The sequence below is a fragment of the Anabrus simplex genome, chromosome X (assembly GCF_040414725.1).
Source record: "Anabrus simplex isolate iqAnaSimp1 chromosome X, ASM4041472v1, whole genome shotgun sequence".
In the NCBI taxonomy this organism is placed as follows: Eukaryota; Metazoa; Arthropoda; class Insecta; order Orthoptera; family Tettigoniidae; genus Anabrus; species Anabrus simplex.
This window is the reverse complement of record NC_090279.1, coordinates 33,402,665-33,474,753: the sequence shown is the minus strand read 5'-3', so window position 1 is coordinate 33,474,753 and position 72,089 is coordinate 33,402,665. Positions and strand designations below refer to the sequence as shown.

Below are 72,089 nucleotides of genomic sequence, written 5' to 3'. Positions count from 1 at the left end.
TTTAAGCCTGCTGAGGACGGACATAGCTATGCACGCACCTCGCGTGAGGATTAAAGAGAACAACTATTTATCAATAGACTAAAGTTACGATGTTTTAGAAGAAACCAAGTTTCAACGAATAGAGGTCAGACATACCTTAAAATCTTCGCGCTGCAAACTGTTACTCTGATGTATAAAATGCGTGCGTTCAAGCCTGAAACTCGAATGATAATATTCTAGCCGTACCTAAAAGAAAAAGAAGAAACATATATGAATGTAGTGTAGGGTGCATCATCTAACCTAGTTATCTTTACAACTCAAAGTTCGAAAACATACCTTTTTAAAAAATGCACGTGCTGCAGACTGTTACTCGGATGAATAAAATTGTTGCGTACTTTCGAACGGTACCTAAAAAAAGAACAAACATATATGAATGTAGATGTCTAGCGTAGAAGTTGCTTTGCAAATAAAAAAAGGTAATTAACAGTTCTACCTTACCTTAAGATAAAGGCTGAAGAATAATATTCACTGCAGACGGGAGATGTGTGTGTGTACGTAATAAACGCATACAGAGAACTGTGAGCACTTCGCGCAGACTGCAGCGGCTAAATATTCTGCTTGTTACCAAGCGGATATGATAATCGCTGAGCTGACAACTGCGGTACAGTCGGAACGAATGCAAACAAGAGCTCCTACCTGCAGGCTGACGTATTCAAACCTCCTGTTGATACCGAGGTGTCAGAATTTAAGAGTTCGATCCTTGGAAAGTTAGCGTGTGATCCTCGACTTCTCGAGGGTACATACGCGGTATTCCTTACCTGTAGGTATTGAGCTAAAGCTAGATCATGTAATGACGATCGCGCAGGCCCCTCGCCTAGCATTTACGGCTTCCAGTTCGAACCCGCTATCTTCCGAAGTAGCGAGAATGATTGAAGAGTGTTTGAGTGTGATTCATTTGTTGGATGGAGGCGTTAAGCTGCCTTCTTCGGTAGGAGTAGGCTATGTCGGGATATCGATTTAAAATCCTAGTCGGGAAGGGCAGCCGGTCGTATAAAACTATGGTGTGAGGCGGGGTGTGCAAAAAAAAAGCTAGCAATAAGTAAGGGCTGTTGATGGGGACGTTAAACCTTGTGCAGACTCCTTCGAAAATTATTTTTTTGAGTACAAGAGTGTTGATGCTGATTCATTTGTCGGATGGAGGCAATAAGCCTTGTGCAGGCTTCTTCAGTCGAGTAGGCTATGTATCGGTACCGGGATATCTAGTTATAAAACCCGCTACAACAAATTTATCACGTATACTGCGATTTAAAATCCTAGTCAGGAAGGGCAGCCGGTCGTATAAAACTATGGTGTGAGGCGGGGTGTGCAAAAAAGCTAGCAATAAGTAAGGGCTGTTGATGGGGACGTTAAACCTTGTGCAGACTCCTTCGAAAATGATTTTTTGAGTACAAGAGTGTTGATGCTGATTCATTTGTCGGATGGAGGCAATAAGCCTTGTGCAGGCTTCTTCAGTGGAGTAGGCTATGTATCGGTACCGGGATATCTAGTTATAAAACCCGCTACAACAAATTTATCACGTATACTGCGATTTAAAATCCTAGTCAGGAAGGGCAGCCGGTCGTATAAAACTATGGTGTGAGGCGGGGTGTGCAAAAAAGCCAGCATTAAGTAAGGGCTGTTGATAGGAGGCGTTAAACCATGTGCAAGCTCCTTCACCAGGAGAAGCCTACATGCCGGTACCGTGCAGGTTCTTTCGATAGGAGTAGGCACTGTGTGTGTTTTAACCTCTCCGTACAATCATGATAGTTTACGTTAGGAACTTACATAGGCTAAATGCTACACATTCCGTGGCAGAGCCAGGAATCGAACTCGGACCTCCGAGGGTAGCAGCTAACTACTGCACTACAGAGGAGGACTATTTCAGAATATTTTACAACCTTAATTAGTACTGTGTTTTAAGAGCTTGAATGGTACTCAGCTAAGAAGACGTTCGCGAGTTACAAGCCGCTTATCAGTGTCCTCGCTCAAGGTCGAGCCGGAAGATACGTGTACAATTTCAGCTAACACGCGCATTCCACACAACTCGCTCAGAATGACTGTGCCGATACTTCGAGGACTGTAGAACAAATCTATAGCCTACAGTATGCATGCCTCTCAACCGGTAGTCTCGGGTTCGATTCTCTTGGGGATAAAAATGTGTTAAAATCACATGAATGTGTTGAGTTGTCCTTCCTGATGCAAAACTAGAAGTATCTAACCTCATACACCATAGTTTTACGACCGGTTGCCCTTCCTGACAACTCGGATTAAGAATCTGTTTTACAACGTCTAACACGGGGTATCGGGGATTTACAGCTAGATGCACTTCTTAGATTTTAAATCACGAACTATTGTTTTACGGCCGGATGTCCTTCCTGACGCAAAACTAAGATTTTAAATCGCAAGAATTTGTTTTAAGACTAGTCGTCCTCCCTGATGCAAAACTAGTAGTATCTAAGCTCTTGGTTGCCCTTCCTGACAACTCGGATTAAGAATCTGTCGAGAATCGGGGATTTACAGCTAGCTTAGATTTTAAATCACGAACTAACAAGAGCACGTCGAATTTACCGCCACCAGGGTAGCACTGTTCTCTCTGGATTAAAAGCTTTGTTTCCAAACAAGAGCACGTGGAATTTGCCGCCACCAGGGCAGCACTGTTCTCTCGGGATTAAAAGCTTTGTTTCTAAACAAGAGCACGTAGAATTTGCCGTCACCGGGGCAGCACGGTGATTAAAGATGGTGGATGACAGCTCTGTCAGAAAAGCACATGGGTTTGTAAAGCATTTAGAATTTGTCGCCACCACATAGAGTGTAGCACGGTGATTAAAGATGGCGGATGACAGCTGTCAAAAAAGCACATGGCTTTGTTTCCAAATAAGAGCACGTGGAATTTGCCGTCACCGGGCAGCACGGTGATTAAAGATGGCGGATGACAGCTGTCAAAAAAGCACATGGCTTTGTTTCCACGTGGAATTTGCCGTCACAGGACAGCACGGTGATTAAAGATGGCGGATGACAGCTGACAAAAAAAGCACATGGCTTTGTTTCTACGTGGAATTTGCCGTCACCACATAGAGGGCAGCACTGTTCTCTCTGGATTAAAGATGGCGGATGACAGCTGTCAAAAAAGCACGTGAGTATGTTTTCAAACAAGAGCACGTGGAATTTTTCAATTTGCCGCCACCACATAGAGGGCAGCACTGTTCTCTCTGGATTAAAGATGGCGGATGACAGCTGTCAAAAAAGCACGTGAGTATGTTTTCAAACAAGAGCACGTGGAATTTTTCAATTTGCCGCCACCACATAGAGGGCAGCACTGTTCTCTCTGGATTAAAGATGGCGGATGACAGCTGTCAAAAAAGCACGTGAGTATGTTTTCAAACAAGAGCACGTGGAATTTTTCAATTTGCCGCCACCACATAGAGGGCAGCACTGTTCTCTCTGGATTAAAGATGGCGGATGACAGCTGTCAAAAAAGCACGTGAGTATGTTTTCAAACAAGAGCACGTGGAATTTTTCAATTTGCCGCCACCACATTGAGGGCAGCACTGTTCTCTCTGAATTAAAGATGGCGGATGACAGCTGTCAAAAAAGCACGTGAGTATGTTTTCAAACAAGAGCACGTGGAATTTTTCAATTTGCCGCCACCACATAGAGGGCAGCACTGTTCTCTCTGGATTAAAGATGGTGGATGACAGCTGTCAAAAAAGCACGTGAGTATGTTTTCAAACAAGAGCACGTGGAATTTTTCAATTTGCCGCCACCACATAGAGGGCAGCACTGTTCTCTCTGGATTAAAGATGGCGGATGACAGCTAACGAATTTGCCCGCATGATAGCAGCACAGTGCTCTATTGATTAAAGATGGCGGATGACAGCTGTCAAAAAAAGCACGTAGCTTTGTTTCCCAACAAGAGCACATAGAATTTTTCAAATTGCCGCCACCACATTTCAAAGGTATCTAGCTAAAGAGTACAGCACTGTGCTCTGTTGATTAAAGATGGTGGATGGTAGCTGTCAAAAAAGCACGTGAGTTTGTTTCCAAACAAGAGCACGTGGAATTTTTCAATTTGCCGCCACCACATAGAGGGCAGCACGGTGCTCTCTTGATTAAAGATGGCTGCTGTCACGTGGAATTGTCTGCTACCACAGGTATCTAGCTAAAGAGGGCAGCACTGAGGTTTGCGATGCAATATGGCTGCTGTCAAAAAGCATTTTTCAAATTATCCGCCACCACATTTCAAAGGTAAGTAGCTAAAGAGGGCAGCACTGTGCTCTATGGATTAAAGATGGCGGATGACGGCTGTCAAAAAACACGTGGCTTTGTTTACCTCGCGCTAGTTAGGTTAAGTTGGTAGCACTAAGGTTTAGACCCGTCAAGATGGCAGCACTGCCGATGACAGGTGACGAAAGTGGGCAGCACGGTGCTCAAAGATGGCGGATGGTAGCTGTCAAAAAGCACGTGGCTTTGTTTACCTCTCGCTAGTTAGGTTAAGTTGGTACCACCGAGGTTTATTCCCGTCAAGATGGCAGTACTGAGGTTAGCGATGCGTTGTTGTCTGTCAAAAAGCACGTGGCTTTGTTTACAAATCTGTCAAAAAGCACGTGGCTGTCAAAAAACACGTGGCTTTGTTTACCTCATGCTAGTTAGGTTAAGTTGGCACTACTGAGGTTTAGGCCCGTCATGATGGCAGTACTGAGGTTTGCGATGCGTTGTTGTCTGTCAAAAAGCACGTGGCTTTGTTTACAAATCTGTCAAAAAGCACGTGGTTGTCAAAAAGCACGTGGCTTTGTTTATCTCGAGCTAGTTAGGTTAAGTTGGCACTACTGAGGTTTAGGCCCGTCAAGATGGCAGTACTGAGGTTAGCGATGCGTTGTTGTCGATGACAGCTGTCAAAAAGCACGTGGCTTTGTTTACAAATTCAAATTTCGCGCTAGTTAGGTTAAGTTGGCAGTACTGTCGCGCTAGTTAGGTTAAGTTGGCAGTACTGGAAGAGGCCACTGGCTGAGGTGGAGGTGGCCACTGGGAGCCGGAGGTGGCGGTGGCGGCCGAATCCCTGTATTATACTACTTATTTTATGTTGTATAATTTTACGCTACTATTCACTGGCACTTGAAGTCCACTTGTTTTGGAGGGTCACTGTGGTCAACACGCACATTCCATTAAGTTCAACGATAGGTCACTTTGGTCCTCAACCTTAAATATTAATATAGTGGGTGACCATGATAGCTCAGTGATGTACATTTCGACGTTTCTCAGATTCCATTGAGGGTCCAGGTGTCTCGTCCTATGCTGATGGACAGTCAGTGGATGGCCTAAATTAAAAAGATATCGAAAACACTTCCTCATATTTAGACGATCGAGAAATCGGATGCATAACGCACAGTTGTTTATGGAGCTGAGCAGATTGAATGTCATGTTGTTTTCTAGTTAACCATAAACTGGTTTTCTGTGAATAGCCCTTCAGACTTTTTTGTGGTGGATATTAATTTCAACTCGAAATCGTCCAGCCGCAGCGTTATATTAATATAACTGACCGCAGAACACTGTTTATGGCCATATTTGTTAACAAACCCGCCATCATTTTTCATTGTATTTTATTGAATAAAATAGTTAGATTATGTAGGCTTTTAATTTATGTAGGCCTTCCTTGATACCCCAATAGTCATGTCTGGAAGTGACGAAGAGCCATTAACACCCCCTGAGATACAAGAGTTAACAATTCATGCTGAAGACCTGGAACAGGCAAACACCAGTTTGACATGACGAAAAGGGTTCATTACTCACTACGTCTCTTCAACACTTGCAACGTTGAGATATAAGAGATATTTAGTAACTTCCTTGTGGCCCCGTTAGAGAAAAGAGAGAGGCCAATTAACTGCCCCCAGGTAAACTAAAATGGAGAAAAGTATACTGCAGCTGTCAACATACGAGTCCCTACTTAAAGACGCCCCACGAGAATTACGTGACATTCATGAATAGCTATGGGCACTGAAGTAGAACTTTCAATTTGCATTCAGAACCGGCTAACAGACACAATATTGTCGTACAAGTGACGAGGGAGCATGTACAGTTTTGAGCTACTGGTCTACTCATAATTAAAAGAAAACACGACATGTAGGAAACGGGAGCACAGATATGCTCAGGTTTCAGCAACAATTTCTTAAACTGCGTCGTATTATGACTTGATTCGGCACTTGCTAATTCCCTTGAATTGTTTATCCATAAGTCTGAATACTTCTTTCATGCGCATCTAGTCTTTTACCAGTTTTCTTTGTCAAAGGATCCTTCCGTGTTCATCCGAATTAATTCCAGGACGGCTCCCAAACGATTGTTGATGAGCACACTTCTACTTTGGTCCGAAAACATAAAAAGGGTCGTCCATGTTTGAGAACAAGCGGTTGTATATATCTGTGGTTGATGAGGAGATAATTCATTAAATGACCTTTGCTCTTTTCGTACACGGACCTAGCATTATGTTACTTGAAAATTTTCTCTCAGAGAAAATAGTACAAAAGGATGGACCGCTCCCCGATATATGTTATGAGGTCGCAGAAAATGTGCTGTTCTAGCTGAAGAGCTTACTACTTCTCTGCTGTGTGCGATCGCATGCGCCTTGCTACATCTCCGGATTTGGAGGTCTTGTGGAACTCCGGACACTTGTGTAGTAGTTAGTGGGACGTTAAGCAAAATAACATTGTTATTAAATCACGTGCGGCTTAATCACGACGTGACGTGACGCTCGTGCGCCGTATCGCCCGTGTGAACCGACCGCGTGGTGCTGCGTGCGAACGATTTGCCAAGAAACACGGTGGAGTGCGGCATCTCACCAGTGTGGTTTACATGTGCGTGGTTAACTTAAATGATTCTCTTAACATTTTATCGCAAAACAGAGCACTCGTGTGTGTTCTGATCTGAAATGTTAATGGGACCTTCTTGGCTGTATATTTGTCACAGACATAACACCAGTATAGCTTCTGGCCTGTGTGAATCCGCATGTGAACTGGTAGGTCGGTTTTCTGGATGAGGGATTTGCAACAGATATTGCGGCAGTGCGCCTTACACCCGTGTGAGTCCGCATACGACGTGCTAGGTGGGATCTCCTGCTGAATACCCTGATTCAAACATTGCATGAGATTGGCTTCTTGCCTGTGCCAGTCAGCATATCAACTACTAGGCTGACTTTGATGCTGAAGAATATGCCACAGATATTGCAGCAATATGGCTTCTCGCCTAAGTGTGTCCGAATGTGATCTAACTCGCGTTTCTGGATGAATGATTTGCCGAACACATTGCAGCAGTGTGGTATATCGCCTGTGAGGGTACGCATGTGACCTGCATAGATGGATTTTCTGGCTGAAGAAATTCCCACAGACGTTGCAGGAGTATGGCCTCTCAACTGTGTGTGTCCGTCTGTGACTTGCTTGGACGGATTAACTGCTGAATTACTTGCCACAGACATTGCAGCATTATTACTTCTCATCTATGTGTGTCCGCACGTGAATAGCATGGACGGATTTACTGCCGAATAACTTGCCACAGACATTGCAGGAGTAAAGCTTTTCGTCCGTGTGAGAACGCATGTGAATAGCATGGTTGTCTTCCCTGCTAAAGGATTCGCCACAGAAAGTCTCGTCTGTATGGGTCCACATATGATGAGAAAGAGTGTCTTTCCGGCTGAATGATTTGCCACAGACTTTGCACAGTATGACTTCCTTTCTGTGTGTGTCCGCATATGAATAGTGAGTGTGCTGTTCAGGATGAATGATTTGCTACAAACATTGCAACTGTTTGGCTTCACGACTGTATGGGTCCGCACTTGATCGGTCAGACTGCCTTTCATTTTGTATGATTAGCCACAGATATTGCAGCTCTAAGGCTTTTCGCCTGTATGGTCCGCATATGATCGGTTAGTTTGCTTCTCATTATGAACGATTTGGCACAGACATTGCAACTGTTTGGCTTCTCGCCTGTATGGTTCCGAATATGATCTGTTAGTATGCTTCTCATTATGAATGATTTGGCACAGACATTGCAGCTGTTTGGCTTCCCGCCTGTATGGGTCCACATTTGACCGATTATAATGCCTTTCTACAGACATTGCAGCTGTAGGCTTCTCGCCTGTATGGGTCCGCATATGATCGGTTAGACTGCCTTTCTGTCTGAATGATTTGCCACAGACATTGCATCTGATTGGCTTCTCGCCTGTATGGGTCCGTATATGACACGTTAGAATACCTTTTAGTATGAATGATTTGCTACAGACATTGCATCAGTATGGCTTCTCGCCTGTACGTGTCCGCATATGATCGGTAAGTTTGCCTCTCTTTATGAATGATTTGCCACAAACATTGCACCTGTGTGGCTTCTCGCCTGTATGGGTCCGCATATGACCGGTTACAATGCCTTTCGTTGCGAATGATTTGCCACAGACACCGCACCTGTATGGCCTCTCACCTGTATGGTTCCGCATATGTTCGGTTAGATTGCCTCTCTGTATGAATGATTTGCCACAGATATTGCAACTGTATGGCTTCTCGCCTGTATGGGTCCGCATATGACCGGTTGGATTGCCTTTCGTTGCAAATGATTTGCCACAGACATTGCAGCTGTAAGGCTTCTCGCCCGTATGGGTACGCACATTTTCGGTTAGATTGCCTTTCTGTATGAATGTTTTGCTACAGACATTGCAGCGGTATGGCATCTCGCCTTTGTGAGACCGCATATCGTCCGGCCTTTTCTTGAAATTTTTATGAGATACTGAGCATTCGTTTATAATCGCACCTGTATGCAATCGCGTGTCCTCTGTCAGCATTTTCCTCTTCGTAAAGCATTTATCAGAAAATACGCACACTTGGAGCGGGTGGATCCTGAGGTGTTCCGACAAGCTGCTTCGGCTACATAACACCTTTCCGCAGTGATCGCACTTGAAGGGTCGATCTTCCTTGTGTCTCTTCAGATGTCGCAAGAGGTCCAACTTCCCAGCGAGGATGTCACTGCACACACTACACCTAAAACTAGCTGATCCGCCTTCCGGAGGTTGATGATCTCTATAGCTCACCTCGGGTCTCGATCTACAGTGACAAATTAAAACCATGTGACCAATAGTTCAACAGCCAACTCCACTACAACTCTCACACAGGGGATTTGCTACTGGACATTCCAATCACTGATATCCAGTGCAGAGAGCTCGTTACTGATAAACATTACATTCCTGTGAGTAACCATTATCTGAGGTTAAAATTCAAAACCTCTCACTTGTAGCAAGAATGTGTTGCGTCTTTTCTTAATCACGATATCACGCGCAAGAAACTTGTCACGGTTTAGAAATGTACGAGTTAATAGACCTCATTTGAAGAAAGCATGAGAAGTGGTCCAGCCTAAAAGTGTAAATACTCATACAAGCTCTTTAATCCAGCACATATTATTCTATCGAAATCCGTAGTCTGTTCTCCTACATAAAGAACGGCATATGCTTTGGAGTTTTGATCTTGTTGAACCACTCTGCGCTTTGTCGCAGGCAAGTAATAATTTTTGTAAAGGACCTTGTTCTTGAGGTTGTTTGAGAGAATGTCTGTGTTGTAGATATTAATAAAGTTGAGAACGTTTGCCGACATTCAGCAAGATCTGTTGAAACATGGCTAATCTTTTATGAATGTTATTTTGTCACACAAATATACATATTGTATTTGTACATTGTTATCATATCACTATAGCATTTTATTATGTCACTGTGTCGCTTTTCCGAAATATGTATCTCTGATGTGCAATCAAACATAGCCAACCTATATATAGGACGGTAGATTTATACAAGGACGTTCATAATTACTACCATGTACTACATCACTCTACGTCTTAATTGCTGTATTTAACACGGAAACCACTAATACTGATGAAATCCTGGAAAAGCTGAAATATAACAAGTATACGACGGCTCTCTCCCTAGCACTGATACTGTCGTTTCTCCTCAAGACACTGCTGTTATAGACATTATGAAGGCAACACAGAATATGGCTTTGGTGGTAGCGTTTTATTACAATGTTCTAATATCCTGATTTTGAATCCAAACGCATCCTATCATGCCCTTGAATATTCTTACAAGTATTACTTTAAAAATACGGATAGAAGGAGCATGAAAATCAAGGCTTGAGCCAAAATTCGAGATGACAAGACGTTGAATTGCACTGTAGTGGATATTGCTGCTATGTAAGGGAAGGAATGTTATTCTATTTATTTCAAAAGATCACGGGCAACGTGATTATTTTTAGTGGATTCATAACATAGTTGGATAGCATCCAATTCTGAGCCTGTCTCCCCACCACAGAGTAGTTCTACATATTCTACGGAAGAACGGTCATAGGTGAGATCCGCTTACAACTGCCACATGGGAAAATCGATCACGCAGGCTAAAATATATCGGAACATGAATAGGTACTTTCCAATTCATGCTGTATGAAATGAATTCACATGGCCCAGTCGAATGCATGACTGGCTCACAAGCAAAGTAATGGGAGGCTCGACCATGTATTGTTAATGCACTCTTTGGAGAAAATAAGCGGACAAATAAAAGGGGGACATTGATTCCAGATATGACAGACTAAACCTCTTGATCATCAAACAAGATATTGATGTTGACACCACTAGACAACAGGGGGCAGAAAATATGACACTGGATTGTATGTCATGCGTTCTGTGGCATATCACGCCAAGCAAAGGTGTAAACGTCTTTAACCCTTCTTCTTTACGTGAATACGTGATTCTTGTGACAAGTAATTTATCAGGTTCACAATTAGTTTTCAGTAAAAGAATGTTTCATTTTGCATTGATAAATATTCTATACGAACCAGCTATATTGCTGTAACTCGTGGCACGTCCCAGGTGCCGGATACGGGTTCCCCGCTGGCCTGCCGATGAACTTGAGCAAAATATAAAAGCTCTCGCGTACCAAACATATACAAAGTCTTTAATGGCAACTTTGGCGGAGATGGAGACGTTCAGTAGGGACCAGGTGGCGGAAGAGGTACACTAAATTTCTGGAAGTTAATGCAGAAAAGAGGGTAGCGTTTCTTCTCTAGAGGAGTGGCTGCAAAAGGCATCTGTTCTCCATGTCCGGAGCTGCGTTACTCCCTTCTGTCATGAGCTCTAAAATGCTCAAGACAAGCCGGCCGTAAAATAATACCGTTATATCATTACAGAAATATTTCTCATGGTATCGGAGCCAAGGTTAGTGCAGCCCCTGGATGGGACGCGCATTGGCAGGGCCCAGTCAGCATGAAAAGTATGCTAGGGTTACCGTCGCACGGGCTGTGACGGCTAACCATGCTAGTACCCCCATTTTGTATCCCATCATTGAATTATGCCTGGATGAAGTAGCGAATAAGCCTCTGCACTTGAGAGAAGGCTTGTAGGCATCTGAGAGGTGCGGAAAAAAAGATGGAATGGAGAAAAGTCATCGGAAAAGAGGTGTGGTTACTAACTGGTGTACAACAGAAACCGAAGAACAGCTCATGGTGTTGACATTGTCATATCAGCTAAATCTGACGGTTCAGTCTCCGGTCTCGGAGGTGCAATAGTTTGACAATCGCTTGATGTAACTCGTCCGCACTGGGGAAAGAAGGAAATTCCAAACTTTCACAGCAACGCTCCACAAACTGACGTGCTCATGGAAACCAAACATGCGTTCCGGGCACTGCCTGCCAAGAAGACCGCTGACTATCTTATCGCTGCCGATGATCTGAATGGACGTGTCGGACCGAGGAAAGAAGAACAAACAGTCCATGCCGTTCATGGACTAGCGAAAAGAACGAAGATGCCCAACAAATTCGCGATTATGCAGAAACTGATCATCGCAAACACACGGTTCAAAAAGAGTGATATTCATCTACTCAGTACTACAGCGGCTCCCATCCAATTCGCATTGACTACATCCTTGTGAGAGAGTGAAATCTCGAAGTTGTTCTAGAGATAACAGTTGTCCCTTATTAAATCCTCGCGATGCAACAAAGACCAGTCATCTAAGCTGCGGATAAAGTCACCAAGAGCCCAATACTTCTCAGGAAATAGACAAATTGGGATCAAATGGTTGCCCCTGAAAAAGGAGACTAACGTCGTTGCAGAAGTTACAGAGTCACAAATCACCATAGTTGAAGTGAGCCGGACGTAAATGAAAGACGCCTTTCGCTCTATTCCTGGAATAATTAAGTCAGGGCGACGACACCGAAGGATTAAACATGACATGTGGCTAAGGAATGAAGATGTTAAATATGCAGTACGGTTGAAGAAGCAGCTGTACCACAAGTTTCTTGCTCGTTGGAATGCCTACGAGGCTGCCACTCGTAAAATGAAGGAGGTATTTGCCGTAACATAATCAAACCGGTTAGCAGGACTATATGTTAAACATGACATGCGCGAATTCGAGCGGAATTTTAACGGCTAGTCCAATCGAGCCAACGCAAAACGTCAGAAGTCCAACGTTTTTACGGCATCAATGAGGAAAAAGACGATTTGCTACTGGACAGGCGGGAAGCGCGAGTACACTGGTGGAACTATTTTGACAACATCTCAATCATGGAATTTCCGTATCTACCAATCCTAATCACCTCCGCTGGGAAGGTCCAACGTAGGAAAATGACGTCACTAAAGTCCAGACTATGCTGAAGGAAATGATATCAGGGAAAGCCATCTGCCCCGATTATCTTCCAGCAGTGTTATTTCTCTCAATGGGGGGATGCAGCAGTGTGGCTAAAGCAAGCTTTTCAGCCATATCATCAAATAAGGTCATAAACAAACAGACTGGCGACGGAGTATCAATTCAGAAATAAGGGAATCCCTGGCGATTTTTCTAATCACGGCCCGAACATACTTCTGAGCCTCGCAACGAGAGACTTAGAACAAATCTTCGACAAAAGGATTAGCGATTTAGCCAAACATACAACAAGCCAAGCTGGATTTGTGTAAAATTGTGGCGCAATAGGAGAAACCCATGTTGCCGGACTATTACTTGAGAAACACTGTGAAAAAAGTAAGAGGCTTCATGACAAATTTCTGGACCCTTAGAAGCCCTTCCATCGGGTACTTCATGACCTAATCAGTCAGCCCTACAAGTACATGGCATTCCAGAGCACCTTGCTGAGAGGGTATAATTGCTCTACAAAGAACAAATGAGTTGTGTTCAAGCTGCCGCAGGAGCGTCTGATGACTTCCGCATAACTGTAGGAGTCCATCAAGGCCCCGGCTTATCACCAGTGCAGCTTATTCTTGTGATGGACATAATTACCACAAACCTGCGCAGTCCAATACCATGGACACTTCTCTAAGCAAATGATATCATTTGGCTGAAGAGAATAAGCTAGACCTGCAGCGACAAACAGAAGACTGGAACAATCGAGTAGCGCAATAAGCCCCGCGCCTCAACAAGAACAAGACAGAATACATTGCATTAAATCGTCGAGAAGTTGGAACCATGCATGTTGACGTTGAAGATATAGCACGAGTAGAGATATTTAAGTATATTGGCTCCACAATCTATGATTATGGCCAACTTACTGATGAAGTCAACTTAAGGATATACAAAGCCTGACTGAAGTGGAGAATGACAACAGGCGCCCTTCCGAACTTTCGACAAAGGGCCATCTCTAAACTAAGTTCTACCGAACTGATATCTGCCCTATCGATATCCATCCTGTCGTTTTCTACGGCAACGAATGCTGCCCAGCTCTAGAGGTAGAACGCCAAATAAGCATCATGGATACGAAGTTGCTTAGGTGGAAGGCTGGCATAACTAGACTAGATCACATTTCAAATGATGTTATTAGAAAACGTTTTGGCATTGCAGCGATCCAGAAGAAAATTGGGGAAAGGCGTGTGCGCTGGTTTGGTCATGTGTTGCGTGTAGAGGACGATACATTGGGAAAGTCAGAGTATTACACAGAAAGTCGGTGAAAAGAGGCGCTAGGGACGAACCAGACAGCATAGACTGATAAAGTGCACAACGGCCTGAAAGATGGAAGACTACATGCAGACATGGCCCGAGACCGAACTAACTGGAGTCAATGAACCACAACACCGGACCCTGCCACCAGATGCAGACTGATGAATATTCTGTTACAAAAATGGAATGCAAAGGACAGTTTACACATCCTAACATTCAAATTAGTTTATTGTATGTTCAAATTTTCTCCCCTAAAGCCTATGTCCGATATCTATAAAAACTTATTTTCACAAAATAGTGTTTGAAAGGCTGAAAGCTTCTCAATTTCGTGTTTAAGTGACTCCTATAAATGCATTGTGAAGAAAAATTTATAACTCAACAAAATAAAAAATGGATATATCTGTGTTAAATGGGAAGGACAGTTTGAATATCCGGTGAAATTCTATGAGTACTGTGCCGTTACATTGCCAAACACCACAACAACAACCATAACGGCCAGCCCAAGGTATGAACTAGCAGTTACACAACTGCACCATTTCGTAAGAAATAAGTGGAAGCTTAATCAGACACTATACACTCCTTCCAACAACAAGAGAACAAGAAAAACTTACCTTAACAAGTGGAGAAGTGTCACAACAAACCGTGGATAATTTAAATTAACCCCTGTACTGGACATCACAACACCAAAAAGTGAAAGAAAGAACCACAACATACCTTTAGGAAGATAAAATAATTTAATCTTGATACCCAAAGTAGAACAACCTTTTTTTTATATAACAATAAAATTAAATAAAACCGTCCATAGCAGAGAAAAACAAACAATAATATAAGGTAATTAACAACTGAGGAAAACTCCTGAAAATCTGAGGTCGGCCAACCAGAAATAAGTGTAAAAGGTACATGACTACATGATAATTACTTTAAGTGAGTAGTGCCTTTGGGGTGCTTTACAAAGGGTGACCTTCAAAGTACAAGTTTTCTCTTCATTTACTCTTACTTTCATTTAACTTATTAGATTCGTCCGGATAGTGTGATCATGGAGCTTTCGCAAGGGGATCAGGGTAATTACGTCTCGAGTGACATAAACACAAGTAGAATAAACAGACGTTAAGACAGCCGAACAAACACAAACCGGGAAAATATCGAGCCAAGAAAGTTTGGATAAAGTGTTAAAGTCACACAGACACCAAAATAAAATATTTACAAAAGAGACAGAATCCCAAAAACAACCACTACCATCACTACAGAGTAGCTATAGTAACCAACATTCGCCATCAAGAGTTGGCAATGACCAATCACAAAGCATAACATAACATTGGTCGAAACATAAGGAACCCGGAAATTCCTAAACTCTTTCATTTACATTTTACAAGAAAAAATAAAAGGAAAAGCAGGAATAAAATTAAAAGAGACCCAAACTAAATTTCTGATACCCTGGAGAAAACTCACATGGTCCTAAAACCTTTCCAAGAGGTAGAGTTCCTTTGAAGTACATATAGAGGAGATACACCTCATCTCCCAAAACTCCACATTAATAATAATCATAATTTTTCATAATTTCCCAAACTAGATGAAACGTAATACACCTTCATACCACACATATCCAGATCATTAGGATATGTATACTACATATAATTTTTTACAGAGGAAACCCGAAAAACTTGAACAGTTACTGCCTTTTAAATTTTTGAACCAACAACTAGCATTATGGCTTCTTCAAAGGTCTTAAACACACGAAAGTTCTAGAAGAGGGCATGTTTTCCAAAACATCATTCCGGTCTCCGGCGACTAAGTACAATTTAAATGAAGAAGAAACTTACAGTTGCAGAATCAGGCTTGTAGTAACATCAAAGCGTCAGTTGCTCCATACTCACGTAATGATATCACAAAATATTGCATTTACTGCAGAAAGGAGGACGGCCTTCAAAATTTAAAAATTAAACCTTTAGAATGGCTGAAAGCCATCGCACTAATATATTATGTCGGATCCATAATGTGCGCTAAGGCCAAAAGCCGGAGCGAGTGAGTAGCATGTCCTTCCTCCATCATGGTCAAGCTTCTTCTCATTTCATAATGGCCCATTACTCCCTCTGGAAGAGAGCAGTTCAACAAGATGGCGAGGAGCTCCCTGATTGGTTGGAGGCGAGGTCACGTTTCAACCACACCATAACAGATGGCAGCACACAGCAGAATGAGAGTTAAGTATCGAGAGCAAGTCCCAGAGAATAAATTAATTACTTAAGAAATATGATGGTTTACAAGTAGGAGAAATCCAAGTTGAGAATATAAACGTGACACTGTTTTCTACGGCTAATTGGCCAAATCAAAACCGTTCCTTGGGAAAGCAGTTTTAAATCCGTAATAATGCCTCAGTACCTACAACAGGGGAGTCCGTCAGTGTATTCTAGCCTGAATAGAATTTTGCAATTCATATTTCTGCTTACATACGTCATAGACAGCAGACGATCATATTAATCAGTTTGTTATTTTCACTCCGATCACGCCTATAAATATGAAGACCATGGAGGTGTGGCACAAAGTGGTCAGCTCAGGGCCATGTGACACTCAACGCTCTAAAGCTGGAAGGAAGCCACACAACTAAGTGGTTCGTTCAGGACCATGTGTCTCTACACAAACGGAAGTAAGCCTCATCACTATTTAGCTCAGGACGATGTGTCTCTCCACAAATGGAAGGTAATCTCAACACTAATTGGTAACCTCAGAAATACGTGTATTTCCACAAGTAAGCAATTAGGAAATTTTATGAATCTTAAAATCTTTTCTTATGTAATTCAATACCCAACTGGCATGACAAATACTATAGACATTTTAAAGGAAGTCATTTAAGTTGCGGCATGATATTTGTAGACTGCTGAAATGAGAGTGAGGAAACAATAGCGCCTGAGGTGAGATATAAAACAAAGTGGGAAGTAGCAGATAAGATCCGGTCGACTGAATCCTTCAGAAGCATCTAAAATCTATGATGTAAAATGGACTAAGCTACGTAGACAATGGACTGTCCTCTGACATATATGCCAAGGAAAAAGAAGACACATAAAACGCATGTCGCTTTGCTGGTCTCTGCACAAAATACGTTTATAAAGTAGAAAGCTAATTTAGACTCCATCAAAAATAGAAATATGATTTTGTGTGTGAAAAGGATTCATAAGCAACATTTTTACTGGTGGTCATAATACAAGATTGTTCTCTAACGTTGCCTATTGTGTCCTGTTACATATGAATTACAAAGAAACAGAGAGTGTGAGCTGGTACTGGGTAGTTCTGAGGACCGACATGAATATTTCTTGCCATTAGTTGTGAAAGTACAGTAGGAACAAGTCAGTGCATCACATAAGAGCCGAGAAGACCCTAACCACTCACAAAATCAAATAAACCATACAGAATTCGTAGTTTCCATCACAAATCTTGTTTGAAGTCAAACCTTAGGCCACGACTAACCATCGCATGACCTGCTGATACAAAGGCATGGTTAAGAGCACCAAACCGAGACTATAGAATCATTTCCTACGGATTATCAAAGATCATTTCACACAGTAACCAACAAAGGTGTGACAGCAAAAAATTAATTAGCAATGTCACAACTACAGTTCAAAAACACTACTGCATTAAATGTTTTAAAACAGGACATACACTTGTGGTACTTTGTAAGGTCAGTGACAATAATTACAATTTTGAAAGAATATTATATCACTACGTTATTTACCTATTATTATTATTATTATTATTATTATTATTAGCATAGGGCAAAAAGTTAGATACTTATATACAAATATATAGTATTTACAAATATACACAGACAAGAAACATGTTGAGCAGAATGTCCAGTTGAGTGATCCACTGTATGGCTTCCTCTGTTGGTTCCAAAAAGTCACTCGGGCTACCTGTGTAGGAACGTCGTGTACATTCACTTACAATATGGGGATCATCTGCCGAGATGCACCAAAGTCGCACTCTGGTGATGAGATATATTTCCACTTATAAAGGGCATCCCTGCATCGTCCATGATTTGTTCTCACCCGATTCAGAGTGGTCCAAATCATACGCGGTAGATGATGTTCACCAGAAAAGATGTTGTGTAAGGAACTGTCTGTGGCAACTTTCCAGCGACTTCTCCATTCTTCTAAAGGGTGAAAATTCCCATCAGCCAATGCGACAGCATGATGCAAAGATGGATGTCGTGACTCCAACCTCGTTACCTTGAGAACAGGAATATCATCCAAAACAGGCAGTTGAGGGTTCATTTCTATCTTCTTGAACTCTCGGATGGTAGCATTTCATTTTTTTTAAACAGGTGGCATTTTACCTGACAGAATTGGGAGCCAATAAAGGGATGTGGACTGGATAGTACCAGATATTAACCGCAAGCTAGCATTCAGTTGAGTATCAATTAGTCTTGTATGTGGGCTATCCAGCCAAACTGGTGCACAGTACTCAGCACACGAGAAAACCAGTCCCAAAGCAGAAGATCAGGAAGTCTTTGCTGATGAACCCCACCTTGAGCCATACAATTCCTGAAGGATAATATTACGTGTTTTGAGCTTTCTGGACAGATTCATAAGATGTTGTTTGTAAGATAGTGTGCGATCAAGTGTAATCCCCAAATATATGGGATAGCTGCTATGCCGAAGTTCTTGGTGACAAAAACGTATGTGAAGTTTAATGCCAGCTTGGCGATTATTCAGGTGAAAACATGACACTTCTGTTTTCTTAGAGTTAGGACACAGTTGCCATTTCTTGAAGTGAAATCAGGTCTCTTTGTAGCACTTCATCTGTCACACTAAGGTCTCGAATTTGAGTAGCTAGTGTTATGATATCAGCATAACAAAATGTTTGCGATGATATTTCTGGGAGATCAGAGATATACAAATTGAACAGTAGGGGAGACAGTACCGATCCTTCAGGTAATCCATTTTTGGGCTTCCTTTCTCTACTCATACTATTTCCCATACACACTCGAAATCGTCTGTCATCGAGCATATTGCTTATAACCTGCACGATGGTCCTACAGGGTACAATTCTGAGAAGCTTGTAAATTAATCCTTCCCTCCAGACTGCGTCAAATGCTGCTGTAAGATCAATGAATACAGCTGAGGTCTTGAGTTGTTTCTGGAAACCTGCTTCCATGTGGAATGTCAGTGAAAGCACTTGATCGCAGCAGCTGCGATTTGGCCTGAATCAGGCTTGATCAACTGTAATACGCTGAAAAATAGTTGCGCTGATTCTGTTGTGGAATAGCCTCTCAAAAAGAAGGGCAACTGGTCTATAACTGCTTGGGTCATTGGCAGGCTTACCTGGTTTCAAGATGGAAATCACTTTCGTTCGTTTGAATTCTGCCGGGAGTTGTCTGTTCTGTAGAAGGTCGGTAAAAAAACCTTAACAGCCAACTTCTTGCATTCTTCCCTAAATGAATGCGAAATTCTGGATGAATGTCGTCAAAATCTGGAGCTGTACTTGGTTTAACGTCATTGAGAGCAGCATTGATATCTTGCACCGTAAGCGGTTGTGAATACCTTGATGTGCGTGATGTTCTTGATTCCAGAGTTTGGAGCTGGCACCGTATGTATTTGGTATGTTTCTTATCTGATGGAGTTTGGGAAGTTAATAATAATGTTATTTGCTTTACGTCCCACTAACTACTGTTTTACGGTTTTCGGAGACGGCGAGGTGCCGGAACTTTGTCCCGCGGGGGTTCATTTACGTGCCAGTAAATCTACCGACACGAGGCTGACGTATTTGAGCACCTTCAAATACCACCGGACTGAGCCAGGATCGAACATGCCAAGTGGGGGACAGACGGCCAGCGCCTCAACCGTCTGAGCCACTCACCCCGGCGGAGTTTGGGAAGTTGTGACGACGTGAGATGCTACTTCATCCGGAGTAACTCCAGGCTGTTCCTTAACCAAATGTGTCCTTCCTCCAAGTTTTCTGCGGTGCCCCCAAGATCTTCTACTGGAATTAGTTAGGTCGATATTCTCCACTGTTTCAATCCACCGTTCTCTCCGGGTAGTATCCATGCTGGAAAGAAGTTCATCAGCTATGTCTTCATCACCAGTATGCAGATATTCGTTATAGAGTGCATCAGTCTCTGCATTCCAACCAGGGGTGTATTCTTTTCTATGGCATACTCTTCTTCTTAGCCTCCATCAAACGCTTGTAATTGTGCTTGGGAGCAAACCACCAAACACATTTATCCAGTTCAGTGGTGAGTGTTGACCAATTTGCTTTTCTGAAGTTCCTCCGAGCATGTGGTATTGACCGTACAACAGGAATTTTGATGCCAATGTCCACTACAATGGGGCCATGTAGACTGTGGGGAAAATGTCTTAACACTTTACGACTGGTATGTAAGGGCTGTCCTGCCTCCTATCAGCTAACAAATCACAAGTCAGGATTGAACTCCCTATTGCATGCAGCTGACTGGAAAGTACCAAGATCTTTTGGGTAAAAAATCAGATGGAGATTATTCATTTCTGTCCATTCTACGAGTTTCTTTCCACATTCATTGTTATTCGAGTACTTCCATAGTTCGTGATGGCTGTTGAAGTCGCCTATATAAACTGCAGGGTGTTGAGCAGTCAGGAGTACGGTACCTGACCACTGTGCGTTTGGGGGTTTATAAATGTTAAAAATAGTAACATGTGCCACTCTCACAGCAACACAATGGATGTCTTCGTCTTCGTTTTGAAAGAGCAGTGAGGCATCTTGGATATTATTACGAACATAAGTAGCTATACCATGTGCACTGTGATATGTTGCACCAAGAGCTGTGAAACCATTAATGAGGCCCCTTTTCGGAAACTCTTCTTTATCGGCTGTATGGATTTCCTGTATACCCACACATCTATATTATTATTCAGGATAACTTTGGATAGGTAGTCACATTTTGCTCTGCTGATGCTATCTACGTTAAGCTCAAAAACATGGATGAAAGGTACGATGTTTCTTGTCTGGTAGCTCTGAGGAGAGCCATTTCCATGAAATACTTCTGCCATTGCTGGAGGATCTTTAAAAAGATAGGTCCAGCAGCCACAGTTATTGCGTTCTTAGCACCACCCGGCGGTCACGTGTAGGGCACTTTGAGGGTAAACCTACGGACGTGAAGCAATAATATACCGCCTATTTATCTACTTTTATGAGATAATAAATTCACTTACTTGAAGAATTCTGAATTTTTTAGGCAACCTGAACAAATTTTAAATTCCACTTGTACCTGTCCATTTTATTAGTTAATACTAATTGTGTAAGTATGTTTGCAATCATAACACTAGAAGCACCTGACTGACAATGAACACTAAAATGAATCAGAAAGTGTGACCACATCACTGGAATGAACATAAATCAATAGCACAATTTTTTATGCTTACAACAATGCACAAGTTTTATTTGAAAACTATGATACCGAAGATGTAGCATAACTGACCTCAAAGTTTCATTTCTACAACACATTATCTGCTTTGGCGTCCACAAATGGAGGAATCTGACTTAACACACAAGAGAACAGAAATGATCAGAAAAAAGGAATCTAACCAAATAATTTCAAAATGACATACTTCGAGTTATCACATTATTGAACTGAGAAATCATTATATTGATTAATGAAACTGATTATGTTAGTTTGAAATATTTATTGTTTACAATGTACATAAAACATAACAATTTCGAATTAGAAGATTTAATTTCTAATCTACAAGTATAGCTTTTTCTGTGTGTCACTGTTGGCATGAACATATAAAAATATTACTCAGAATATCTGGAAGCAATAGTTTCAGATAGCATTTCAGATGATAAGAATGTGATGAACAAATGATGCAGAGAAAGTGAAAGAAAGAACACGTTTTCATGGTTGCTTAAAGGTATTGTAAACAAATACACTTCAAAAATATCAAGCTTTACCAGAGATTCTTTTTGTAGATATATATTGAATAAAACTACGAGTACATGATGTAACATTAAATATGACCTTAAAGTTCCTGAATATTTTTGATAATTTTAACCAATAGGATTTTTAGATATTAGTGTTTAAATGTAACCTTGTAAAGACAGGATTGAACTGATGAACATTGCCACTTTTGGAGATAAACCAACCACTACTGAACACAACTGTGAATAGGTACAACATATTCCATATTGTATAAAACTTGTACTGTACGTACTTTGTTTCTTCTTTGAGGTATGGCAACAGCTTTTCGTCAACTTGTTCGTCTATGAATATTTCCTCCTTAGTATCTTCGGAAGGCTGTCAGTAAGAAATAAGACAAGTAGAATAAAGAAGTAAGGAATAAAAATATATAGGCCTAAAATAGAAACAGCTGAGAAAATAAATTTCATAGTGGCACAAGAAGAGTATAATTAACTTATCCCCCATTTAAAAAATATATAATGGAAAGGAACAATCAAATGAAAATCCCATTAAATGCAAGAGAGGTGTCTACCTTGGTGGTAAATGGTACACAAAAATACATTATTAAGCACTAAATTTTAAAAGGACAGAGAAGAAGACAATTTCCTAAAAACAGTATTCTACAATTTTTGCTATTTTTTTCTATTAAGCACACAGCTCATCCTTAATAAATGTATAGAATTTACAAACTCTTACTCATAATGTTTTCTGTTTTACAAACATAATCAACACACATACCACTTGTACAACTACTTCAAATAATACTATACAAATTCTATTAGGTTAAAATTTACATTGCATTTACTTATTTAATTTTTTGCCCTTTTTGGAACCTAACTTGCACAATGACCTGCTGTGTTTTAACCTGAGTCCTTTCGGCACTGCTTTTTCAAACAATTGATGAGATATAAGAACATGAAAAGGAACACACTGTTGGACAGCAGTAAACACAGTAGCATAGAAAGGGAGGAACATTGCAAATTTGTAAATTTAAAATCACCTACATATTTGTGAATATTCAGCAGAGTATATGTACACATACATGTATGGGTGGAGGTACTTCCATGTATGTGAACATGTACAATTTTAGGAAAATAAATAATAGTAAGCATTATCTCCAAATCATTACCCAATACCATTTCTTGCTTCTGTTTCTCTTTCTGTTGATCCCTAATTCCACAATGACTAGCCATTTTCTTCATCCTCTTATATTCATACTGCCCTGTTCCGATCTTCCTACATATGAGTTGACTTGTCACCTCTTTGTTCATTTCCATGTTCCTATATACTTTCTTTCCAAAAACACTTCACTGTAATATCAAATAATCCCACAGTACTCCTACCACTTTCCCAACAAGTGGACAATGCTTAAATGATAAGCATAGAAATATCCATCATCCCCCATCTGTACATCACATTAAGACCAAAAGCATAAATCAGTTAATGTCCCAATCAATGAATGAATCAATCAATGAATCAATCAAACAACAGCAATTAGGGCTGTTGGTTGTTTATATAGAAAAACATTGTGGAAATATATGAAACACATTATTACAATCACTAAATCATTTTACTATAAGTGAACATTTGCCAAAATTTGTCCCCTTGAATTCAAATTTATCTTCATGTTGTGACCTTTCCTACAGTTAAAGAACATGACTTAAATGTATTCATCAACTAATGTCATTCCAAGCCATCTCTCCAGTGACATCTCAGAATATACTGCTTAATCAAACAACATGTCTCCTTTCTCCAATTCTCCCCAGCTGAAACTTTGCAACATCTCTGTAACACAACTCTTTTTTTAGAAATCAACTGCAAGAAATGGAGATATTTCTGTGGATCATTTCCTGTTCTCTACTCAAGTAATACTGGTGATGGTCTCACACTCTCATTGTGGCTTTGCTGGAGATTTATATGCCCTCTCCTTTACAACTTCTAAATAACCTCATAATCATATTAAGAGATCTGTAAATTTTATTTTCAATATGTTTAAATGATTACCATAATGAAGCTATATCCTTATTATGAATAGCTAGGTACTTACAGAGATCCCCATGAAGAAATTTCACCCATCAATACAATAATAAAACCGGAGAGAACTCTTTCTATATGTGAAACAAAGAAACTGACTTTTCACCATGTTTACAAATATAGCATTGCCCGATGTCCATCTTACAATATTGTCAAGGTCTTCTTCAATTACTCATAATCCTGAAACTTATTTATTACAAAGAGCCTCATCACTTATTTCAGTTCATTATTCATATTGTTTATATATATCAGAGAATAAAGGTCTCATAATAATGCCCTGTGGGACCCAAACCCATAATTGTTACAGGATCAAATAAAGCTTCACCTACTCTAATGCTCTGAGTCCTATTTTGTAGAAATACACCAGACGTGGCCAAATTTTAATGGTGAAAGTTATATTTCTACCTTTATGTAAACTATCGACCTTTATAGCCTAATCCTTGAACTTGTTTGGAGGCAAAGTTTCCACTTGGGATATCCTGGTCCACACTATTGTATGTTTTTCACACAATGGCTACAGTGAGAACCACAATGCAATTTCATTATTCACATAGTTTTGTGTCATTTTTGTTAGTGAGCATGTTCTGTTGTTTATCTTTATTACCTGCATATTGTTGCTGTTTGGAAGTAAATAATGTGACCTATTATTAAGACTGTGCATTCTGTAAATTACATGTATTATTGATACTATTCAGGAGTTCAGTTGATATTTCTTAAGAGTGGTTCTAGAGAACAGTCAAATTTTGAGGTTATGGGGAGACGAAGAGACCTTTCGCCAAGAAAGGCATTGTCAGAGAGCTACTTCTTGAGAAACGTCAATCACAACAAGAAATAGATTCTAGATTGCAAATACCACAGCAATCTGTAAGTAGAATTTTAAAATGTGAAGATAACGGGAAGACAAAATGTGATGATGATATGCTTGTTGTTTAAAGGGGCCTAACATCGAAGGTCATTGGCCCAAGACAAAATGTCAACAACGTGTTGGAAACTGTGTGCAGAAGAAGAAACCAACCCCAAGGAGGAAGCAAAACTGATTAATTTGTCAGTAAACAACCGCAAGGTTACTAGTTTGGATTTACGTAAGAAATTAGAAGAGTATGGGTCATTTGTATTAGCCAGGACTCTGAGGCGAGAGCTGTTTAATGCTGGAATGAAAGCAAGATGACCTCAAGGCAAAGCGAAGTTTACTCCTGCTATGGCTGTAAAGAGGTTCCAGTGTGCCACGACTCTCCAGAATTGGTCATCTGGTGAATGGAAACAGGCAAGTCCATGACAATTACTGTAATTCCTAAATTACCATTCATTATTCCATTATAACCCAATCTAAGTGATGTAACCGTACAGCACAGTAAATGTATGAAATTCTTCTTTTAAACCATACAGCTTATTGCATTTAATGCTAGGCTTATTTGTTTTATTTATTTCAGGTTTGCTTTAGTGACGAATCGGTATTTCCTGTCATAGAAGAGACAAGTCAATATGTCAGAAGATAAGGAGAAGCATTCCATCCACATTGAGTGAAGCATCCAACTTTAGTGATGGTCTGCAGTGTGTTTTGTTGCTATGGCTGTGGACGATTATATATTGTAGAAGGAACTATGAGACGTGAACAGTATAGTATTAAGAACCCGTTTGGTAGCTCAGGTGCAAGAGTAATTCGGCCAAAGTGAATATATTTTTATGCAAGATAAGATTTTTATGCAAGAACAAAGCCTAGAAACAGTCCAGACATGAAACCCATAGAATATCCTTAGAAAATAGCAAAGAAAAGTCCAAAAAAGTATAACGACAGAAATTGGCTTGATTGAGAAGCTCGGTCAGATCTGGTGTCATGATGACGATTTAAAGAGTCAGTGTAAAATACTGTTTGAGGGTATGCCCAGTCTAATCAAGTCGCTCATGAAAGCTAAGGGGGTGCATAAAAAGTACTAATGTCATCAACTTTAAAACTGGTAACATCTTATCTGTTCAATTCTCGAAATTTTAATGTTTAATAATTTGGCCATATCTTTATCTATCCCGAACGCACTAATTTTTTGTCAGTAGTTTCCCGAGATCTACCCTAAGAAAATCCTTGGATATGTCAATCGTGATACATTTGACTTCCTGAATCTAATATATCTGCTATATCATGCTGGAATTCACAAGATGAGCTTCAGTGGAATAATGTTTCCTAAACCTGAACTACCTTCTATCGAGCCAGTTGGTAATTTCTTAAATGTGTATAACATAATCAGAAAGAATGCATTCCAAGAGCTTGCATGCAACACAAGTCAAGACGACTATTGTGTAATTACTAGCCCTAAGTTAGCACATTTTCTCTATATACAGAGTACTAATGTACTAAGCATTCATTCATCTGGTATAGCTGTTTCATACATACTCTAATCAATATCTCAAAGAACTGACTTTCGTATATGCCCAGAAATTTTACCCATCCCAGCAGCATTTCTAGTTTTTAATTTTTGTGTATTACATTCAATGTTCAGTATAGTGGATATTGTAAAGTAATTTCAAAGGATTAGGTGAAATTGTCAACTGCGTCAGGTACTGCAAAAGGACACGATCATACCATTGGTGACATATCCTATGCGTCACGAGTGACGGCTGCGATGCCCACCAACTAATGAAGTATACACATTCTCATGCTGTGTAATTGCTACTTCATACCTTTCTAAATCTGTCAACATTCAACACCGTGCACAGCAACAAGCCGTAGTAACACGGCTGAAAGTAATTCCAGTATCAAGGAAGACAATGTACACTGCCGGCTGGTACTCTCAGTGCTTTTCAATTAGCATTTTGGCAGTGAAAATTGCATGAGTTGTTCCAACAGCCTTAATGAAGATGCATTGTATAGCAATAATGCCGGCGATTTCACCCAGTCAATAATGAAGGCTACTCTAAAAGATCTTCTCATGTACAATTGGGTGCAATTTGGATGGTAATTTGCACATTCTGCTGAATCGTCATTTTGCTCAAAAATAGGCACAAGGATGTTTACAGCCCAATGACTGGGAACAGAGCCAGAGTCAACTCTGGCAGTGAATAAGCTTGTCAGCCAGTTGATAATGAGTTCTTTAAACTGCCTCATCTTCCAACGATACAACAAGCAAAGTCTCTCACTGAGGGACAAAGGAAAAGAGACAACAATCAAGAAAAAGGTTTATCACAATAGTTCTATGAACTTTGACTGTCCTACATCAACACAGATCTATCCGTATTAAGAAACAAAGTACAAATTTATGTGAAGATAAACCGACGTCCAGAATTATCGCATGGAATATTTGGAAGCTAATACTCAGAGAAGTGTACGAAAATACTAGTAAATTGCAGGGTATATGCTGTAAACGGGAATCATGCATCAAAGGTATCTGGGCATAGAGAAATACTCACGGGTCAATTTATCTCCAAAATGAGGAGACTGGGTTGGATCAAACACATTTCAATGACACATGGGTGAAATATCAATTAAGAAATAGTAAATGTAATGATTATCATTATTTTACTGTAAAACCAATTATAGTATTAACATTAACAGCTAAACGATAGCTGGGCATCTCTGAGAAGTTAACTGTTAATAATGTAGAATGACACTGCGTAAGCACTGTACAAGTCTACAGATAATTTCACCTTAAAGTTCTACACAACAATCTATACTGAAAATGCGATTTTCACACCACACACAGGATTTCTGCAAACCAATTTTACTAATTCAACAAGGCATCAATATATCAAAATAATGCACTTTTAATACTTCTGTATAATTAATACAGCAGTATATACTGTGGAAATAAATCTTTCATCTACAACACACTGCACCCGAAAATGGCATAATTGGAGTTAAAATAGAGATTGCCGCAAAAGCTTAATTTAATTCGGTCAATGGGTCATTTATAACAGCTCTGGTGAAGGCCAAGATCTGATAACCTTGGAGAAATTCGCCTTTAAGCTCATAGCTGCATGGTCGTGTGGCGACCCGTCCCTATTTTCTTATTGGTCAGGAGGTTAACATGCGACAGATATGAACAGTTAAAATTTTCAAGCCTAACACCGCCCGGCAAGTTTTCAGAATTCTTCACAAGACCAGTTTTGAACCATGATACTATAAGAAGACGTGAAGAAATGTATGATTGGTTTCCTACTAATCAAACCTTCTAGACTGAGGACTGATAAAATCAGTGTGAAACCGACGCTCAACTTACTCAGATTTTACTCTACTGTTTTCATACTGCTCTACTTTAAAGCACAACTTCACTTCGCTTTCCCACTATAATTCGACAAGATATTCAATGCCAAACGTCGTTTATTAGCCGCAATGTCTTACAAAGGGAACACATTATTTCGTCTTCTGCGCGACATAACCACTACAATATTAATTCCAGAACACGTGTGGTGTGCAAATTATCTGAACCCGCAAGTTACCTGTCGACTGACATTTAAATAGGCATGGTTGGAACACATATTAATGTGCCATTTTAGTTTCAGTATGTGTCAGTATGTGTATATGTGTGTGAGTGGAAGCCTACTGTTACAAGAAGCCTGCAAGACAATGAACAAGGGGAATCATCATGCTGCTTGCAAGAGGAATCTCTACTTTCATCATGGTGCACCTTGCAAGGGATATTACTTCCGGAATGTGCCACTAAAAGGGGAGATCCCACGACACCCTAAAGGGTGCTAAAGGGACCAATCGTGAGACGTTGCCAGCCACGACTTAATCAACTTCCATCATAAAAGGTAGAGAACCTTTTTAATATTAATTTCCTTTTCAGAAAGACTTCATTCTTGAAATAATATCTTCTATTATTTTGTGTTGTTACAGATTCTTACCGCTTCTCATCTGCTTATTGGTGTTGGTAAATTTTGTGAATGATTGAAATACACTCATGTCCATAAAATCCAGAGCACCTTGAAAGACTAGGAATAGGAAGTTCATATTCACAGGACATATGCATTAGTATGTTCTGAAGAAACGATTAGCATTTGAAACATGCCGATCCTCAGGTTCAAGGTCCACATCGATATCCCTGCGCACAACCACGGACTCGTAAATTGTGCCTGCGGCTCTCGTTGTCACTATAAACCAAAGGTAATGGATCAGCGTGACTTGAGCAGACGTGCCTGATGCCTCGCAGACGTATGCAAGAAAAGTATTGTCAAGTTAGTGAGTTTGAAAGAAGGCGAATTATTGGCATGAGAGAACGTGATACATCTATCTGGTAAACTGCAGCTTGTGTGCGAAGTGTGTCGGCAGTGCAGCGGTTGTGTACAGAACGTTCATAGAAGGCCGTAGATCACAACGAGATGGGTCCGGTCACACCAACCAGAGAAGATCGACACCTCATCCGGATGGCATTGCAGCACAGATTTGCGTCTTCCTCGGCTCTGGCGCAACAGTGGAATAGTGGAACACATCGTTCACTACCAGGAGTGACAATCCGTCCCCGTTGATTACGATATGGGTTACCAGCGCGTCTTCCACTTCTCCGCCTAACTTTGACCAATGTGCATAAACATGCTAGACTGCAATGATGTATGAAACGACGTCACTGGGGACAGGAATGGCAGCAGATAGTGTTTTCGGACGAATCCAGGTCCTTTCTGTTTGAAAATGATGGCCGCATTTTGGGTCGCCGCAGACAGGGGGAGAGGCATCACACTGACTGCTTTCACACAAGACATACAGCGCCAACTAAAGGCGTTATGGTGTGGGGTGCTATTGGGTACAACCACAAATCAGAGTTGGTGTGTGTCCAGGTCAATGTTACCAGTTTGACCTACGTGAATGACATCCTGCGAATTTAGCCACACCCTTTCTGCACAACACCCGAGACGCCTTATTTCAGCAGGTCAATGCGCGACCACATGTCGCTGCATGAACACGTGCTTTCTTGTTGTCACAGAATGTCAGACGGTTGCCCTGGCCCACCTGATCATCGGACTTGGCGCTAATTGAAAATGTGTGAGATATGGTGAAAGGACGGGTGTGGAGCTCTGACCCAATGCCAACCAACAAAGATGAACTGTGGAGCCAGGTGAATGCAGCATGGATGACTATAATCCAGGACCCCATCTGTGCCTTATACGTGTTGATGCCATCACACATGGAATAAGTTATCAGCGCCCCTGGAGGACTCAGCGCCTACTAGGCAACGGGGCACATGCCGAATCTGGGGTACTGAAATGCTAATCGTTTCTGCAGAAAATACTAATGAACATGTCCTGTGAATATGAACTTCCTACCTCCAGTCTTTCAAGGTATTCTGTTGTTTATGAAGATGAGTGTACTTCTAAGAGTTGAAATGTGTTGATATTGTAATAGTTCTATTATTTGAATTTCATTAACAACGTAGTGCACTAACAATTAAGTGTTAAAAATCACAGATCAATTTGTTTAACTTAGAACCTAAAACACTAACAGGGATGGATACGGTGCATTCCTTTGTGAATTTTTTACATAATATTACACCTCATCTTGCATAATTTCATCAATGAAGTATAAATTGTCACCCAAATGTTACTTATGTACATTAGGAACTAAACTTATGATATAAAGGTAAGTTATGTTAAAAGTATTGAACGTGGATGTAAATGAATGAGTGTTAATAATAGGCTTTAATAACATACGATGCTCTATTTAAGAAGGCGGTTAGTGCTCAATTGAAATAGCCTAGCCTTCTTAAGTGACAGAAAGGAATGATAGCTCATATTTATGAACTGTGAGGAAGTAGCAACCAATATTGCATTATGGAGAGTATATTATTGAGCATATGAAGCGAAGAGCACAGTTCAAGGTAATAAATCACTCTCTGTGCTCACTCAACAACACCAAGCTTGTCTAATTAAGGAAACGTATCTAATTAATGCAAATATTAAACCATTATTAGGCTATCTTCTATAATGTGGGAAGATAGATTGATAAATCATCTTAATGTGCTAAAGTGATCATTCTTCTAGTTATTCGATCATGATTCTTATAGCGAGAGAGACGTAAGTTCTCGAATGTTCAATAAATGATGAAGAACACACGTAATGTAATAATCATGCCTAACTAAAATGATTAACTTCGCATGACCTAACTTTTGGAGGGTGGGTGTATTTGAAAAGTAGAGCTTAGCCAAGAATGCAAACTTAACCTAACATGCATGCATTCGACTCGAGGCCTAACATCACAGGCCATGGACTCAACCCTAGGCTTAACCTTACAAGGTCATTAGCTTTACAGACTCAAGTTTGATGTCCAAGAGTGCTGGCTTAAGCTATCAAGCACGGATTTGCTGCCCGGCTTAACCTTACAAGGGCGTTACAGACTCGAGTTTGACATTCAACCCCAGGCTTAACGTAACTAGACAAGATGAGATATGGTGCATGGGCTTTAGGAGCTGAGCTTCGTAGTGCATGGCGGCCATTCACATTATTTTAATAAGACAAGACAGATGGTGTAAAGCTTAATACATGTGCTTTATTCATGGGGGCATAACGCGGAAAGGTGACATCAGGTCATGGAGCTGAGTGACTGCAAAAGGCCAAAAGGGCAACAAACTAAAGGGCAAAAGGGAATGAGGTATGGATTAGGGCTCAGATATGAATGTGGAACAAGATGATGGTATGGGACTGTGGAGATGGTGAAAGGTTTAACACATGTGCACTATTCATAGGGACATACCTCTATAAAGCTATTTCAAGGTCCTCAAGCTGAGCGGCTGCAGAGTCACAGATGTTGTTGCGTAATGTACTGCTGGTTTTTAGTGTTTGGAACTCTAAAAGTTTATTGTAACAATTCGAGCTCAGAAATTTGAATTTTAGAATTATTCTAGAATTCTTTTTTTTTTGCTAGTTGTTTTACGTCGCACCGACACAGATAGGTCTTATGGCGACGATGGGACAGGAAAGAGCTAGGAGTGGGAAGGAAGTGGCCGTGGCCTTTATTAAGGTACAGCCCCAGCATTTGCCTGGTGTGAAAATGGGAAACCACGGAAAACCATTTTCTAGAATTCTAGAAATATAATACTGTTGATATCACTTAAGAGATTAAAACTTAAGCGTTCAGAACATCAAAAAAATGTTCACTACATGTGACTGGGACTGCTGAGTATCATGCTAAGTAAATGACTGCACGCTGAAAGTTTCTATTTAATTCTAAACACCTAACATTTGAGCTGCGTGAAATTAAAAAATTCCCCACACCGACTGGAAATCTAACTCAGCAATCTTTCCGTTGGACTGCTGTCTACCATAGTAACTAAATTATTGTGTGTCAAGTTCTGAAACACCCAACTTTTGAGCTACAAGAAATGAAAATTTCACCGACCCGACTAGGATTTGAACCCGGGACTCATTTACTTGGGAAACAAACAACCATGCTAACGAAATGACTGTACATTAACAGCTTATGTGTTTCACTGAAGCACCTAGTTTAGCGTTACAAGATTCAAAGGAAAAATCACTAGCAATACTAGGATTTGAACATGGAGCATGCTTTGACCCAAAGCTGAAGTGCTATTCAAATATCTAACTCCAAAAATTCAAACTTCTAATTCTGAGCAAAGAAAACAATCGCTGATTTGGGTTCTCAAACCTGGAGCTAACTTCGATTCAGAACTGAAGGTCTTAAGTTCATAAGAAGAAAAAATGTTGAAAGACCTCAACCTGACCCGGAGTCGATGACAAGCTTTTCTTTCACTGAAGATTAAGTGTGAACGATTCGCACAAACTATGTTAACTGAATGTGGAAAGAGAATGCAACAAATTTTGTATTAAGTAAGGTCGTGACACATGTGCGTCTCAGCAAAAATGAAATTGATTGTAGGAATATTCTGATCAGACTTGGAAATATTTGCTGTGACATGAAATACAAAGTTCATTGTTTTTGCAATTAGCCTAGCATGCACATCTTAGAAAAAGAACATTGGCGGTACGAGCAAGTTGACCAGACTTGGAAGTAACTTAATTGCTAAGATAGGGAATACAAAGTTTATTGTTCGCGCATCGAACTGTGGGCTGCAGATTTGAAACCTGGAGATGTGTAATTTCCTGCTGAAATGTTTACATCACATGGTACCTAACATTAGAGCAGGGTGCAATTAAAAAATCCCCAGGCCACCTGGTAATCAAATTCAGCAAACTTTCCCTTGGACTGTTGACTATCATAATAGCTAAAGGATTCAATACACACAACCATCGAGCTAAACTAAATTAAAAATCACCGACCAGACTACGAATCGAACCAGTGGCTTCTTTACATTGGCAAGAAACAAGAATGCTAACTAAAGGACTGTACATTAAAAGCTTGTTTGTTTAATTGAAACACATCAAATTCGAGTTCCTTTCACGGGGGTGGGGGGCGCAATAATAATATTATCTTTACGTCTTACTAACTACACTCGAAAGTTTGAAAAGTTTGCAATAATAATTTTGAAGAACAAAACTGCTTTCATGCTGAATAGTCAACGTTCACGCACAATAAGAAACATAAGCCCAGCACTTTAACCTCTTCAGCTACTCAGCTCCGCAATGAATTTCCTAAGTGCAGAAATTTCAACCCCCGCTTTGAACAATTTTTCAAGATGCCAATGTGCCAAAATTTAGTCCTGCAAGCTTTCCTTCATGTGCCAGTAAATCTAACGAAACAAGGCAGACGTATTTGAACACTTTCAAATACCATTGGGCTATGCTGGAATAAAACCTGCCAAGTTGGGGTTAGAAGGCTAGCACCTTAACAGTTTGAGCTACTCAGCTCTGCTATTCAATTATTAAGTACCATAAAAAACACACAATAATAATGATGATGATAATAATAATAATAATAATTTGGAGAATCCAACCCACAAAGAAATGTTACAGTTTTCGTGTTTTTATTGTTGGCGAAAAATATTACAAAATGAGGATCGGGATAAGGTTAACTATGTAGGGAACCACAGCTGAGTACTCTCTAACACTATTGATGAATGATATAAGGAGAAGAAGAAGAAGAGGAGGAGGAAAGGCCAGGATGAGGTGAAGAAGGTGAATAAGAAGAAATCTGTCGTTCTACAAGCTCGTTTCATAGAGATATTTTTAGCACATACTTTTAAATCTTCCTCGGTTTGATATCCCTCTGACCTCCTGCAGAAGGAATTTCCATTCACGGCTGGCCACAACAGTGAAGGAATTATTGTAGGTAAATGATTTTTGCTTAGGAATAGCGAGCAATGTCGAGCTCAGCGCTCTGGTGTCTTTATCATGGTGTTCAGAAAGGCTATGAAATTGTTCATACAAGTAAGATGGGGATTGTAAGGTTAGGATTTGATGCAATGAAGTTAGGGTATGCAGCTTGCGTATGTCTTCAAGGCGTAGCCATCCGAGGTCGACATAAGACTGGGTAAAATGATCTGAAAATTTCAGATTAAATATAAATCTTACACAGGCATTCTGTGCACATCGTAGTTTATCCCGAAGCTCGGTTTTCATGCCTTTGTAAACTACGTCACAATAATCGAATATTGGAAGAACGAGGGTTTCAACTAGTTTCTTCCTTAAACTGAATGGGGAAAGTAAATTTGAAATTGTTCAATAGGTGCAGCATCGCGAAAAATCGTCTACTCACAGATATTGTCTGGTCCGTCCACGAGAAGTGCTGTTCAATGACCATTCCGAGACTTTTTAGAGTAAAGCTTGCTTTTGAAGTCATACCTGAGGAGTGGACATGCAGTAATTAGTGGAAATAAGTCTTGAGTGGGCAATTGCTATGGTTTGGGATGTTTTGAGTTTAAAATAAGTCCATGCTGGGAAGATCATTAGCTTATGGCTTCTAGTGTGCCGTATTCATGTGTGACATATGCTACAGCGCAAACAAAACCAACTAGCACGAGGTCCGGAAACATGGCGCCGGAGCAGTTTAGACGAGGACTGGTTTATAAATGTCGAATACGCAATGAAGTGATTGTGAAGAAAGGACTTTACTTTCATCTCTAAGCGGAGAAAACGTGCATATATGTGTAAATATTGTGAGAATTAAATCAAATGTAAAATGTATAATGTATGAAAACAAGACGAAACCAAAGATTGAACACATAGGGTAATGTTACGGAGTATAAAATATCGATATTTATTAATAAGAACGGTAGCGACATCTAGGTGTCAGTTGATGTAAGTAAACACCTAAGATAGAGTTCCATATCTAGTATCTAATTTTGTTATTCTATGACTTGTGTAAAACGTTAAAAGTATTCTTGTTCATTGTTAATGTCCATGTGATGGTAGTATGGAAATTATACGTAAAAATTAGAAATTGTATGCAAAAGGAAGTTATTAGGGGATATGTATATGCAGTTAAGCGAATGCACCTGGCCTAAAATAACGGTGATATGCTTATGATTGTATAAAGGCCAAACCATTACAGAAGAAGCAATACGATATATAATACAGATTGTCCGTATCGTAAATAACTTCATATAATCAGAAGTGTATGCGTAATTGATTTACTAGTGGCTCTGTGTGTTGTCAAAGAACTAATATTAACCTTTTTCAGGTGTAATCTGCATGAGTCTAGAATGATGTTGTCAGAAATGTATTCAAGAAGTACCAATTCACAAGAGAATATGGAGTGCTAAATCATGTACGAGTAGGTCCAGCTGAGATGATGGAGTGGTTACCGGGATGGATAACGTAAGCCAGTGATTCATATTACCCTGGCCATTCAAGTCAGTAACTGCTTTCCATTATAATGATGTCTTTTTACTGTGTGCAATTTATTTGATGCAACATGCATCTGTATTTTATTTTAGTTACTAGTTTCTTTAATGTAGGTAGTAATATATATGTAGTACATGTTCTGAAGTAGTTCGCCAAAGCGTAATAGTAATTACACCTCGAGCGGCGTGATATTATGTTATTTGGTATATAGGAATTCTCATATGCGTTTGGCGACTCGGCATTCGAAATGATACGATACCATGCGAGTGAATGAATGGTTATGTTAGTGGATGACTTCGACATCGCTTATATTATGTTGTAGTGCCGTGATTACTGGAAGACACGAGCCTATGTATACATATGTAACAACATTAACATAGAATCAGCATATTTATCGCGAAGCTAACCTTGGTAATGCAGGTAAGTGACACAAATGTAGTAATGTTGTGAGTAATGACACTAGTGTGAATCAACGTGAGATAATAATAATGACAATGATGATGGTGTGAGTGTCAAATATATTAAGTACCTGCGATGATGGTGGTCATTGTGTTGATGAATAATTCAAGTGTATTAAGTGCTTGTGGTGGTAATAGTTATTATGATGATGAATAATAAAACATGGGGATGATATCGTGATATACCACTGATGTGTGGGTTAGCTTACATAAAATTTAGTGGTTGAAATAATGAAAAGTGCTGTGCTGTGTGGATTATTTAATAAGATGGAAGGTGACAATGAAGATTTATCTTGATGTCGCTACATAGAACGTATTATTTAATTGCGTTATGCCAGTGTGAAGTTAGATAAAGCAAAAGGAGGTGTAACACTCGTATATAAGCTAATGCTAAAATTGTAATGCCCTGGTATAAGATGTTGTTAAGGTTATAATACTCTTACATGATTGAATGCTGGGATCGTAATGTTGATATGTAAGTGTAGGCTAAGATGGTAAGGCAGATAATTATTAATTGCGATGAGATGTCGGTCACAATTGTCCTATCGATTATCGTTACGTTTCGGATGTCATATTCAAAATTTATGTCAATCATTAGGGTTTTTAGTCAGTATGACGGCGACGTGTTTGAGGCGTGCATAAGGCTTACCACGCGTACGGCTTCGAGGATATATGACTTGATATTAATAAGTTAGATGTTTACTTCATGGACATGGTAGTTTAGTAGATGTAGTAGAGATGTCGTATGTGGTTTTATTAACATTTGAGTGTATATATTCTTGTCCTTATGTATATTATCTTTGATTATTTATTTTATGCATTAGCATTAGGGTAACATGATCCTCGAAGGTATGCGCGAGGATGGACGTGTAATTATTGTCGCGTTGAGGTGAACCTCATCAGGACGTACGAGTTAGTTAAGGTGGTGATGATTATTTATTTTAATTAGGTTAGGCATCACATATAAAAAGACATTATTATCAGCTGAATTTGATATGAACGAGATTCTCCTATTGAAAATCAGACATCAAATCAAAACTGAAGGAATAAGAATACCTAGAACTTGTGGAGTAAAAGAAAGAACACGGTCATAATGGTAATTTTCCAGGTTTAGGCATGTTATTGAATAAATACAAATTTAGGTTTGGAATTTCAAATAGCTATTATAAAATGAGGAATGATCAATTTGAAATCACTGCATTATGTTGAATCGGGTATAAATTAATTAAATTACGACAGCCGTTTTATGTCATTACCAATTTGTTTTTCGGTAATATTTGAAATCTGGGTTATACTTTGGTTTCGTCTTAACTAGTAGGATCATTTATATTAATAAATATAATTCGATCCAGAATATCTCCATCTTTTCATTATAAAATAGATATACATGGCCTTACTTATGAAATTCATTCAAATTCCAAGATCATATTTGGTATAATCAATTTTAATTCAAGACAAGGTCTCGATTGTTACAAGCATGTCATAAATTATGAAAACAGGTGATGCAAACATAACGGCGATTGCCTTAGAAACTTTAATATAGAAATTTGATAATAAGCCGCCCGATAGGATTCCGAATCCAATTTTCCACCGTTGACGCGATTTCTATTCACCGGAACATATTAGCTAGCTGAGGCACATACAAAGTCCTGTGATCCTATGAAACAGCCCCACAACAATAAAAGAACCCGTCAAGACCCTGGGTGTAGAGTGCTCCCAATGCTAACCTATGGGGCAATGCCACGAGGAAGGCGTACTAGATCATGCTCATTTCCTTGATTGCTTCCGAAACGTCTGTCGGTTTTGCATGGATATACAATTGTACGTTGCCAGCAAAAATGTGACATTTACAATGAGTCAGCTGTTTAGCTAAGTCATTGATATAGACAGAAAGTGGCAAGGGAGCTAGGGTTGACCCTTGTGTTACACCTGTTTTTACATATTGTCACGAAGAAAAGGTACCCTGATTGACGACACTTTGGTGACGTTCGCGTAAATAGGCTCCCATCCATTTCAGAGTACTGTAGGAGAACCCTAGGCGATAAAGTTTGGATAGGAGCAACTCATGGTCTACAGAGTCAAATGCTTTGCTGAAGTGCAACAATACTAGAATTGTCAGCTTTTGCTCATCAGTAGCCTCATCACTCACGCTTAGTAAGGTAGTACATGTACTGTGATTTCGTCGGAAAGCTGACTAGTGTGGGTCTAGTATGTCGTGGTCGTTGAGATAGTTCGTGATTTGATTATGCACAATGTGTTCGAGTCCTTTGGCTGTTATAGACAGTATATTAATAGGTCTGTAGTCACTGTTTAGTCTAGGAGATTTTGTTTTTTGTAAAGGATGTACCAGGGTCATTTTACAGACAGTTGGAAATACACAGTTTTGAAGGAAGAAGTTGTATATGAATGTCAATACTGGAATAATGGTGTCGATAATTTTCTTTATCATTATAATGCATATGTTGTCCACCCCTGTGGATTTAGTTTTAATTTGCACGAAAAGCGCTTTCACTTGCAGAGGTGAGACATAACTACAATAAAATTTGTCTCTGCCTATGCGTAGTGGGCTGTAATTTGCACTCAAAAGATTTTCTTTTGCTTCTTCGTTTAACTGAACATGGGAAGACATTAAGTGATTATTGAATTCATCAACAGAAAACTCCAAATCGTCTACCTTGTTCGGTTTATTTAGTCCGAATTGTCGGATTAACTTCCATAAGGTACCGGGTCTTACGCGAGGTTTTATAAGGTCATGGGCGTACGATAGTCGAGCGTTTCTTACTGTATCAGCCGTTTTAATACATAGTCATTTGTAATAAAGTTTTCCTCTGTCGGGTAATGTTTATATTTCCTATGAGCTGCATTCCGCTTGGCCATCATTACTTCTAATATATTTTATCCACGGAGGAGTCTTTTAAAGATGCGTGCTGTTCATAGAGGGGCGTGTTTGTCAAAAATGTGAAATATCATGTTATTGAAAGGGTTGACCATGTTGTCAATGTTAGTTGTATGAGTTATCTCCTGCCACAGCATCGAAATAGCGTCTTTCAATAATTTTTCGATGTCAATATGGCTATAGTCTCTGTACGTCACATATTTAGGTTTATGTTTGGGGTATTGCAGTGCGTAAGACATAAAGATAATGTCATGGGCTGACAGTCCGGGAGGAGATAACTGGCCATGATGTAATACTCTGTCAGGGTTGTTCGTTACTATTACGTTCAGTAGTGTGTGAAGTTTTAGTGTGGTGAGTGGGAGAAAGTAGGAGCATCGCCATACTGCATGCCAGAAACATGTTCAATAGATGGGTGGTTTTGGAAGGATCTGAATCTAGAAGGTTTGCATTGAAGTCTCCCGTCATTATAACATGTTTGTACATAGGTTCTGTTAAGATCTGTCTCTAAGTCATTCAAACGGTGAGCTTTAGGTGGCTTGTATACAGCACCTACTAAGCATTTCACAGTAGAGACCTGTATCTCTATGAACATGTACTCAGGTTTTCGCTCATACGGTTGAGGAGACTGACAGATAATTTGAGGTATCAAGCACGAAAAGACAAAGCACAGACCCCACCTCTCCCTTTGCCAAGTCTCTCATTCCTCAGAAGGCAGTAGCCAGGTAATTCCAGATTCTTAGCCTGCTGTTTGACTTTGAACCAACTTTCACTGCATAAGATTATATCAAAGGACAGTAGTATGAAAATCGCTTTTAGTTCATGTATACGAGCTTGAGAAACTAAACTCTTTGCATTAAGGTGACATGTGAAGTGCGCTTTTATGTCTATTTAGGGCTGACTGGAGAATGTGTGTTGCAGCTTCAAGGAGTGGGGATTGGGTCAATGGACTAGCAGGTAGACAGGTTGAAGGGATGGATTGGGAAGGGGAAGTGTGACAAGGGAAAGTATTGCTATGGTCATAGGAAATACGGCTGTGGTATGCATTGCCAATTAGTAAAATAAAATTAACTAGAACACAGCATGCGACTATATCCTATGAATGGTCAGCAATTAACATATTTTACATAGTGAAATTGTCCGTAGTAGCAATAATATTAATAATAATAATAATAATAATAATAATAATAATAATAATGTGCAACAGCAGATTAGGCATACAGAATACACAAGTAGGAGCTTATTGTACGTTGTGTTGGTGTGAGATCTATGTGGACGTAATATGGTGGCCTACCTTAAGTTAGAACCAGTTAGGAAAATTAATAAAAAGGGTAAGTAGATGGACAGGTGGTAGGATCAGAAGGGAGATAAGCAAATAGATATTTAGATAAATAGATAAATAAATACAGTAAATGGACAGATAAGTAGAGAGCTAGATACTGCCCCCTTCATGCCGGGCTCAGCTCGCCGGAGAGCGAGGGTCTCAGTCGTGGACCGTTCGCTATCGGCTGCGCAGAAAATTTTAAAGGCAGGGATAGATAAAGGACTAGCGACAAATGTAAGGAGACTAAATTAGGTTTTCACATTTATTAAACTAACACTCTTTTAAAGAAAACAAGTAAATTAACAAAATCTGGGTTGAATTCTTGAATAACATCTTCTCCTCGTGCTTTCATTCGTGAGGGATCTCGCTCAAATAAATTTTCAATGATTGTTCTTTTCTGCAATAATAAATATAAAAATCATTAACTTACTGAAAAATTGACTGAAAACAAAATAATATCTGATATCCTTCTCCTATGATAATTAAAATTAAAATCTTCCCTCTGGGTTTTAATTATTTTCCAAGAAAATGATTATTTTCTTCTCCTTATTTAAATTATTAAAAATTATTTAATTCATTCATTTATGATTAGCAAGTCTTCCCTAGACTTTCCTTTCCACAATTATATCATTTATATAATTATTGACTGAATAAAATTCTTTTAATAAATTTTACTTGAACATCTATCATTCTAACTTTGGCTCAATTTTATGCAGAAAGTGACTGTACAATATCTAACAATTAAATCTCGTGACATCAGTCCACGGACGTTGCCTTCTCTTATCCACTTTGAGTTAGTAAATTAGGCCCTAATCTATCTTAAATTACGATAAAATCTTCTAAAGATTCAAAATTGATCCAATTACGGACACGCGAAATAATACAAGTCGGTCAAAACTTTGACGCACATAATGAAAATTACCTTCACAAAATCGTACATGAAATATTAAAAAAAAACACAGATTAGGATCAAATCTCACATCACACATTCACACAGGGTTACACGGCATTATTATAACATTATTTACACGAACACTAACCCATTATTATTAATTTTAGGATTTTACTGTGAATTAGGGAAATCATTCTCTAGATGACACTATCACACACATCCCAGGTATCAATTCAGAATGTGATAGAATTAAGGTTATCACTTATACAAAGAAATTAACTATACAACGATGTTCAAGGAGTATTTTAAACAGAAATCATCCTAATTTAGCGAGTAGAATAATATAACACAGGTCAAAATAATAGGATACGCGCTTACGGTACATGAGTTGCGGCATTTATATTTATTCATCATAATGTCGTGGCTCTCAATTATTCTGCACTGAAGCTCGAAGAAATCATGTCCAGTGACACATCTCTTCCCAAAATTGACTCTAATGGGTGCATAAATTATTACTCAAAATATAATGCCCATCTGCAAGTCATATTCAAATTCATAGCGCAGAAATATACCTATAACTCGTCGATACTCCGTCAGGAGAATTTGCCATGTCCCAGGCTTACTTTACATAAAGTGAGCACACGATAATACTCTCCAAAAATAACTAGCATTAAACTCATGACCTTATTAAATCATTTTAGCCCGTAATTAGCTTTAATTATTTTTACTCATTATTATTATTATTATTATTATCCCTGACCGTGCGTAATCTCATTCGTAAAGTTGTCGTGTGAAGTTATTCGGATGACTCTAAATAAATTCGAACCCATAAACATGTTGTACTATCGTAGAATGAAATTCTACACGAAGAAAAAACACTAGAACACTGTCCTAATTTGTTTCAAATAATTTTCAAATTATTTCAAAACTAATCAAAATTAACGCGGGCTTCATTTAATTTTTATCTCTCCTGTCTTCTAAATTCTTAGGACAGTTAAGGTCTCTCTCGATGATTCACACACATTTCTAACTAATAGAGCAAACACACACTCATTCCAAGGTTCTAACTACCTCTCACCAATGAAAGAAGAATGAAAAATCAAACTACTGCAAAACTAATAGAAATCCAAAGGAATAAGTAAGGCTGCGTTTACAATTATTTACAAAGATAGAAAGCAATTGAATTCTTAAAGAATACTCATGTGACTGGTGTGAACTGGATTGTGGCTGATGACCTAGCACGTGGTCACATCACCTTCCGTCGAACGAAGTTTCGCCCATGTCCGATGCCTTACATGTTTAGTGACTCATGGAGGCGTTGACGATGTACAGGAACTTGCAGTATTCTTCGTAGAACTGGATATCCATCTTGCAGTAAACTCGAACTCAGGACCTTTCTTCTTTCAAGTTCTTGTAGAAAGCTGAAACTAACAAAAAGTCTTAGAAATAGCCCAGGACTCACTCTCGATGCTTTATAGTTTGGCTGAAGACACTTATCTTAGAATAACCCTAAATTAATCGTAGTGAATTTGTCGAGTGTCTGAATTGCTGTTTATACAGTCCTCGATGCCTTCTCCAATGTAAAGTCTTCCGATGAAGCAAACGACGTCCAATCTCTTCGGTTGCCGCAGTCAGAGTAATGCTAAAATTTAGCGTTCAGAAGTATAAAACCCTCTACCAAATTTTCCTCTGGAATTACCACTAATTTCCTGTCGTAAGACATAGGTGTGTCTCTTAATTACTTCTAATTGGTGGATTTGTTGAATTGCAGTGAAGGTTGAAGGTTGTCACTTTTATTGGCTGCTCCAGTTTTACGTCACTTGACTTTCCATTTATTGATCGATTGAGATCTGCTTGCTCGCCGGGTCACGTGGTACGCACACATGTGTCTGAAGGCCACATAACAGGAATTCCAGGCTGCTCCCTCGTGTTCTCTGTAGGTCGGGAAAACCTGTTCGCGAAGCGACTGGCTCGCCCTGGCACGAAATACAGAATCTCACCCTCTTGTAGATTAAAATAATGTCCCAACACGCTGATGAAATAAATCATTTCCTTTCTAATAAAATATTACCACTTTTGAAGGGGACATATTTCTCCCTTGGTTAAATAATGATTTGATCTGAAGATGGAATCATTATTACAGGAAATCTCCAATTAACATGTTCCCTGAAAATTTAGGTGGTAATCATGTGTCACTTCTATTTAGGGTTTTGTTCCAGCACGAAGCCTCGCGTTGTCTGCCTCGAGTGCAGCACCAAGCCGTCGAAGTTGATCCATTACCTTCTCTTGTAATTCACGGCATTCTTCACAAATCTCATCTTGTAGATTCACTTGGGTCGAAACATGGTGGTAGGTTGGATCTTCATCTGTATCTGGCGGTGTTTCTTCTTCTATTATGAGATTGATATGATGACCATCTACAGGTTTAGAAGAATAATAACTTTTTAAATTCTGGGCGTTATGAATACCTTCATAATTTTTATCTAGACTCTGGATTCTGTACGCGTTATTCCCATAAACTTTTATAATTTTATAAGGACCTATAAAAAGTGGTGCAAATTTGGCGTAATATTTGCTGGTTGTTTCTGACGTAGCTGGCTTTTTCAAAAGAACATACTCATTGAGTTTGAGGGGTCGGCAAAACTTCTTATCCTTCACTCTGCGTTGTCTACGCTCAGCTTGTTCGCGCAATGAAGTGGCGGCTTTCCGAATGTTTTCTTCCAGCGTAGGCTTCAGATTACCGGGGCATTGGACAATATCGTCCCAAGGTCGATGCGGTTGTCGGTCGAAGTGAAGAGTAACAGGAATCTGTGACGTAGCTTCGTGTACTGTATTGTTTAAACATTCCATCATAATGGGTAGAACATCAATCCAAAGCCAGTGTGCATTTCCACAAAATATCCTGCAGAATTTAGATAATTCTTGCATCACTCTCTCTGCCGGGTTACTAGATGGATGTCGGATCGAGTTTAATATGTGTTTAATCCCCAGTTGTTCCATGGCTTCACGAAATTCAGCAGATGTGAACTGCGATCCGTGGTCAGTGAGAAGTGCTTTAGGCTTGCCCATATGCGGAATTAAATTACGGGTGATTCGTCTAATGACAGATTTTGAGTTGGCCTTTTGAATTGGATATAAAGTCACATATTTTGAGAATACGTCAATGGTGACGACAACATGCCGGTTACCTCTCTTTGATGTAGGAACGGGACCGAACAAATCCATTGCGTACAGCTGTTTAGGCTCAGAAGGTATGATTGGAATAGGATTATGTTGCAATAAATGTGAGCTCGGCTTTACCCTCTGGCATGTGTCACAGGTTCGAACTATGTTCCTCACTATTGATCTTTGTTTGTCCCATATAAATTTTTCTTGGATGGTAGCCAATGTTTTATCGATACCGCCATGTCCCGTAATTCGATGTGCATGCCAAATCAAAGGTTCAAATAATTTCGAAGGTACAACAATTCTCAATTTCGATTTTTCCGGATCCACAAATTTAAATAGAATGTTATCTGAATATTGGTATCGGGATGCTCTTCTTTTTATTCTACGGTATCCAGGATCTCTAGGTTTAATTTTACCCTCTAGGAAATCAATGATAGGTCTTAAGTCATTGTCTCTTTTTTGAGCTTGCCGTATATATCTGAGTTTTCTTAAGAACTCGTGATCCTCAGGAACTAGTTCAAGTTGGTTGATTTCCAGTACTTCCTCATTTGGATTACGGCTCAGACAGTCGGCCAGTAAATTACTCTTCCCAGAACAATGTTCCAATTGAATGTTGAATTGTTGCACAAACATTGTCCATCGAAATACTCGTTCTGATGCCATAGTAGCCTTTAGCATGAAGGTTAAAGCTTTATGATCTGTTCTAATGATGATCGGAAATCCGTAGATGATCTTCTGCCAATATTTCAATGCAAATACTATGGATAACATTTCTATTTCGGTTACTGAATAATGCTTTTCGTGATTTCGTAATTTCCGACTAACGAAGGCTAGGTAAGTTTTATTTTTCGGCTTCTCTCCGTCTTCCTGGAATAACACAGCCCCAATTCCGATTCCAGATGCATCCGTTTGTATTATAAAGGGTTTTCCAAAATCAGGATATCCTAGCTTAATGTAATTCAACAGCATCTCTTTGGTCTTAGTAAATGCGAGGTCACACTCTTCGTTCCATTTCCACCTGTTGCCTTTTTTTAATAGATCTTGAAGTGGAGCTACCGTTTGTGTATAGTTGGGACAATGGCTCGCAAAGAAGTTGGCCATGCCTAGGAACTGCCGTACTTGTTTGACACGTATCGGCCTCGGAAATTTGCTAATAGCTTCAATTTTTATAGGGTTCGGCCTTATACCTTTTCCATCAATAATATGGTCTAAAAATAATATTTCAGACTGGCAGAAGCGTGATTTCTTTAGGTTGATGTGGAACCCAAATTTTGAAAGATTGCTCAACAGTTTTTCTAGCTTAACCAGATGTTCTTCGAATGTTTCACTCGCCATAAGCAGATCATCAACATATTTAGTAATAAAACTCTTGACTTCATCCGTAAGGCATCTATCTAAGGCACGGATAAGAGCGGCCGAGGCGTTAGAAATGCCAAAGGGCAATTTTCTAAAAACGTATGTTTGCTGGTCAAACATAAATCCAGTCAATAATCTTGACTTTTCTTCCAAAAGAATGTGGTAATACGAGGAGGTAAAATCCACTGATGTAAATAAGTTCATGCCACGGAATTTTCTAAGGACATCCTTAATTGCTGGTGCCTGGTCTCTTTCTGGTATCAGTTTGGAGTTAATATTTCGCGCATCTAAACATATTCTCAGAGATCCATCTGGTTTATGTACCACCACTAAAGCACTTATGAATGGTGTACTGGATTTCATGATAATCCCGTCTCTTTCCATTTCTGCAATAATTTTCCCTACGCGAGAATGAAATTTCTCAGGGATTGGATAAGGCTTCCTTTTAAACGGGGTCCAGTCTGTGACTACTAGAGAATATTTAAAGTCAGGGATCTGGCCTGGTTTATCATCAAACACTGATTTATATTTTAACAATAACTCTCGGAGTCGGCCTCTTTCTTCTTCCGTTCCTATAGCTTGGTTAACCTTTGAGTTTATGAGGTCATACGGGTGTGTTGCATCGTCGCCCTCTTCTATAATATTATCCAGAGCCTGATTTACCTCTTCTGTGGCTTCCTGGTCTTCGGATTCCCACGGTGTCGAGGCGTTATTAATGAGAAACACACTCTGATCATTGATATCGGCTGGATTAACTATAGCCGTTTCCCATGTCTCATCCAATCGAAAAAGAATCTGGTTGGAATTCAAGTCAATATTGGCATGGTAAGATGTCAAAAAGTCAACTCCTAGAATGATGTTAAATTTTATATTTGACATAGCCAAGAATACGTTCTGAAATTTTGTATTTCCAATTTCAACATCCAACAGTGTCTGTAGTTTGCAAGCCACAGTCTTATCCGGGATAATTCCTTTTATTTTAATGTGAGATACTGGTATAATCGGGATATCATGTCTGTCCTTTAAATCGTTTAGGAAAGAAGTTGAAATGACACTAATTGTAGATCCAGTATCCACTAAACATTTTACTTTTACGCCACATATTCTAGCCGAAATTATAGGTAGTGTCTTTAGGTAGTTCGTGTTCGACTCTAGATTTTCTTCGAGTAGGTCATCTGATCTTGTCATCCAGGAATCAATTTGAACAATAATCCACTCTTGCGTTTCACTGTTACTATATGGGTTAGCGTCGAGACTATCTCCTACTAATTCAAGGGTTGTTTTTTTTTTTTGATGGCACCTTGATTGTACCCATCATCTTCCGAATGTTCTTTCTCTTCCCTTTGTTTTGCTCTTTGGTACTCCAAACTCTCCGCTCCAACAATGTCGGGGTTGACGTCCTGCTCATGTATAGCCCGATGCCATTTCTTATGTTCTTGACTGGACTGCTGGAGTTCCCGCAAATACTTCTCTCTTTCTTCCTCTCTCCAGTTTCTTTTCCGTCTCTCAGGACTTCTATTCTCTGGTTCTCTTCTCCATCTGTCCCTATTGTTTTCATATGGTCTTCTTCGGACATTACGTCTGGAATAATTCCATTCTTCGTCATCTCGGCGTCCTGGTCTCGGAGATCGGTCTCTGGGTTGTCTTCCTTCGATATTTCTACCCCAATTTCTCCCTTGGTTAGCAATGTTCCTTTCTTCAGATCTGGTAACATTGGTTTGGAAAACTTGCTGTTCTTGGCCGGAATTTCGCCTCTGTGGTTCTCTGGATGTCATGTCGAGCTGTCTCAATATGGCTTCAGCTTGAATCGCAGTTTGTACATTTGAGGCAATCATGATTCGTTGCGTCTCTGCTGGAAGTTGCCTGGTAATGACCTTTATTAATTCAGCTTCCGATGGCGGTGTGTCTAGCTCTCGTAGCTAACGTAGCTGACTGGAGAAAAATTCTGAAAATCGTGTTGGCGTGGATAAGGCATACCTCTTAGCGTACAACTCTGTCTTGAGATTATGTTGAATATCCGTGTTCCAATATTTTTCTAGGAAAGCCCTCTTAAATCCTTCGAAATTGTCGAATGAGTATCGGAACGCTGTGAACCATGTCAATACAGAATTCTCCAAATATCTTTCCGTTACTCGCAGTTGGCGCTCTTCTGGTATTTTGTTGTCCCGAAAATATTCTTGTAATTCATTAATAAAACTCCTGGGAGTTACCCCTTTTACGTTATTAAATTTTTTTGGATGGTCCTCCTGCATTCGAATTATATTTACTATTTGCGTTTGACCTGACGTATTAAGTTGACTCACTCCTCCGCTGTTATATCCTTGAGCTGGATTGGTAACATTTACGTTGTTATGGGCATTCATTTGGTCGTCCTGCTTCGGAGTTGAAGATAAAATCTCTCCGGATACCTTCCTTTCTAAATTACTTTGCCGCTCTAACAATGTATTGGTTACAATATTATGACTTTCGCCTTGCAATTTAAGCAATTGTAATTCTTTAGTGAGTTCCTGAATTCCATTCTGTAGTTCTTGTTTATAAGATTCTGAACTAGCTTTGACCTCTCCTATTTCTTTATCTATTGAGGTTTTCATAGTTTGCAAACTCTGTTGTGTTTCCTCAATCGTTTCGTAAAAATATTCAAGTCGCTCTGAGTTGGTGACTTGAGCTACTTTTATTTCAGCAATAACGCCCTTTTCTACCTGTTTCACAGTTTCGAAAATTTGAGTAAATTTCCTCGACCATGCTGTTTTGGTTGCTGTTAAGTCCTGTGTATTCTCATCGATTTTCTCCTCAATCGCTTGAAATTTATCTTGCACCTCGTCCTTATATTTGCCTAATCCTTGTAATATCCCAGTTTGTACTTTAGCCAGTCTTTCACTAAATTCATTAGACATAGCTGACATGGCATTGTCTATTCCGACCTGGATTTCTCCCTTTAAATTTGAAAAATTTTGTTTCACAGATACCAATTCGCTTTGAACTGAAGCTAACTTCCCATTAAATAATTTAACGTCCATGTGTAGCTTTTCGATATTTTCCTCTGTCTTGCTTTGGATTTCCTCAATAGTACCTTTGAGTTCCCGTTTTACTAACTCACTATTCTCATTAAGTTTTTTCTCTAGATTTTCACTAAGTTTCTGTTCTAATGATACATTATTTTCACTAAGTTTAAGCACTAACAATTCATTAAGATTCTGCTCTAGTTTAGTTTGGTTTTCATTCATGTCCCGTTTTAAGTTATTCTGTAAGTCTATCACTACTCCGTCTAAGAGTCTACGTAAATCCTCCATTGTTACAGTACTCATTTTTCTTTGAGATAAACGGCAATTCAGACATGGGCGGACTAAGTTCGATGGCCACATACCAGAATCCAATTCATCAGTCACAAGTCGATTGATGTCACAGCCTTCAGAGAAGATTAACGTCGCAAAATACAATCCTACAGCCTAAGTCCAAATTATGCGGAAAATAGCCGCTAAAAGAAAAATTTTGACAACTATCCTCCAGATTTTGTTTATAACTAAACAACAAGGCCCTTCCTAAACTTAACCTGAGTGTAGTTCGCCACAAAATTTTGGGCTAATAAATGTTTCAAAAATAACCTGGAAAAAAATTTTATTTGTCGCCGCATCTTGTTTTTGTCCAAATTCTGGACTACAAGATCGAGTCCTTTTATTGGTACAGCCAATAAATCGGGCCTAACCACGTTGGCCGCCAAATCTATACCTGCCCCCTTCATGCCGGGCTCAGCTCGCCGGAGAGCGAGGGTCTCAGTCGTGGACCGTTCGCTATCGGCTGCGCAGAAAATTTTAAAGGCAGGGATAGATAAAGGACTAGCGACAAATGAAAGGAGACTAAATTAGGTTTTCACATTTATTAAACTAACACTCTTTTAAAGAAAACAAGTAAATTAACAAAATCTGGGTTGAATTCTTGAATAACATCTTCTCCTCGTGCTTTCATTCGTGAGGGATCTCGCTCAAATAAATTTTCAATGATTGTTCTTTTCTGCAATAATAAATATAAAAATCATTAACTTACTGAAAAATTGACTGAAAACAAAATAATATCTGATATCCTTCTCCTATGATAATTAAAATTAAAATCTTCCCTCTGGGTTTTAATTATTTTCCAAGAAAATGATTATTTTCTTCTCCTTATTTAAATTATTAAAAATTATTTAATTCATTCATTTATGATTAGCAAGTCTTCCCTAGACTTTCCTTTCCACAATTATATCATTTATATAATTATTGACTGAATAAAATTCTTTTAATAAATTTTACTTGAACATCTATCATTCTAACTTTGGCTCAATTTTATGCAGAAAGTGACTGTACAATATCTAACAATTAAATCTCGTGACATCAGTCCACGGACGTTGCCTTCTCTTATCCACTTTGAGTTAGTAAATTAGGCCCTAATCTATCTTAAATTACGATAAAATCTTCTAAAGATTCAAAATTGATCCAATTACGGACACGCGAAATAACACAAGTCGGTCAAAACTTTGACGCACATAATGAAAATTACCTTCACAAAATCGTACATGAAATATTAAAAAAAAACACAGATTAGGATCAAATCTCACATCACACATTCACACAGGGTTACACGGCATTATTATAACATTATTTACACGAACACTAACCCATTATTATTAATTTTAGGATTTTACTGTGAATTAGGGAAATCATTCTCTAGATGACACTATCACACACATCCCAGGTATCAATTCAGAATGTGATAGAATTAAGGTTATCACTTATACAAAGAAATTAACTATACAACGATGTTCAAGGAGTATTTTAAACAGAAATCATCCTAATTTAGCGAGTAGAATAATATAACACAGGTCAAAATAATAGGATACGCGCTTACGGTACATGAGTTGCGGCATTTATATTTATTCATCATAATGTCGTGGCTCTCAATTATTCTGCACTGAAGCTCGAAGAAATCATGTCCAGTGACACATCTCTTCCCAAAATTGACTCTAATGGGTGCATAAATTATTACTCAAAATATAATGCCCATCTGCAAGTCATATTCAAATTCATAGCGCAGAAATATACCTATAACTCGTCGATACTCCGTCAGGAGAATTTGCCATGTCCCAGGCTTACTTTACATAAAGTGAGCACACGATAATACTCTCCAAAAATAACTAGCATTAAACTCATGACCTTATTAAATCATTTTAGCCCGTAATTAGCTTTAATTATTTTTACTCATTATTATTATTATTATTATTATTATCCCTGACCGTGCGTAATCTCATTCGTAAAGTTGTCGTGTGAAGTTATTCGGATGACTCTAAATAAATTCGAACCCATAAACATGTTGTACTATCGTAGAATGAAATTCTACACGAAGAAAAAACACTAGAACACTGTCCTAATTTGTTTCAAATAATTTTCAAATTATTTCAAAACTAATCAAAATTAACGCGGGCTTCATTTAATTTTTATCTCTCCTGTCTTCTAAATTCTTAGGACAGTTAAGGTCTCTCTCGATGATTCACACACATTTCTAACTAATAGAGCAAACACACACTCATTCCAAGGTTCTAACTACCTCTCACCAATGAAAGAAGAATGAAAAATCAAACTACTGCAAAACTAATAGAAATCCAAAGGAATAAGTAAGGCTGCGTTTACAATTATTTACAAAGATAGAAAGCAATTGAATTCTTAAAGAATACTCATGTGACTGGTGTGAACTGGATTGTGGCTGATGACCTAGCACGTGGTCACATCACCTTCCGTCGAACGAAGTTTCGCCCATGTCCGATGCCTTACATGTTTAGTGACTCATGGAGGCGTTGACGATGTACAGGAACTTGCAGTATTCTTCGTAGAACTGGATATCCATCTTGCAGTAAACTCGAACTCAGGACCTTTCTTCTTTCAAGTTCTTGTAGAAAGCTGAAACTAACAAAAAGTCTTAGAAATAGCCCAGGACTCACTCTCGATGCTTTATAGTTTGGCTGAAGACACTTATCTTAGAATAACCCTAAATTAATCGTAGTGAATTTGTCGAGTGTCTGAATTGCTGTTTATACAGTCCTCGATGCCTTCTCCAATGTAAAGTCTTCCGATGAAGCAAACGACGTCCAATCTCTTCGGTTGCCGCAGTCAGAGTAATGCTAAAATTTAGCGTTCAGAAGTATAAAACCCTCTACCAAATTTTCCTCTGGAATTACCACTAATTTCCTGTCGTAAGACATAGGTGTGTCTCTTAATTACTTCTAATTGGTGGATTTGTTGAATTGCAGTGAAGGTTGTCACTTTTATTGGCTGCTCCAGTTTTACGTCACTTGACTTTCCATTTATTGATCGATTGAGATCTGCTTGCTCGCCGGGTCACGTGGTACGCACACATGTGTCTGAAGGCCACATAACAGGAATTCCAGGCTGCTCCCTCGTGTTCTCTGTAGGTCGGGAAAACCTGTTCGCGAAGCGACTGGCTCGCCCTGGCACGAAATACAGAATCTCACCCTCTTGTAGATTAAAATAATGTCCCAACACGCTGATGAAATAAATCATTTCCTTTCTAATAAAATATTACCACTTTTGAAGGGGACAATACATAGATAAAGCTACTTGAAAAAACTAGGTTCTCAGCTGTGACATGTTGAAAGATGGGAGTGGACTCACATTGCCAAGTGATAAGGCAGCCTTGCAACAGAAGCTTATGCCATAGAAAGTTCCATTAACTGGCACACTCTTAATTTCATCCCGTCGGCATTTTTGATTACGATGTCTCCTGAGTAAGTCAAAGTGTTTGTACAACCAAAATGCAGAATTGCCATTTTCAAGATGGACATTCTGATAGCCATTAGATCTTCATGGATTTTTGTGGATGAGCCTTTCAGTTTCCTTTTCCTAGTGAAGATATCCTGACATGAGCAATAGGACAAAAATTTCACTAGGATAGGTCTCATTTTCCCTGGTGATCGAGGTCTTGCTCTGTGACACCTATCAATGTCATTAAGTCTAACATCTACACCTACTGCTTTGCACACGTTCAGCACTGGTTCATCACAGCTTTCGTTCGAACATTCAGGGATGCCGAAAATTCTTACATTACTTCTGCTGTATTGCTCCAATGAATCATACTTTGCATCCCTATCCTTCTTCAGTTTGTGGATTTCTGTCTCCTTCTTATCAAGTTTTTTAGGTAACTCTGAAAGTGTTCTGATATTAAATTTTAAATATTTTCAAGTTCTTTTATGACCACTTCTGTTATGCAGGTCAAAATGGCCTGCACAATTTTTTCAAGGAAGCTGTCCGAATTAATGAAGACGTCCACACACACTTCATGAGGCAGCGTATGTTGGCAGCACTGGTAGTGGCTGGGCTTCCAACTCCATTGTTTCGGTGGGCCATTTTCTTTACAATGAAAATTTGGAACAAAAAGAAGATCAATACCAACAAAACATGTGGGTATATACAAATGTAACATTTCTGCAAGTTTTTATCACTTCCACTGCTATATAACACCTTCAAATCACTTGATTACTGTGGAGCGTCATTCACTCACGTCCGTCACCAAGCATTTCAACAGATAGGTTAGAAACTATACATGGTACGGCCTGAACGGTGTCCTGATGCATTATACATTTACACAAGATTTACCTACATCAGTACGTTTAATAATTGTAATAATAATAATAATAATAATAATAATAATAATAATAATAATAATAATAATAATAATAATGAGCACTAGAATGAGTATTAAGTTTCAGCGAATTTCACACTTTCCTGCAGTCAGTCAGTGTTTTTTGTCAGTATACACATTTTACGAGGTAGTGACTATCGCACATGTCATTTCAAAGTAAACAAACAGTCATCCGTTGGGTTGTGGTATTTTGTCTATACGCAAATTTTGTTGTGGAAACAATGTATTTAAGCGATTAGAAAATTGAGAATGCAATGTAGGCCTTGCCATTCCCCAACAACACAGAATATACAATAGTAAGCAGATCAAAACATTGAAAATTCGATCGATCAGTCGATCAATCATAGTCGCTACTGCTTGCTATAGCCTATCCATATAGCTACTGATGCTATTGGTTACTTCACATTCAAGATCACACTTGTTTTCTTTAATGTTTATTCAGATTTATTTACAATTTATTCCTGGCATAAAAGACATACCCAAGATTAATGTTATAAAAATTGAAACATGTGCTTCTATTAATGGATAAACATGGTATGACCATTTCATCTGGTAGAAGAACGAATTTCGAGACTTTTTTCTGAATTCCCTGTTATTTCCTGGATTAACTGCTATTTATTGAATTCCCTGATATTCCCCGGTTTCCCGTATGGGCAAAACTCTGTTAAACCTGTATTTGGATGGTGAGGCCAGTCTTCTTTTTTTTTTTTTTTGTAGAAGTGAAAAGATGTTCATGAATGTGTGTTAATGTGTATGTCTTTACTAGCTGATGTGATAACCTCCTCCCGTCTTATTAGTCAAATGGGGACGCTCATGCTTGAAGTTGGCTACAGCTTCAATGTTGAAATCTACTATTGAGGGATGTGTGGTAAAGAATCTGTAATGAGAGGAGGGTAGGAAGATATTCAAGATTAGGAAATAAAGGTTAAATTTGACAAAAAACGCTGTGTATACATTTACTTACCCCCTCGACCTTTCTGGTGTTAATTAGTTGCCTTTGCAGCATCAGAACAAATGACACTTGCACATCTTGTGTTGTATCTGTGTGTCATTTAGGGAACGGAGTGTGGCGGAGGAGAGGAGATGGGCGGTGCATTGAGCTTATGCAGTGTTGGCTGTAGGCTGAACATTTACACCGATAATGGCAAAACTTCTTCGGAGCAGCTAAAGAAATCAAGGCTTTCTCGCAAAACAACCCTCAGAAAACCAACTCTTCACACAACTGCAGGCATGAGATTGACATGGCATTTCATCCCTCCTGCAGCAACACACTTTGGTGGAATCCGGGAAGCAGCTGTCAAGAGTCTGATATATTACCTCAGAAGAGTGATGGATTCTTATCGCTTCACCAACAAAGAATGGACCACTCTCATAACACATACATCCTTTCACCAATCATCTTTTAGACGTGCCTTAATTGTGTTAATTGGAATTTGTGAATTTAGACATGTCTTAATTGTGCAAACTGTCATTTGTGAAATTACAACAAGTCTCCTCATATTTATAACACACGTTCCTCTATGTAACACTTTGACTAGAGTGATCAGGATTGTGATTTTTATCCCTTAGGAATGAGATCATGGCTGATGATGCCCATGCAATGGGCAAAACATGTCTCCTTAAATTAGTATGACAAGATCAAAATCTTAATATTAAGAACCCAACGTGTACTGAATACATGGATTTCAATAAACTTTTGTAACATTGTTGAATTAATGTACATTTTAATATGGACTAGTCACGAGATTTGTGACATATAATTATCTGAGATTGTTGTAAACAACCCACGGAGTGAAATTAAAGTCCACTGTTTGCATCGGAGATGAACCCTGTATACAAATGTTAGACTAATGTTGTGTAGGAAACTATCAACTCATATAAAGACTATACATCCAATCATACATAAGGAAGGCCATCTTCTTGTTGGTGGAAGACTGCACAATACTCCAATACTAGTGGACTGGAAGAATTAGAAATTCTGCTTCATCTCACAAATATAGTTATGATGGCAGAACACCTTCATCTACTTCATAATGGCACTCAACACACTGAGAGAAAAGTTTAGGATCTCATCAGCAAAGGGGACTGAAAGAAGCCACACTCATACACATCTCAAGTGTTCTAAGTTGAATGCAGATAACTCAGAACAATTAATGCAAAATACACAAAGGGTGCCTCTAACCCTGACATACCCATTTGTTATAACTAGCATAGAGTATGCCTGCCCAATTCTAGTAAAAAATCGTGTGAAATCGAACAAGACCAGACCGCCTATCTACCAAGGCTGTCTAAATAGACATGATACCTGATCGCACCACAACATTTCTCTCCGCACTTTATCAACTTAGAACTCATAGAGGTCAACTCCTGAATATTTACAGCAATAATGGAACAAACTTCTTTGGAGCAGCTACAGAAATCAAGGCCTTTCTACAAAACAACCCTCAGAAAACCTACTTTTCACACAACTGCAGGCATGGGACTCAAGTGGCATTTCATCCCTTCTGCAGCACCACACTGGTGGAATCTGGGAAGCAGTTGTCAAGAGTCTGATATATCAGCTCAGATGAGTGATGGGTTCTTATCGCTCCACCAACAAAGAAGGGACCATTATTACAACACATACTAACATCCCCTCACCAAAGCTAAATGATGACCCTTTTGACACTTCCTACCTAACAACATCCCATTTCCTTATAGGAGAGTCAATTACTTCACTCTCTGATCATGGTTATACAACCTTGCCCACAAGGCTATACTTTCAGCAGCTAACCCAGAACTCCCAGAAGAGATGTTGAAATGAATATCTCAATAAATGGGCAATGAAATACCCCATAGCAACATAGTCAAACTGAAAGAAGATGACACAAATGTTATGAAGTGGGCGATGACAGTGATCTAATGTGTATCCTGGTAATACCAATATAAATGGTCCATTATTGGACATTTGGACGGACCATTATTGGACATTTGGACGGACCATTTATATTGGTATTATAAATTTACTCATTCGGAACAAATGTTTGAGGTTCCCTATGGGCATCAACAATCAACATATCCTGGTAATGACGAATTCATTCACGTAACGAAAGTTCAGGTGAGTAACGGTGAACTTACTAGCCCTATGTACAAACATTATCCCTTACGAACTACGAAACATAAAGGCAAGATAACTCTTGAATCGCTTATCTATTCCTTGCATGTTGAAGTAATATTGTTCCGGGATTATCTGTGGAACGCAGAGAGGTGAAAAGAGGTGTCGGCTTTGATTGGGTCTATCTACGATATCAAAGATTAATTTAATCATTAAAATAAAGGTTATATTTCTTTTCAGATCTCAAACTTAAGAAAAATTTTCACTAGGTGAAGGAACAAAATGTCAGACACAAAATAGCAAACAAAAATAGAAATGCAAGGGTTGGAAATTACAAGTTTTGAGCTTCCAGATCCAATTTACAAGTTTACAACTTCACAAATGTTGTGTTTGTTTAGATAACGAGAGATATCTCCCAAGACACAGTTCAAGAGCACCTTACTCGAAAGGTTACACGTACAGCCTTCCGAAGGCCCCCTCGATATTACACCAATATCACAAAAGAGTTTACATGCTCCTTAAATTCAACCAAGGAGGCTATGCTCAAACCTTACAATTTCTTGCCTCTTCAAGCACAACGTACAATTTACAATTCCTTTACACTGGGGTATCTATTACCCATACTACCGGGCCATTGTGGAAAAGAGGAACAGGATAAAATACTGGCCCAAACTCAAAATGTATGGAGCCGTACACTTGCGCTCCTTTAAAACAAAATTTAATACCCTATTTGGGCTTGTGGCCTGATGATGCAGAGGCTAGGGAATCCCACACTACTGAGGTGACTCGTAAAAGAAGTTAATGAGTGATTTACAGGAGGATAAAAAGTTACAAAATCGTAGTCACCTCAAGATAAATTGAAGGGGAATTCGAGATGGTAAAGAATTCTCTATTCACAGATCTACAGTTTAAGTCTGTATGAAATTTTACATTAGCTGAAAGAAAGTTTACGTTATAGTAAACAGATGGTTACATAGTTAAATATAAGAACCTACCCCTCGGGTGAGTTTGTGGAGATAGATACAGAGATAGAAAACTGGTGGCTTTTACCTGGGCTGATGTACTTCCTGCCGAACAATTAGGCACACCGCCTCCTCTATTAACACACACACTCAGATATTTGACGAGTTTAGACGAGGTAACTAGAAAAAGCCGCGGCATTTATACCCGAGGGGAGGGTTCGAGACGGCATCGGACTAAATCCGACCACACCCTCTCAATTTATTGGATACTCAAGTAGATACAAGAAGCTTATGATTGGCCAAAAAATAAATACAGAAAATTTGTGATTGGCCAGACTCCAAAGCTGGCAGGATGAGAAGGAAGTGTTGCAAACCATGAACTATCAAAATACATGAAAGTCAATTTAGATGAGAAAACTTATAAACACAAGACTTCTTTAAATCATTAATTATTACACCCTGCACCAGAGTGCATGACTTCAGTTTTTTGTACGGACATCTATGGAGAAAAGTTCAAACTTCTAGATGTACACCAAAACAAAACAAAGAAATCCAGTCAGTTTAAGTAACTTTAAAATAAAATATTACTCAGTTATTCAGTAGTGACATCTTCTGATTACTACTTTATGCATTAGCAGTTTCAAGTTTTGTTCAATAGATAGTGTTCCTTAAGGCACTTCTATTAAATGTACGGGGTTGAGGTGTACTTCCTGGTACAAATATTATAAGTCAAAATAGACTAGTAACACCACAGATCACATTAGGAAGAATAAGAATATTTTTCACTTCCCAAGAGATGGCTGCAATGTGTGTGGTATACAAGCGAATGCTGACAGTAAACAAGCACATCAACTACAACTTGTATGAACAAATTACTGCATTATCTAGAAATCAATAATTAATATAATCAATAAGATAACAAAGGTGTTTCATTTGGAAACAACTAGTAAAATATCCTGTAACAGTAACAAAACAATGTGTCTTTTAGCTGCTTTGTGTTCAAAACTATTTACAAATTCAAAAGTATTAGTAGGAATGATACCAGATCCCAAATAACATAGAATAGAGGTCTTTGGAATAATCCTAACTGCTGCACAAATCATAACGCAAGATGGTGGAACAACTTGAAGGAAAAGTGAAAACTAGGTAAGTAAACAGTCAATCTCATAAAAAAGTATAATTTCTGTAGGACTATCACTCATGTACCCTGAAATGAAGGATCAAACCCTGGTATCTGTTGAGTAATTTTCTACTCAGTTCCATTTCCTGATGATGGCTTATCAAATTATGTACATTACCTCATGAAAGTTTTCCTGCGATGACCCTGGCTCTGCTAACTCTGATTTAACTTCTTCTTTCAGAGCTATCACTTCTGATACGTGTTCAAAATGTTCCTGTGGAAAATAAGTTATATTAGGTATGCTCATAACACACATCTACAAATACTGTCACTAACAAATGAGCATGTTAATTCATTGATTTCCAGTATTACAGTTACTTTCAGAATTTCACTGATGTTTAGGGATGATTTCTACCAGCAAAGAACTGTTATAACCAAAGGTTGTACTGAGAATGGTGTTACTATTCTTGCCCACTCCTTATGTCAGAGAAAGGATGAGATGGAGAACAAAATATAAAATGCAAAATATTTTCTAGCCATATCAGAAGATATAATACCAGGGATGGAATTGGGGCCATCTCACACAGAATTTGGAAGGAAGCAGCGATAGGCATAAACACTAAATTGTATGAACTGTTTTCATATGTACAATCATATCAATCAAATCATAAAAGTTGTGTGAACAAATTAGAAGCGTTACAACTGTTCTAAATAATTTCTTGTTCTCAGCATACAGTTTGTTTATAGACAGATTAAAATACCTTGAAATAATGGAATAATATTCTCTACTCTGGTTTTGCTGAGATCACGGGGGCTACATAAACCATTAAGGCAGTTCTGTTTCAAACAGCATATATCAATGCTTCCAAGTTTAAAATGAAAAAAATAAACATGAATGAAGCAGACTTATCACAGTCATATACCATCAAAATATGTGATGTTGCCCAAAGGAAAAGCAACTAGAAATGAAATATTTTACTACTATAAGCATGTTATGTAATGTTCTGTGAGGAGCTGAGGGGATGAGAACACCGTCAGTGGAGAATCAGCAGTGTTGGAGTGTATATCTGCAGTTTCAGAGGATCCCTTATGATCTACGACAAAACATTTAAATTTTTCACTTGGATTCATAAAACCTTGTCAACAGTAAAGGGGGGGGAAGGGACTGTGAATAAAAGCTCATGTTTTAATATAAGTTAACCTACTACTAAAAGTGAAGTTAAGTATCAAGTTCTACAATATACCAACTTAACGCATTCAATATAGAAGAGAACAGTAGCTGAACTAAGGAATGGATGAAAAGGATGAACAAAAAGGACAGGGAAATAATGAAAAAGGGCAAAGAAAAACTCTGTTTAATGTGCCTTAAGAGCCTTAAGAAATTATTCTCAGAAATCCTGCATTCTAGAGCCCTTAGACATGGTTCTCTATATAACATAGGCTGACCTGCATTTGAGGAATAAAATGAGCTAATCACTACTCAGCCTTTTTGAATGAATTCAATGCCTGAGAAAAATACTTATTTTGAGATAAGTATATTCAGATTTTGAGCTATTTTATCCCTCACATGTCATAGGCAAATCTGCTCTTTCTTCAACACACATAATATCTTCCAGCACATTGTGGATGTGAGGGTAACCCAGAATAATCACACCTGTGTTGACTTTTTGTTTAGCAGACTGGCGTATCGTCTCAAAAACACTAACGAATGATTTGTGATTTAACTTCTTCTACACTAATTATGGTAGGAGTAATAATTTTTAACATGTGGTGCTAATGGTGGTGCAGTACTGTTGGAGAATATTAGTTTTAAAATCAATACAATGGGCCAACCATCCTCTATTATAATCGGAGGGGGAAAATAGAAGAGGTGCATTCCCTACAGGAAAGTTATTTAGATACTGACAGTAAAAAGTACAGACTAATCCAACCACAACCTTAAGTTCCTAAGATTTGGCAGCTTTGTGTAGCATGTTGTGGTGTATTCCAAGACAAAGAAACAGAACAGAGTCGTACTATGCTTAGATGCCCATGCAGCAAATTGTGACTGCTGGTGTTAATATTGGGGAAGCACACAGTAAATTATACCCCTGTCAAACTTATTGAACTGCAAAGAGTAAAATTCTATAACGTTATCTGGAATGAGACTTACAAGAGATGCATTTGTTGTTCCTTCAAGCCCGGCTGGTTCCTCTTTGATCTTTATTTCCAGGTCCATTTCGTACTGCAACTGAAGTAGAAGGTACTGGGATCGTTGATTACTTCCAGTGACCTTACACTGAAACATAAGCCGGAAAATTATATTACCTTGTTGATGTCATTGCTACATATGTTCTTTGTCAACAGACTAAGCAACAAGCTTGTAATTTTACATGACCATCATATTATGATCATAATGAAGAACTCAAAATTTGATATGCCTGTTGATATTGTGACCATAGCTAAGGACCTCAAGTTTTCTATGACTGATACTTCGATCATAGCTACAGGTGTCTAGTTTTACATGACTCCTAAAACAGTGATCACTTCCATAGGAAATATAAGTTAACATATCTGTCAATATCAAGATCATAGTCAATGGACCCCTAGTATTATATGACACCATATACCATATTAATAGCTATATAACATACAGTTTTATATGGAACTGAAACCGCAACAAGATGACCTTTCTTATTAAAAATCCAATGTGATCGAAATGCACAAAACTTCTTGAAAATTAAGTGACTATTCCGTTTGCATATCACTCTGATCACCTGGGTCCATATCTTGAAATCTTCCTACAATTTATGAAAATCTATAACTTGTTTTCCGGTCATTGACCAGGTCAGGGATGGAATGAATGAAGAAGATATAGGCTATTAGTATGATAGGGTCGCCACTCCCAAAGTGATTTATTAATGGCTGATAGTTGCTATGAAATGAGAATGGAGAGTGTTGCTGGAATGAAAGATGACAGGGAAAACCGGAGTACCCGGAGAAAAACCCGTCCCGCCTCCCATTTGTCCGGCACAAATCTCACATGGAGTGACCGGGATATGAACCACGGTATCCAGCGGTGAGAGGCCGTCGCGCTGCCGTCTGAGCCACGGAGACTCCCTTCCTACAATTTATATCCTTTGCAAATAGCTTCAAAACTAACTGAACAAGATGACAACTCTTTGAGATTTGTTCTATCAAAATTTTCCTTCTCAGGATCAAATTCTCTCAAAACATTCTCCCCTCATCCAGCTGATTCACTATTCCTTTATTTGAGACATTTTCTATCAATCTGATAATCAAGAACTTCTGATATCATGGCCATTCAAAGGATTCAACTCTGTTTTTTCGGCACCAGTTATTATCCGTGTTTCAATTCCATGTGGTGTCGTACTACATATTCAGTGTAAACATAATTTTAAAATTTTTCAATCTGTGAACCTAACGAACGTGATGGAGAACAGATGGGAATTTAGGCTGGATTCAGTGATGATATTTATCAATATTTACAAGGCATGTGTTAGTGTACCATGGCACGTGATCTCGGATGCATTGATAAAAACAGGGCAGGGATAGGAGAACCAATTATAAAAGCCATGAAAGACAAGTGAGTAAGTAGTATGAATACTACAATGGGACAAACTATCTGGTTCAAAGTAGAAACAGGACTTCAAAAAGGATGTGTTTTATCCCCTCCAATCTTCACTACAGTCATGGACGAAATCCACAAAAGTATACAAAAAATGGGAACCAAGAAGGCATCTCTGCAGATGACACAGTAATATGCGGAGAAGATGAAATGGAAGCACAAGAACAAGACGCTGTATGGAATTAGGAGATAGAGGAACATGGAAAGAAAATAAGTATGGAAAAGTGTATGATAGTAGTGGTGTCGAGAGGTAATAGAGAAAGAAGTGGGAATATTGAAGTAAATGGAAGACCATTAGAAGCTGTGGAAAAATCTTCAAGTATTTGGGGTGAATAATTGCAGAAGATGGGAAAATAAATTAAGAAATTGGAAAGAGAATTGAACAAGCCAATGACTTTTACTAATGTGCGAGATGTATAGTCTGTAACTGGGACGTCCGAAAGATATATGAGAAAATTCTGCACCCAATGTATTAAAAACAATTTTGACATATGCATCAGGCACATGGACAACAATAAAACATGATGAAAGCAGAATGCAAGAGGCCAAGATGAAATTCCTTAAGAGAAATAATAGGGAGGGCAAGAAGGGATAAAGTCAGAAACATAGACATCAGGGAGAGGATTGGATTCCCTGAACTGAAAGGCAAGATAGAGTCCCGTAAGCTAAAATGGTATGGACACATGAAGAGAATGGAAGAGGATAGAGTACCAAAGTAAGTATTTACAGAGAAAGTCATAAGAGAAAGACATCGGGGAATGCCCAGAAAAGGGTGAATGGATATGGAAAGGAGAGTACAGAGATGAATGGAGTAAATGTAGAAAAAATATTCGAGGAAGGAAGGGAGTGATAGAGAAAAACTGAGGAGGTACTTGATTCACATTTCAATGCAAAAGACTGGAAATGGAAAATGAAGAAAATTCTACTGATATGAAGACAAAAATTTATACAATTGTCCTATCAGCTCATTGCATTGAGCAATGCCATCAACAATTACTTAAGTGTCCATGTCACGTCTAATGACACAACCGAGTGGTGTTTACCAGAGCGCCCCTTGTAGGGAGTTCCATGTCAAACAATTGGTTTAAATGTTTAGCAGTTTCAATCAATCGATACTGATCTGCATTTAGGGCAGTCGCCCAGGTGGCAGATTCCCTATCTGTTGTTTTACTAATCTTTTCTTAAATGATTTCAAAGAAACTGGAAATTTATTGAACATCTCCCTTGGTAAGTTATTCCAATCCAAAACCCCCCTTCCTATAAATGAATATTTCCCCCAGTCTGTACTCTTGAATTCCAACTTTATCTTCATTTTGTGATCTTTCCTACTTTTAAAGATGCCACTCAAACTTATTCGTCTACTAATGTCATTTCACGCCATCTCCCCGCTAGCAGCTCCGAACATACCACTTGTTACAAACCATCACTCTCATTTTGGTTCTATATTGAAAACAGCAAGCACACTTAGTTTACAAAAGGAGTATATTTATTACCCCGTCTATTCAATACAATTAATACCACGTTATGTGGTTAAATAAACATAGATGTTCAAAATTTTAAGGGCACAAGTTCCGCCCATCCCTTATTTGGCATCATCAGCCTTATTTAATCTTAAAACAAACATTATTTAGAGGACAATAATATTTATGTTTTCCAAAATTTGAACTGTGATGTCTTAAGGTTAAAAACACTAAGGAATAGTAGGTACAATGTATGACGTTGAGATGACATATACAGCACATGTTAAAATCATTGTAAACAATTTTAAAATCTTTGTCCAAAAGCAAATTTTGTGTCATATAAAATTCTAAAAACAACTCTTGTCTGGAACTGAAGTGGATCCTCTTCGTAAGAAAATTCGAGCATATGGTAGCTTGAGGCATTTGTCAATACAAGTCTTCAATTGAGTAGCTGGTTGAAACGTTGAGGCTGGATTTTGTTTATTTTTGCGAAGAGCTAAAGAATATTGACCAGGAGAAGAGGCGAATGTTTCAAATTATCTTATTAAGTTGATTGATCCATAAATTACCGTAATATATAGTAATATAACCAATGCAAGGAAAGATGTTGTTTTGCTGGTTGAAGCTGCTTTTGAAACAAGTATATCTGGTATTTGACAGGTATGTTTGAATTTCTCGTGAAACACGGTGTGTGTTTTACCTTCCCCTCAACATTCCGATCCTCCTCTACCACATCGATACAACACGAGGAGTAGGAACTCCAGACAGAACAACGCTGCTAATACACAAAGATATACATAGTTACGGCGAATGAGTAAGTACCCGTTTTACATAATACATAACTCTTGGATATTAACATACAATTTAAACACACACTGTCATACACGCCTTTCTTTTTGTTTGTTTCATTACAGTATAACCACATCCTTTTCCACGATTCTTTACATCTTCTAGAGGGACTACACTTTCACGAGAATTTCAAACATACCTGTCAAATACCAGATATACTCGTCTCAAAAGCAGCATCAACCAGCATATCAACGTATTTTTTGCATTGGTTATATTACGATAATTTATGGATCAACGAACTTAATAAGGTAATTTAAAACGTTCGCCTTTCCTCCTGGCCAATATTCTTAGGCTACTGTTCACAAAAGGATATAAAATCCAACCTCAACGTTTCAACCAATCTAGTCTATTGAAGACTTGTATTGACAATTGCCTCAAGCTAACATATGCTCGAATTTTCTTACGAAGAAGATCCACTTCAGTGCCAGACTAGAGTTGTTTTTAGAATTTGATATGAAACAGATTTTCTTTTGGGCAAAGATTTTAAAATTGTTTACGATCATTTTAACATGTGTTGTATATGCCATGTCTCAACATCAGATTTTATAACTACTATTCCCTAGTTTGTTTAACCTTAAGAAAACACAGATCAATTTTTATAAATCATAAATGTCAATGTCCTCTAAATAATGTTTGTTTTAAGATTAAATAAGGCTGGAGATGCCCAATAAAAGTAGGCGAAACATGTCACCTGAAAATTATGAATTTCTATGTTTATTTAACGACATAACATAGTGTAATGGTTGTAGAGTCCGCCATGCTAACTCGCTACGGCCGGGGCGTCACCCATCGCCCCACCCCCTTTACGCTCGAGCGCGCCAATCCGCGAGCAACACTCAAGCGCTGGGCCAGCCCTTCTCACTCTCTACATTAACACCTAGATACTTACAATGATCCCTAAAAGGAACTTTCACCCCATCAATGCAGTAATTAAAACTGAGAGGACTTTTCCTATTTGTGAAACTTACAACCTGGCTTGTAACCCTGTCTATCAACATACCATTGCCTGCTGTCCATCTCACAACATTTTCGAGGTCACGTTGCAGTTGCTCACAATCTTGTAACATTTATTACTCTATACAGAATAACATCATCCACAAAAAGCCGTACCTCTGATTCCACTTGTTTACTCATATCATTTATATACAAAAAAACATTAAGGTCCAATAACACCGAATTGAGGAATTCTCCTCTTAATTATTACAGGGTCAGGTAAAGCTTCTCTGAGATCTATTTTCTAGAAATATACCAACCAATTCAGCCATTCTGTTGTCTAGTCCAATTGCACTCATTTTTGCCAGTAGTCTCCCATGATCCACCCTATCAAATGCTTTAGACAGGTCAATCAGGTTATCCTCATCCCTATCCCCATTTTGCAATGTTTTTCACCCACAGTAAACACATGAAAACTGAACATTCGTCAATGTGATATACTTCTGGAATTGGACAAATTAATTGTATATATTAGTAGGTTTATCTACATTATTATTATTATTATTATTATTATTATTATTATTATTATTAGTATTATTATTATTAGTATTAATATTAGTATTGAAATTGTAATTCGTTCTTTGTTGTATATTAATTTCTTTGCAGGAAGCAAAATGTTAATTTATATTTGTGTATTATAATAGTTATTTTTATGTACAGCAGGATAGCATAGTACCGAAGTAATTTGTTTCAGTCTCTTTTTTCATTTATTCAGTATGTTATATATTTTTATGTTAATTATGTATTTCACTGGTTAAGTGTATGACAGGGACACGTGTCCCTAACTTTGCCAGTTAAAATAAATCATGACTATCTATCTATCTAATCACAATGACCTTCTGAATCCAAGATATCTGCTATATCTTGCTGGAACCCTACAAGTTGAGCTTCAGTAGAATAATCTTTCTTAAAACCGAACTGCCTTCTATCGAACCAGTTATTAATTTCACAAACATGTCTAATATAATCAGAAAGAATGTCTTCCCATAGCATACATACAACGCATGTCAAACTTACTGGCCTGTAATTTTCAGCTTTATGTCTATCACCCTTTCCTTTATACACAGGGGCTACTATAGCAACTGTCCATTCATTTGGTATAGCTCCTTCAAGCAAACAATAATCAAATAAGTACTTCAGATATGGTACTCTATCCCATCCCATTGTCTTTAGTATATCCCCAGAAATCTTATCAATCCTAGCTGCTTTTCTAATTTTCAACTTTTGTATCTTATTGTAAATGTCATTGTTATCATACGTAAATTTGAATACTCTTTAGCATTAGTCTCCTCCTCTATCTGGACATTATCCTTGTATCCAACAACTGTTTATTGTTCCCCAGGTGGTACAAAAATTGTCTATGTTGAATACCTCGAGTAGTGCCTCAGGGAATTCATTTCACCCAATAGCAGTGTTTTTTAGTCACTTTGTGATACTTCACTGTAAATGTAAACTCACTGCACTAACAATGAATACTACAATTTCTCCCACAGGTAATATATAAACTTTGTTACTGTGGCTAATTGAGTCGATTCTTACACATTGCCGGGGAACAGATTTCTATGTAAACACATATCTATTCAGGAAACTATGCTCAATAGTATTTTGTATATTTCAATGTAGGGGACACTACTGAAATGTGCTGTGTTTACTTGTTCTGGCCATAACAGGTTATTCTATTAATATGTTATTAGCTTTACTTTCAAGCAACTGCTTTTACAGCTTCCACAGCCAGAATGTATTCCTGAGGATTGTTCTTCCATTCCTGCTAGCAGTTTAATGTTGCACTAACAACTCCAAGGGAAAGGGATTAGATCAGGTACGCAGCAGCTTTAATTAAGGTTAATTAATGATAAAATGGGGAAAACACGGAAACGTTTTCCAGGGCTGCAGATCCTAGGATTCGACACCATGCAAACTCACTGCCACTCGCCCCTGATAATCTTCTACACACCAATAAATCAGAGAGGCAGCCAACTGTTACCTACATCATCACGAATAAAAACCGGATGTAGCTGCTGTGGGATAATGATGTCATACTGAAGAATCTCCATAACAACACTGATATAACAAGATACAGATATCCCAAATGGAAACATTTCAAGATTTGGAACCCTACTGCCATATGTCGCAACCTGTAGTGTAAAGAACAACTCAACATTCACAGCGTCACTATAAAACTGCACACAGAGCTAAATAACACAGCAAAACAATAATTAAAATTACACACTACATACTGAATTTCTTTCTGAAACTATCATCCGCAATCCTCATCTGCGTAGCTCTTCATAAAAAGATCGTCATTTCACTAAATTGAGATATATTGCTGCTACACACATCCTGCAGGTACTTGCAACGCACAGGCTGGGAGTTTTTTTAAAAAGCAAGCTAGATATATGCGTATTCATTTTGAATGCTTAATTAAAAATAAAATTTAAGAAAATTAATAAAATTAAATAGTAAAAATTAGGAGAATGCTGAAACTGAGAAAGATTAATATTAACTTCTAATATTCTCAATTGAGATCTATATATTTAGCAAAAGTATATGTCTGAACTTACCGACAATATGTTACTGGTTGTGAACACAGTGTAGAATGATACAAATCACAATTCCTCAAAGATGAATATCCGTAAATCACTTAACGGAGTAAGCTGTAGAATTGGCTATTACGCGCCTTATATAACAACATATCAGCCACTTCGAAACAGAACCGGATATTTGAATGTTGATAAATCACCTACAACAAACTCTTGAAGAACAAATTTGATTTGCAACAGTCAGTAGATCAGGCTGAATTTAGGAAGGGATGCATTCTTCTTCTTCTTCTTCTTGATGATATATATTGGGCTTCTTGGTTCACATTTATGCCCATTAAGGTAGCAACAGAAAAGAAAAACATGCAATTGAGTCCTTATGTTCACTACGAATGGAAACTATATAGTTAGATATGCAAGATACACAGGAAAAGCGAAACATTAGTATCACTTGCGCAATAGTAACTTCTTCTTCATCTGTCTTCCTATCGTAATGCCAACCCAATAATTGTATCATTACGCAGAGTGGGGATTATTCGAGATAGTCTTAAAGGAGCACACATAATAACAGGGACACAAGGTTCTAGTCTTCACGTCAGAGTGACCCGTCTCGACGTCTTGTCTACTTACACACACAAGACCGGGCCTACATAGAAAGGTTAGGGACGGTTAATGAAGAAGGGATACAAAGCGTAGGGTAGAGGAACAAAAACACAAAAACACACACTCAAAGACATAGAGTTAGCAAACTACCGGGTAAAAGATTGGGATGCGTAAAAAGCATGAAATTAATTAATTTTATCACACGGTACCGGGGCTGCAATATAATACGAAGACGTAATTATATATCGAGCCGTAGAAATGCGCCGAAAACGTAATACTGATTTAATCCGCACGAAGTTTACCTCCGAATCATGTTGGTACTACTGACTACACGTGGATCTTGTTTTGATCAAGAAAGCGATTGATGACATTAACTATTTGCGGAGAAGGCTTATATAATAAACAGGATAAACTTGTAGGAAACGGAATTTTTAATTGTGTTAAATTGTACAGAAATTTCTGCCGAGATGTATGAAAACTTGTGCAGTTGAAAAGAATATGATTAGCGTCGCTCGCTATATTACCACAGTAACATCGAGCATGTGGTGGAAGATGAAACCTGTGTTTATATTGAGGTGTGAGGGCGTGATTGAAACGTAATCGTATGATATTTATAATATGTCTTCTAGTATAGTGTCCGTTATAGTACCAGGGTTTTTTCCCTGCCAGCGGTTGAAGTTGATAATAAAAATGACCCTTATATTTGGATGTTTCCTGCCAAAGCTCATTCCAGGTATTGGTGCTATCAATCCGTAATGAGGTTAGTAAATCCAAATATGGCAGGGCAATGTTTCTGATATTATCTGTCGCATGTGCCGCATCCTTAGCCAGTTGATCTACAATGGTATTGCCAGTTATTCCCGAGTGTCCGGGTATCCATACTAACGTGATGTGTCGTCCTGCTGTTTGTAAGTCATAAAGGAGTTTTTTAACATTGTACACGTACCAGTTGGTAGAGGGTTTTAAGGACGATATGGCCTGTAGTGAGCTCAGTGAGTCGGTAAAAATATGACCTTTATTGTGTCGTGATTGTTTGAAAAATAAAATAGCCTGTCTTATAGCAAATAGTTCTGCAGTGAAAATGGATATTGTATGAGGTAGTGACATCTTTTGATGGGTTTTCGTTTGGGGCATATATATTGCTGCTCCGACTCCCGTCGCAGTTTTTGAACCATCCGTATAAATTTCCAGACTGGGGGACGGGTTAGCAACCCGCAATCGCTTTATAGATGCCGGTGGAAGTGGAAAATATTTGTGTGGTGTATGACTGTAATTTGCCGAAGGAAATATGATCGAGGGAGTATAAAAATATATATGCAAACTAAAAGCAAAATGTGGCTGGGACATACACTTTAGAATATCACCTTCATACTGCAACAATTGTGAGAATGCTTGAATCAAAGCCGGCTGATGGAAGTTACTCTGTTTAGTGCGCTGTAGGATTTCATACAAAAGTTGGAGTTTGGGCAGAATACCAGTGTTAGTCAGGGCCATCTTCTTAAGGATATATTTTTTAGCTAAAAATAATCTGCGTATGTGTAGTGGTTGTTCTCCTGCTTCTACCAACAGAGCATTAGTGGGTGTGGTTTTGAGGGCTCCTAGACACAATCTTAGGGCTCGAAATTGAATACGCTCGAGTTTTTGAAGTTGAGTTTTCTTAGCTATGTCAAAGAGATGTGCACCAAATTCTAATCTTGAGCGGATGGTAGCTTTGTAAAATGCAAGGGCAATAACGGGGTCCGCTCCCCATTGCCTTCTAACTACAGCTTGCAGAATATGTAGACAATGTTGTGCCTGTTGGATTAAGGTTTGAAAGTGGTATTTCCATGATAATTTATTATCCAAAATTAGTCCCAAATAGCGATGTGAGGTGGTGAGCGGAATGTTGATGTTATCTAAAGTAATAGGGGAGTTGTCATATTGCCGGTGATGTGTAAAAACCATCGTGGCACATTTGGAAGGAGAGAGCTGCAATCCATGATCTGTTAGCCATATATGAACTTCCCGTAGAGTATTTGTTAATATGCTCCTGCATGTGTCCAGATGTGCGTGACTAGTATAAATCAAAATATCGTCAGCATATGAGATAATACGTGCTGTCCGTAGAACTAAGCGTTCTAGATCATGTAAGTATAATGCAAAAAGGATCCCACTCATAATATCTCCTTGAGGTAAGCCTTTAGAGGAGGACCGGAGTGGCATTGGGGAGCAGGGAGTTTTGATAAATAATCGTCGATCCATCAACAACTTACTCAAAATGATGAGGAAATTGTAGGGGAGCAGTAAATCTTGAAGCTTACGTAGGAGAAGATCAAGTATGACATTATCATACGCTCCCTGTATATCGAGAAAAGTTGCCATGACGGTATGTTTTCGAGCTCTTGCTAGTAGGATATCTGTTATGAGCACATTATGTGCATCTTGAGTGCTTCTTCCTGGAATGAAGGCATATTGACTACGAGGAAGTAGGTTATGGAAGTTGAGACACCATAACAGTCGATAGAGTAAAATCTTTAAGAAAATTTTTCGCAAAACAGAACCTAAAACAATTCCCCTGTAGTCAGCTGGGGTCGGTGGATATCTGTTTGTTTTTGGTATCGGGACTAGAAAAAAATTATTCCATTCAGTGGGAATCAATGTAGTAACTAGAATAAAGTTAAAATGATCAATCAAAGTTTGCTTGGCTGGTACAGGCAAAGCATGTATCATGGAGTAGGTTATATAGTCAGGTCCCGGAGATGTTGATTTGTTGTTAATAATACTGAAATCCAACTCTCGAAGGGATATGGGATGCAATAAAGTATTGAAGTGGCTACTCGACGGTTGTAATATGAGAGGAGATATAGGTAATGCTGTGTCAGGCGTGAGTTGCTGATAGAACTCTTGAAGTATATGTGGTTCAATTATGTTAGCTCCTGGTGAATGATTTCTATGGGTCAGAGAACGTAAAGCCTTCCAGATGATTTTGGCATTGGTCTTCATCGTAAGGTTGGAAATGAAAGCTTTCCAGGCTTCTCTTCTCTTGTTGTTAAAGATTCGTCTCATTACAGCAAGATGTTTCTTTAGGACAAAATAATTTTGGGGAGTAGATTCATGTATATAGGTTTTGAAGAGCTGCCTTCTCATTTGGACTAAATTATGGCATTGTTGATCCCACCAATGAATTTTTGTGGAGGCTGTTACAAACTTTGGAATAGTCAGCACCAAAGGGTGATGAAGATCCAAATATTGCTTGATCAGAGTTAATAAGCAGTCATAATTGAGGACATCCTCTCTGTTTTCAGTCATGCGAGCCCAAATATAATTTCGAAAATTATCTGGATCGAAGTTGGTGAGTGATCGATGGTAAGAATGATATGTTTGGCATGCTCTAATCGGATGCGAGTTGCTGACACCAATTGAGATAAGGATAGGGAAATGATCACTGAGGTGCGTATCCTTAATGGTTGTCCATGATATGTTATGAGCGAGAGGGATGGAACAC

The 72,089-nt window shown here is 38.7% G+C and overlaps 1 protein-coding gene across 1 annotated transcript; it reads right to left on the bottom strand.

The window, feature by feature from the left end:
- Positions 1-21,753: 21,753 nt before the first annotated feature.
- On the bottom strand, positions 21,754-68,100 carry LOC137503213 (uncharacterized). Its single transcript, XM_068230734.1, has 4 exons — positions 68,027-68,100; positions 60,688-60,813; positions 58,714-58,809; positions 21,754-22,205 (listed from the first exon to the last, which is right to left on the bottom strand). Exons 2-4 carry the CDS (start codon positions 60,751-60,753, stop codon positions 21,975-21,977), a joined length of 393 nt encoding a protein of 130 aa, XP_068086835.1. The 5' UTR covers positions 60,754-60,813; positions 68,027-68,100; the 3' UTR covers positions 21,754-21,974.
- Positions 68,101-72,089: the final 3,989 nt, after the last annotated feature.

Bases quoted from the DNA above. Each gene is read 5' to 3' on its own strand.
- LOC137503213 (XM_068230734.1), bottom strand. From the start codon at position 60,753: ATGGACCTGGAAATAAAGATCAAAGAGGAACCAGCCGGGCTTGAAGGA. The intron at 58,810-60,687 runs GTAAGTCTCATT...TATTTTCCACAG, and splicing joins GAACAACAAATGCATCTCTT to GAACATTTTGAACACGTATC. The intron at 22,206-58,713 runs GTAATGTACATA...TCTTACTGACAG, and splicing joins CGCAGGAAAACTTTCATGAG to CCTTCCGAAGATACTAAGGA.